Source organism: Salvelinus fontinalis, chromosome 27 (assembly GCF_029448725.1).
Source record: "Salvelinus fontinalis isolate EN_2023a chromosome 27, ASM2944872v1, whole genome shotgun sequence".
NCBI lineage: Eukaryota > Metazoa > Chordata > Actinopteri > Salmoniformes > Salmonidae > Salvelinus > Salvelinus fontinalis.
In genome coordinates this window covers 21275819-21336766 of record NC_074691.1, presented here as the reverse complement: position 1 = coordinate 21336766, position 60948 = coordinate 21275819, and the positions used below count along the sequence as shown (strand labels likewise).

Below are 60948 nucleotides of genomic sequence, written 5' to 3'. Positions count from 1 at the left end.
ACAGAAGCTTGTCAAAGGTAAGGCATGAATTATATTTTTATTTCTGCGTTTTGTGTTGCGCCTGCAGGGTTGAAATATGCTTCTCTCTCTTTGTTTACTATGGTGCTATCCTCAGATAATAGCATCGTTTGCTTTCGCCGAAAAGCCTATTTGAATTCTGACATGTTGGCTGGATTCACAACCAGTGTAGCTTTAATTTGGTATCTTTCATGTGTGATTTAATGAAAGTTTGATTGTTGTAGTAATTTATTTAAATTTGGCGCTCTGCATTTTCTCTGAATTTTGGCCAAGTGAGACAGTAGCGTCCCGCCTAAACTCAGATTTTTGGATATAAATATGAACTTTACCGAACAAAACATACATGTATTGTGTAACATGAAGTTCTATGAGTGTCATCTGATGAAGATCATCAAAGGTTAGTGATTCATTTTATCTCTATTTCTGCTTTTTGTTTCTGCTCTCTTTGGCTGGAAAAATGTATTTTTCTGTGACTTGGCTCATGCCTAACATAATCGTTTGGTGTGCTTTCGTCGTAAAACCTTTTTGAAATTGGAAACTGTGGCTGGATGTACAACAAGTGTATCTTTTAAATGGTGTAAAATACTTGTATGTTTGAGGAATTTAAATTATGGGATTTCTGTTGTTTTGAATTTGGAGCTAGCGTCCCACATACCCTAGAGAAGTTAATTGGAGTTACAGGATGGGTACTGTTTGGTGTAGCACAAAGAATTTGACCAACCTTAGCTTGGCGACGCTGTCTTGGAAACAGGAATCTCATAAAATGTCTGTGTCCAGTTGCAGGGGGTCAGTTTGATTTTAGAAATCATTTGTTTTGCTCCAAACCGCCATCTTGTCTATTTAAAGTATTTTATTGATCGAGACAGGTGTCTGTCATCATGACATGCAGCACTTTGGGGTGGACACTCACCTGTCTTGATCATTGAGAGAAGAAACAGATAAGATGGTGATGGATTACTTAATGGAGAAAACATTTATTTTAATAACGGAACATTTTCTAAATTCACAGTTCTGCTACAATGACACGTAGGTAAATGAATTATGTTTCACTCCAAGAATCCACTCCAGAAAGAAACCCAGGCACCACACATTATTGTCTGTAAGACAAAAAAGATAAATGATATCCATTGCAAGGTTTGAACGACAGTTGAACTGTGCCAGCGTAACACCATTAGGGTAGACTAGTTGAACATGCATACATGTGCATAGGCACAGAGATGACATTTAGAACAATATCTAGCCTAATAGAAAGAAATATGGCATAACCCTCAAGCTTTGCACAGTGACCAGACTGGACATATGTACCTAGGTAGGTAGGCAGACAATATCTAGCTACAGCCATGTCTAACAGGCATGCATAGGTAAATATTTGATAGTAAAACCAGCTTATCAGTTTTAGAGATTTACAACAGTTAAATGTTTGTATTATTGTTTCTCCTCACTGTGAGATGGTTAACTTAGCTAGCTAGCTTGCTGGATAGTCAATAATTGTTATTTACAATGTTTGGAATCCTATATTGCGTCATGCCTATAATTTTGTGATTTTAAAATGCATCCACGGTCATAATCATAATCAATGTCAACCCTTGTCAATTATGTTACATAGCTAGCTAGTAAAACTATTTACAGTTGCTGACTATTTACATTTGCTAAAAAGTTACAAACGTGCTAACTAGCTAGCCAACTCCAGTCATGTGCTAACATTTACTGGTAACCTAGCTTTAGGTGGCTGGTTGTAATGTTATAGCTTGCTGTTTAATAGCCATATCTACAATTAGAAAGAGAAGAGGTTTTACAATCAAGATACAATAGATCTCTGATTGTAAAACCTCTTCTATTTTTTTGGCCTAGATATGGCTACCTGTAGTTGTTTAGCTAACTTAGCCAGAATAGCTAGCTACCTACCTACCTAGCTACCTAGAAATAGATTTATCCCCACTGTAACGCAGTAGTATGTTAGCCTGCAATACACAATATAGGTTTCAGTAAATAAACTCAAGTTAGCTAGCTATCTAGGTGGCTTCCAGGAAGAATAACGTACTTAGCTAGCCACCTTATTTGTCATCTGCCCTCTAGGTACTGGCATAAGCTTTAGCTGAGCTTCTAGCTAAATCCAACTCTTTGTTTCGAATCTTCTTCGCTATATTCAGGTTGAAACATGTATGGTTGAATGTCATCTTCGAATTTGTGTTGATGAGAGGTATCACTTGAAGTCATGTGGTCTGGTCAGTACTTTCAGTTTTTCCCAATGGATTGTGTTGTTAGTGTCCCCCTCCCTTTCAAAAAAGCCTCCCATCAATACACCGGAAGCCGCCTATGGTGTATCATTCAGTGTGCAAAGCCCAGACGTGCCTTCCTCCTGGGCAATTATGTGTGAAACACATTTCACTGACCTAGAAATGCCTCATACGATGAAAAAAGGCCAGATTCCCCAGGGTGAAATTCCCCTTTAACGCCACTCCAGTTATCAGTGCTTTCAATGGTGCCCTGCTCCGGAGAGGAAAGCAAGTCACAGTCCCCCAGTGGTGTGCTGTGGAGCACATACTCCCTCTGGACGGCAGAAACGCAAAAATCGACACGATTCCACTTCGAGTCATTTTCACCGACCCAACATTCCCCAACCAACCTGACACCACATATAGATCAGCCAGAAGGCAAGGACCCATTCTCTACAAAAATCTCACTCCCACTGGGGAAAAATCATCTTTATCACCATCTGAATGAGGCTCAAACTCAGCGTTCTTCACTGCACCTGCCACCGCAGTTAATTCATCCTATTATGCTCCACTTTCTTCCTTTTTTCCTCCCACCTTCTTACCGTCCTCTATGGGTACCCCTGACTCCATCTCTAAGTCTGACAACCATTCGGGCGTACCCGCCATCTTGTGACGCATTTCGATATGGAATTGGTCAATACTTCATGCTTTCTCTTTGCTTGGACTCTGTCTCAGCAAATCAGAGGAGCTCCTTAAAAGATCAGATGAAGCCTGTTTCCCACGGTGACAAGAGGTCAAAAGGTTACCAGGAGTGCAGTATGAGTGGCAAATGTTTTCTGTTCTTTTTTTCTTATTTTTTTTCTCCCTTTACATATTTTTCCCCTCTCTTATTTGGGTTCCAATGTGATTTCTATTGGATTTCTGTATTTAAAAAAAATAAAAAAAAATAGGACTTTTGGTATTTGTGTATTCTGTTTTTCCTCCTGTGTTGGTCAGTCCTTGCTGTGAGTCACTCACTCTTCTGCCTTCTGGTGGTCTAGGGAGACACAGCACCAAGAGTCAGACCTCTCCCTCTCATTCTCCCTCTCCCCATGCCCCCCCCCCCCCTTCTAGTTCAAATGACTTGTCACGTCTGAGTAAATGTCATTACCTTGAAGTACAAGTAGAAGGCAGTGATGGCTGTCAGTAGGATCAGCAGCACTACAACATGTCTGATGATGAAGGTGGGCAGAGGAGAGGCTGCAAACGGAAGCACGTTTAATGAAGGGACTGATCATCATCAGATAGATCTGTGGGAAATCTGTCAATGAAAAAGTTATAAGTCTGATTCAAATTCAGTTACCTGTGAGGGAGAGGAACTCTCATAGTAGAAGTTATGAGAGAAAACATAATTCTCATAAACACAGCTGTAATTATTTTGGTGGGAGTCATTTACAGCGGGGAAGAGGAAGGCAGCAGAGGGATTGACAGCTGTCTGGGTTCTGTTGGAGCCGGGGAACGTGAGGAGGAAGGAGCCTCCTGGGTACTGTGGCTAAGTGGAATAGGTGAGGGTGAAGCTGTGGCCCCTGAACACCTCGGGCTCCTGGTGGCCCCTGGAGACCCCTCCCATTGAGTCAGGGAGATATCAGGCTGGACCAGGAGATCTGTAACAATACAAGAGACCAGGAAAAACCTATTCAACAAGTTTCCTATAGATATGACATCAGCATGTAACAGTGCTAGCCGCCCTCCCTCACATGGAAACATGAGTAGTGTTACTGAGACACCATATGTTAATATCAGGATTAAGCAGGACACCTGTAACAAGAGAGATATGACAATAACATTGTTATGTGACAGTGCTAGCGAGTAGCAACGTTCACTGAGATAACACTCAAATACAAAAGCATTCTGTGATATTTAATTAAGTTGTATTTGATTCTTACTTGACTGAGTGATCTATTTTGCAAAGACTTACAAGCTACACAGTCATCGTGAGAGGTGCAGAGGAAGTTTTATGAATGAAGGAAATCAGTTGAATATAATTTCACAGATCACTCAGGTAATAACAGTGGAGCCACAGTGGAGCTTACAACCCAGTCCTCGTTCTATCTGGCCAGCCAACTGGTTCTATCAGATGGGACCAGTCGGCCAGACAGATATGACTGGTTGGCCGGCTAGCCAGATAAGGCCAGTCGGCAGGCCAGATAGGACCAGTCATCTGACCAGATAGGACCAGTCGGCCGGCCGGCCAGATAAGACCAGTCAGCAGGCCAGATAGGACCTGTTGTCCGGCCAGATAGGACCAGTTGGCTTGCCAGATAGAATGTTCCCTCTAAGCTGCTCCTGTGCTTGGGCAAGCAGTAATCCGAGGCTGCCGTGCAGAGCGCAGAAAAAATATCAGCCCATGGAGAGAAGCACAAGATTGAACTTCACTCAACTTTCTAGAGTTTTCCCTGTTAGTTAACACCACTATCAATGCTTCCCTCTACTGTGGCAATTGTGATCGAATCAACGCAGTGTTAGCCACTTTCAACATACCGAAACAAAACAAACTATGCAATAGATTTTGTTGTAGGCAAAACACATCGGAGTAGGATTCTATTGGGCAGGACTCAGGCTGTACTCTACACAAACCGGTGCAGCATTACCAATCAGAGATGCAGTAGGGCTATATGCAAATCGAACTTTCCCATTTATGGATCTGTGCCATTTAGTTTCAACTGGACTGTGTTTACAGCTGTGTTCTTTTGTACATGCCTTTGTTTTAAGATCAAAGCAAGAGTTGCATGTAGCCACGTGTGCACATTTAGTTCATATCCTTTGCTAGTTAGTGAGTTAATAGTCCAGTTATAAATCATTTGTAGTCAGCAATGGGGGAGTGGTTGCTTCCTACAAGAGCACAAAACGTGGACATTTCTAGACATCTTTGAAAAGCGAGTCAGGTAAAGAGCTTTTTTTTTGTCTTAAAGGGGCAGTGTTGTATTTTGAGAAAGGCTTAAATAAGCTAAGTAGCCAATAGCCAGAGAGGAAGAGAAAGTGTGTTGGAGGACTGAAGATGGTGGTGCAGAATGCCTCATGAGAAATCGCAATATTAATTATCTCTAAAACGGACTAAATAGTAGCATTTCCATTTACTCGTGGGCAATAACATTCCAGCTGGATAATAACCCCCAAAAACATATAAGGCTACAGAAGTTCATTGATAAATAATAGGAACACAGTCAAGGTCAAAACATGTCAGTGTGGAACCAGGGGGAAAAAAGGAGAACAAAACTCCAAGAGAAAACTATGAGATTCCTCGACAGACACCAATGATTTATGCTTTTCACAACCTGGTACAGTAAGAATGGAAACCAACTTGCTAAAATCAATAAAGTATAACCTGGTTGTACTTGACCTTGTCAGTAAAGAAATATAGAATTAGTGACGAAAAAGCTGCTACAATGGAGAAAGAAACAAACAAGCTAAAAGATACAGTCAATACTATTGAAATGGACATTAAAGAACTTAAAAAGGAGAACATATTTCTGAAAGAAACCTTACTTGGAATACAGACTAGATCCATGTGAGAAAATCTGGTAGTTACTGGTATTAAAGAAAATGAGGGTGAAGATCCTGAAAGCATGGTGAAAGAATTCCTCTTTAAAGTGCAACAGATCCCAGACGATACTGTCGACAAAATCAAAATTGAATCAAACTTGAACATGTACACCATTTCGGCCAGAGAGTACAGCGATATGAGCGCCCAATCGTTGTCATGTCCGTCGTTTAAATAATCAGACCAAGACGCAGCTTGAGTAGAGTTCCACATATTTATTACAGTGAAACTTCAAAACAACAAAGATTAACGAATGTGCAAATACGTAACACACATAGGCACTAACTCTAAACAATATCCCACCTCGCAGGTGGGAAAAGGAACACACTAAGTATGATCCCCAATTAGAGGGAACGATATTCAGCTGCCTCCAATTGGGAACCATACTCACACACCAACATAGAACTATAATAACTAGAAAACCCCCCTAGTCACGCTCTGACCTATTACACCATAGAGAACCCCGAGAGCTCTCTATGGTCAGGGCGTGACAATCGTTGGCAAATTTGCGTTCTTTAAAGATAAAAGAATTGTTAAAAGCCTGGGCAAAAGATTCGCTGGCACAAAAATAACAATGAATGAAAGTTCTGTACCCACTCTTCAAGGTGAGAAACGTGTAGCTCTCCTAGTCAATAAACTGTACATTGATAACCAACTGCTCCAAGACACAAAGACTACTCCATGGTTATTCTAAATAAAACAATGTTTCCATAGAGTAGTCGAATAATGGAACACCCAATACTATCCATGGTAGGGATTGTAATAAAAAAAAAAATAAAAAAAAATCAGGAAAACAATCAAATACAACAATTATTAAGGAAATAAACTACAAATACACGATAGCATTCAAGATTGGGAATGTTGTAAAATAAATAGTATTCGACTTTCTAGTATTATAAATAGATAAAAGACAGCATTAGAAGAAAGGATAATGATTGAAATAATACAGTACATCTTCAAACATGGAACACAAAAGTACTTAAAAGCTGGAAATTAGATAGGAATCAACATGATTGGGATAAAAACACAGCAAACAGAAGACACAGAAGGCACATTATGTGGGTATGTGCGGATGTATTGTGATGGAAGGTGGGGTGTGTTTTGGTGTTTGGAAAAGTTTGGAGTTAAGTGAGTGAAAAGGGAAAATGGTTGCAAATGCCAGAGCCCATGTGTGTGTCTCTGCGAGCAGGAGTTGTGACAGAGAGAGCTTTAAATTTTGTGCAGATTTTTTATTTTTATTGAACTTTTATTTCACTAGGCAAGTCAGTTAAGGACTAATTCTTATTTACGACGGCCTACCCTGGCCAAACCCGGACAGCGCTGGGCCAATTGTGCTCTGCCCTATGGGACTCCCAATCATGTCCGGATGTGATATAGCCTGGAATCGAACCAGGGACTGTAGTGATGCCTCTTGCACTGAGATGCAGTGCCTTAGACCGCTGTGTCACTTGGGAGCCAGATATGGAATATACATTTTAAAATAGATTATAAATATAGTTTATTTATTTATTGTCCAATCATGATGGAACGGGTCCCCAAACATATACCCTAGACACCCACCTGAGCGACCCACACACTAAGGAGAAGTCCTTATCTGTTTTATAGGCCTACTGCAAGTAGCCTATATGCAGCCAAGACAGAAAGATTAATGCGGTCAGAGACCCACTAAAGCAGCACTGCCCCCTCAAGAGCCTGAGCCTGTCTGGCAGGGTTGGTCCAACAAAGCCAAAGCACCTAGATGGGTGAACATAATATACAATGGATTTCTCAAAGCTGCTAATGAGAACCTTGATGACCTTATACCTAGTGCCCCCACCCAGGTAATGGCAGTACTAGCAACACTAGCTGCAGTAACCCATGGGGAGAGGGTCACACTCGGACAATCAGAGAGGGGGCAAATGATTGTGGCCCTGGTAGAAAAAAATAATCAAAAGGTCTGATTGCACAGAGATGCTTGAGAAAATGGTCACAACGGGGGACCAGCGTGTGTGTTTCAGGGTAGGGAGGTGTATCTGAGCGCCATCAGCTAGGACTTGACATTGGTTAATCAAATCTCCCCATTCTTGCTTAATTTTTGCATTCTTTCTCAAACAGCTACAACTGTATATGCATTCGTACATCAAGTTCTCTCTTAAGAAATACTTATCCCATGGGCAAAGAAACTCAAAAAGGGTGATGATATTAATGAACAGTCATTTTGATCTGGATGTGCAAATAGTTCACGGACTCTGGCTGGTCCACTCAAGGATATTCAGAGACTTCCCGAAGCCACTCCTACGTTGTCTTGGCTGTGTGCTAAGGGTTGTTGTCCTGTTGGAAGGTGAACCTTCGACCCAGTCTGAGGTCCTGAGCGCTCTGGAGCAGGTTTTCATCAAGGATCTCTCAGTACTCTGCTCCGTGCATCTTTCCCCCAATCCTGACTAATCTCCCAGTCTCTGCCACTGAAAAACATCCCCACAGCATGATGCTGCCACCACCATGCTTCACCGTAGGGATGGTGCCAGGTATTCTCCAGATGTGACGCTTGGCATTCAGGCCAAAGAGTTCAATCTTGGTTTCATCAGACCAGATAATCTTGTTTCTCGTGGTCTGAGAGTCCTGAAGGTGCCTTTTGGCAAACTCCAAGTGGGCTGTGTCGTGGCTGAATCATAATTAGTTTGGTAACATAGATAGATAAGATGTTATTTTCATCATATGCTTGTGAGATACTTGTCATTAGAATGGTTCCTTTTGGACTATAGGGTTGGCAGTGCATTTTCCCCTTCTGAGCTAGGGCTTAGTCACTTGGGGCCCAGAGAGGGGAGAGGTCAGGCTTGTCTTCAATTGTCAATGTATCTGTTAAACCATGTGGTGCTATGTAGAATATCAGAAGGGGAGGAGGACAGAATGGAGGCTTGTTTTCTTATGGGAATGTGTCTGTAACTATTCCTAAACCATGTGAAGGGATGGCGTTATTAATGGGGAACCAGTTAGTTCTCATACAATGTCTGTACGCCAGTCACTCCCTACTTTTCTCATTGGGGGAAGGAGTATGCATTGTATGTCCCCTCTGAGGTTGCCCTTATCTTGACCTAGTATATGACCTAAGAGGCTCACTGTCTTTTCTGAGCTTATCCAGGAGGGGGTGTATTTTAGATCGGAGTATCTAGACTTGACAATTGATATATGCCATTGGATGAGGTAATGTTGTGGTACCAAGCATGAGATTGAAACCTTGTCTTAGGAGACCAAACTGAACGATAATTTATAGCTAATGCTATCCAGCTATGGGATACTCCTCTTTCAAGTAAAAGGTTCTTTGTAAGTTGAGGGGTGTAATCTTGGCTATAAATGAAACTAAGAATTGTTTTGTAAGGACAGAGAATTCATTTATAGACACTGAATTGATCTGAGAGTCAAAAAGGGCTATGGTGAAGCTTATATATTATTAAAGATGGAATTTATAATATAACTCTGACTTGTGTGTGGTTGGCTCTCATCATTGAGTAATACAGGAAATTACCACGGCAGCTGTCATATGCCTTTTACTGAGGAGTGGCTTCCGTCTAGCCACTCTACCATAAAGGCATGCTGCAGAGATGGTTGTCCTTCTGGAAGGTTTTCCCATATCCACAGAAGAACTCTGAAGCTCTGGTCAATGTGACCATCAGGTTTTTGGTTACCTCCCTGACCAAGGCCCTTCTCCCAAATTTCTCAATTTGGCCGGGCGGCCAGCTCTGGGAAGAGTCTTGGTGGTTCCAATCTTCTTCCATTTAAGAATGATGGAGAACACTGTGTTCTTGAGGACCTTCAATGCTGCAGGAATTTGTTGGTACCCTTCCCCAGATCTGTAACTCGACAAGATCTACGGACAATTCCTTCGACCTCATGGCTTGGTTTATGCTCTGACATGCACTTTCAACTGTGGGACCTTATATAGACAGATATGTGCCTTTCCAAATCATGTCCAATCAATTGAATTTCCCACAAGTGGACTCCACTGAAGTTGTAGAAACATCTCAAGGATGATCATTGGAAACAGGATGCACCTGAGCACAATTTCAAGTCTCATAGCAAAGGGTCTGAATAGTTATGTAAATAAGGTATTTCTGTTTTTTTGTTGGGTTTTTGCAAACATTTCTAAAAACTGTCTTTGCTTCGTCATTATGGGGTATTGTGTAGATTGCTGAAAACAATTATTTAATCAATTTTAGAATACGCCTATAACATAAAATGCGGAAAAAATCAAGGGGTCTGAATACTTTCCAGAAGCACAGTACATTTACAAAAAATATATATGGGGGATTGGAAATTGTCACAATACAGAGGCGGATGCAAGATGCAAGCAACGATGGTTTAATGAAAATAGTTTACAGTATCCACAGGACAGACAGAATATACTCAGACAGAATCCAACCCAGGGCCTAGGGCACATCCTCTGATGATAGCGTGCTGAGAAATCCAAGGGAGTGAGTCCGGCTGGGTAGGAAGGAGCACAGCAGATAATCCCCACAAGGGCTGAGAGAGAATGAGCACTGACACACGACACAACCTCAGGGAAGAAACAACAATCTGACAACAAGAAACACAGATTACAGAACATATAAAGGGGAAGATAATTAATTCCAGCTGGCGCAGACAATCAGGCCAAGATTGGGAACCACGCCCACACAAACACAGGAGAGAGAGAGAGAGAGAGAGCGCGAGAGAGAGAGAGAGAGAGAGAGAGAAAAGAGAGAGTGAGGCAGTGGATTCATGAACCGTGACAATACCCCCCCCCCTAGGAACGCCTCTTGGCGTTCCCAGACAAATTTACCTGTCGATTGAAATCATCGATAAGGGAGTGATCCAGAATGTCCCTAGCGGGTACCCAACTTCTCTCCTCCGGACCGTAACCCTCCCAGTCTACCAGGTACTGGAATCCGCGTCCCCTCCTTCTCGAGTTCAAAATCCGATTGACAGAAAAGGTGGTCTCCCCATCAACAAGTCGTGGCGGCGGGGGAACCGGGACCGGCGGGTTAATGCGTGCCTGAAACACCGGTTTTATCTTGGACACATGGAAGGTAGGATGAATTCTCCTATACGCCGGAGGAAGCTTGAGCCGGACCGCCACCGGACTAATGATCCTGGTGACCCTGAACGGCCCGATAAATTTGGGGGCAAGCTTGTTAGAAACGGATCGGAGTGGAATGTTCTTCGTGGAAAGCCACACTCTTTGTCCAACAACGTATACCGGAGGCTTCGACCGGTGGCGATCGGCCTTAGCCTTGGTGCGCGCCCCCACCCGGAGGAGAGTCTCACGGGCTCTGCTCCATACGTGACGGCACCTCTGGATGAAAGCGTGAGCGGAGGGAACAGTGACCTCGGACTCTGTACTGGGAAAGATAGGTGGCTGGTAACCCAAACTACACTCAAATGGAGAGAGACCCGTGGCTGCCACTGGCAACGAATTGTGAGCGTACTCAACCATAGAGAGTTGTTGACTCCAGGAAGAGGGGTTCTTAGAAACCAAACATCGCAACACTCTCTCCAAATCTTGGTTGGCCCTCTCCGTTTGACCGTTGCTCTGGGGATGAAACCCTGAAGAAAGACTGACACTTGCTCCCAGTAACCTACAAAACTCCTGCCAAAACTTGGACACAAATTGGGGCCCACGGTCAGAAACTACGTCCATCGGCAGGCCATGTAAGCGAAAGACATGATCCACGACCGTTACCGCTGTTTCCTTGGCAGATGGTAATTTAGGCAAGGGAATAAAATGAGCCGCCTTCGAGAACCGGTCCACCACAGTCAAAACAACCGTCTTGCCCTGGGAGGGCGGGAGACCGGTAACAAAATCTAGCGCGATGTGGGACCAGGGTCTCGAAGGGACCGACAGCGGTTGGAGTAACCCATCTGGGGGTCGATTAGAACTCTTCCCAGTGGCACAAACCGAGCAAGCCAAGACAAAACTGTGAATGTCACGAGCCATCAGCGGCCACCAAAAGCGTTGCTTTACTAAAAAGCTAGTACGGCTGACTCCTGGATGACACGCTACGTTGGAGCAATGCCCCCACCGAATAACATCGGACCGACACCCCTCCGGCACAAACAACCGATTAGGCGGACAACCGGGCGGAGGCGTTACCCCTTCTAAGGCCGTTCTGACCCTCGATTCAACCTCCCATATAAGTGTGGAGACCACTAGGGTCCTGGGTAGGATGCACTCGGGAGTGGATGGGCGTTCGGAATGGTCAAAAATACGAGAAAGGGAATCGGGTTTGACATTCTTGGAACCCGGGCGATACGAGAGAGAGAAGTCAAAACGTCCGAAAAAGAGTGCCCACCGCGCCTGCCTGGAGTTGAGTCTCTTGGCTGTTCTGATATATTCCAAATTCTTGTGATCGGTCCAAACTATAAAAGGTACCCCCGAACCCTCTAACCAATGGCGCCACTCCTCCAATGCTAACTTTACTGCCAACAACTCTCTGTTGCCAATGTCGTAGTTGCGTTCCGCAGGTGATAACCGATGGGAAAGGAACGCGCAAGGGTGCATCTTGTTGTCAGATGCGGCACGTTGGGAAAGTACCGCACCTACCCCCAGCTCTGAAGCGTCCACCTCCACCACGAACTGACGCGAGGGATCGGGAGCTATGAGGATGGGGGCCGAAACAAAGCGGCTCTTGAGTTTGACGAATGCAGCCTCGGCTGTATCGGTCCACCTGAACGTCACTCTGGGGGAGGTTAAGGCGGTAAGGGAAGCGACTATCTGGCTAAAGTTGCGAACAAAACGCCGGTAGAAATTGGCGAATCCCAGAAACCTCTGTAGGGCCTTACGGGAATCTGGGCTTGGCCACTCCACCACAGCCTTAATCTTGTCAGGATCCATGCGAATACCTTCAGTCGAGACGATGTAACCTAGGAATGGAACGGATTGTGCATGAAAAATGCATTTCTCCGCCTTGACAAAAAGTCCATTCTCCAACAACCTCTGGAGCACTCGTCTGACGTGCTGAACGTGTTCCTGGAGAGAAGAAGAAAAAATCAGTATGTCATCCAGGTAAACATATATGAACTGATCAATCATATCTCTCAGCACGTCATTGACGAGTGCCTGGAAAACCGCTGGGGAGTTGGATAGCCCAAAAGGCATGACCAAATATTCAAAGTGCCCTCTGGGGGTGTTAAACGCGGTCTTCCATTCGTCCCCCCTCCTTATGCGAACCAAATGATATGCATTACGTAAATCCAACTTAGTGAACACGGATGCTCCCTGTAACCTTTCAAAGGCTGAGGACATCAACGGTAAGGGATAGGTATTCTTCACTGTGATGTTATTCAACCCACGGTAATCAATGCAAGGACGCAGAGATCCGTCCTTCTTCCCCACAAAGAAGAACCCCGCCCCCGCTGGAGAAGAGGAAGGACGAATGAATCCAGATGCCAGAGAATCAGAGATGTATCTCTCCATAGCCTCCCTCTCAGGAACAGAGAGTGAATATAACTTGCCTTTAGGCGGAGACTCACCTGGCAATAATTCTATTGCACAGTCATAGGGACGATGCGGAGGAAGAGAAGCAGCACGGGACTTACTGAACACCTCCTTCAGGTCGAGGTATTCAACGGGCACGTTAGACAAATCCACTGCCTCCTCTAGAAACACAGAATCAGACACAGATGAACAAGCAGACACTAAACAGGACTCAAGACACTTGTTACTCCACATGGATATAGAGTTATGACCCCAGTCAACTCTGGGGTTGTGTTGGGTGAGCCAAGGGTGGCCGAGAACTAATGGTGCAAGGGGTGAGTCCATGAGTAGAAATGATAGTGTCTCAGTGTGATTGCCAGAAGTGATGAGTGTGATAGGTTCAGTGGTGTGAGATATGTTGGGGAGTTCTTGACCATTGAGAGCGTTGACGGATATCTTGTGCGTGAGTGAGGTGATAGGAATCTGGAGCTTGTGAGCGAGCTTGAAGTCCATGAAATTACCCTCTGCTCCTGAGTCCAGTAAAGCTTGGGTGTCGTGCGTGTGGGTGGCCCATCTTAGTCTTACCGGGAGGAGAGTAGATGATGAGGTCTTCTCTGTGGTGACACCACCCGATAGTAGCCTCATACTTACTACCGGGCCTGATCTTTTACCGGGCAGGAGTGGATAAAGTGGCCCGCTCTACCACAGTAGAGACAGAGTCCTTGTGATCTCCGCCTCTCCCTCTCCTCCCGGGAGAGGCGAGCTCTCCCCAGCTGCATGGGTTCGTGAGCGGAGGCTGAACTGACCGTGTTCCCGCCGCTGGTATGCCAGCCCTCCGTGTCGTTATACGGTCTGTTAGGGCATGCTCGGTGGCCAATACGACTCAGACGAGCATCGACCCTCAAGGCTAGTTCCACTAGTCCATTTAAACTCCTGGGAAGGTCCAGAACATAGATCTCCTTCTGGATCCGGTCCCCCAGCCCATGCAGGAAAATGTCCCACTGCGCCTCCTCGTTCCACTGACACTCTGCGGCCAGAGTGCGGAATTGGATGGAGTATTCCGATACTGAACGGTCTCCTTGGCGAAGGTCAGCGAGTAGTCTGGCCGCCTCCCTACCCGCCACGGCCCGATCGAAGACCCTTCTCATCTCCTCGGAGAGTGTCTGGAAAGAGGTGCAGCATGGGTCCTGGTTCGCCCACACCGCCGTTCCCCAAAGAGCCGCTTTGCCTGATAGCAGTGTGAGTACGAATGCTACCTTAGACTGTTCACGGTTGAAGGTCCGTGGCTGCAACGAGAAATGCATTGAACATCTCGTAAGAAAAGCTCTACAATAGTCCGGATCACCTGAATAACCCTCTGGTGTCGGTAGTCGTGGCTCTAGCTGAGAATCCAGCTCTGGCGGGGCGTGTGGAACTGCCGGTGTAGGTGGCGCAGCGAGACCCTTCAGATGTTGTAATTGTTGGGTCAGCTGGGATACCTGCGTCGCCATGGCTTGTACTGCCCGACCTGTGCTGGAGATGTTCTCCTCTTGTTGGTCCATTCTCGTGATACTGCGGGAAATGAATTCGGTCAGACTCGTTGAACTCGCTGCATCCATGATATGGTCAGATCGTTCTGTCACAATACAGAGGCGGATGCAAGATGCAAGCAACGATGGTTTAATGAAAATAGTTTACAGTATCCACAGGACAGACAGAATATACTCAGACAGAATCCAACCCAGGGCCTAGGGCACATCCTCTGATGATAGCGTGCTGAGAAATCCAAGGGAGTGAGTCCGGCTGGGTAGGAAGGAGCACAGCAGATAATCCCCACAAGGGCTGAGAGAGAATGAGCACTGACACACGACACAACCTCAGGGAAGAAACAACGATCTGACAACAAGAAACACAGGTTACAGAACATATAAAGGGGAAGATAATTAATTCCAGCTGGCGCAGACAATCAGGCCAAGATTGGGAACCACGCCCACACAAACACAGGAGAGAGAGAGAGAGAGAGAGCGAGAGAGAGAGAGAGAGAGAGAGAGAGAAAAGAGAGAGTGAGGCAGTGGATTCATGAACCGTGACAGAAATGGGCAAAGGGTAACATAATTTGGCCGATTTTCTTTAATAATGGTATAGGAACAATAATGTATTTTATTTTGTAAAGTGGTTCCTTGCATCAAACAACACAACAATATGTTCAGTCAACTCCTTGTCTGAAGGACAAGTGGATAAACAGGTTAATGTCAAGCCCTGCATGTTTTTTTTCAAAAGTCTCATGGAATGTAGTTCTATACTGAACACCACACATTGGCTGCTTCTGTAGGCTGAATGATAGAACAGCTATAATTTAAAGCGGGTACAGCCTCTGTGTTCACAGTAAACACGCTCTGGAAGTTGCACCGAATTTTCACAACTTTCAAGTGTGCGCTCAGTAGAACTGAAATTTGCTCAGTGTCTGAAAGATTTTAGGGAACATTACCGGTCAGCCGGCCAGATAGGACCAGTCGGCAGGCCAGATAGGACCAGTCAGCAGGTCAAATAGGAACAGTCAGCAGGTCAAATAGGAACAGTCGGCATCCCAGATAAGACCAGTAGGCCGGCCAGATAGGACCAGTTGGCTGGCCAGATAGGACCAGTCAGCAGGCCAGATAGGACCAGTCAGCAGGCCAGATAGTACCAGTCGCCTGGCCGGTTAGATGGGACCAGTCGGCCGCCCAAGTAATAAATAAGGAAAATAATCAAATGTGCATGGCGTGGGCTTGGAATATGTTATCGTGATGACCCTTTCACCTTGTGTGTGTCTTTCTGGCAGTCAGTAAGAGTGTAGAGTACACCCAGAAGACTATGAATGAGGCTCTGCAGAAGGTGAAGGGAATGAGGGCTGACCTAGGAGGTATAAAGATTGTTCAGCCTTTAAAACATATCTACAGCCATCCCTGCCTTCCCGACCAGCCTAGACAGGTAGCTAACACAGCTTACTCCTACACCTTATACACAAACAATCACATACACACTATAATTCAGACAGGTTCCCTCAAACTCCTCAGACCATTCCACGACATCAATCACATGTACTGCATGTTCACTACAATGGCATGTTACGTTACACAGAGTTACACCCAACCAATGGCATGTTACGTTACACAGAGTTACACCCAACCAATGGCATGTTACGTTACACAGAGTTACACCCAACCAATGGCATGTTTAGTTACAGAGTTACACCCAACCAATGGCATGTTTAGTTACAGAGTTACACCCAACCAATGGCATGTTTAGTTACAGAGTTACACCCAACCAATGGCATGTTTAGTTACAGAGTTACACCCAACCAATGGCATGTTTAGTTACAGAGTTACACCCAACCAATGGCATGTTTAGTTACAGAGTTACACCCAACCAATGGCATGTTTAGTTACAGAGTTACACCCAACCAATGGCATGTTTAGTTACAGAGTTACACCCAACCAATGGCATGTTTAGTTACAGAGTTACACCCAACCAATGGCATGTTTAGTTACAGAGTAACACCCAACCAATGGTATGTTAATTTACACCCAACCAATGGTATGTTTAGTTACAGAGTTACACTCAACCAAATGTTGTATTTTGAGTGTGTGGTATTTAAAGTATCACACCATGCTTACTGGGACAGTTACTGAGGAAGCATACTCAGTGTACTGTACTTCAGGCCTGCACATACTGTACATTATTTAACGTTGAGCCATGATGAACATATCCTCGCTGTCGTCCCCAACTCTTCTTGCTCACCAATGAAGTCCTGGATCTGGTGAAGAAGAATGCCAGCTCTCAAAGTCCTCCCACCCGCAACAAGCACTGTTTCCCCTATCATTACCCCTATCATTACCTAGCTGAGGCAGTGCTCCCATAGCTAGCTCTGTTACCTCCCACCTGAAAGAACTAGACTAACCTCTCACCATTACAATAACAGTCGAGGTTAGCATTTCTTTGAGGTATGATATTATATATCTATAAATTTCTCACTCATCATTTTTCACGATTCATTCAGGATTATCCGTAATCATGGTAGCATCCACATTAATGTAGAAGTGTTTAAAAACATATTATATTCTTATGTACAATTAAAATGACACAATAAATGATTTACCATTCATTCCTACTGGGCACAAAATAATCTGAAACACAACCAAAACGAACAGTGAATTTGTCCCAATACTTTTGCTCCCCTAAAATGGGGGACTCTGTACAAAAAGATGCAGTAATTGCTAAATTGTTCACCCGACATGGATGAAAGTACCTTCAAATTAAAGTTGACAGTCTGCACTTTAACTTCATAGTTATCATTGATTTCCAATCCAAACGTTCAAAGTATAGAGCCAAAAGAATAAAAATGCTTCACTGTCCCAATAATGACAGAGGGCACCGCAATTCATATCATAGGCCTAATAGTACTGTAGCTCTTTTTACTGGCACACGATATACACTATATATACAAAAGTATGTGGACACTCTTCAAATTAGGGTGCCAGGTGGACACCCTTCAAATGAGTGAATTCGACAATTTCAGCCACACACTTTGCTGACAGGTGTATAAATCGAGCACACAGCCATGCTATCTCCATAGACAAACATTGGCAGTAAAATGGCTGAATAGCTCAGTGACTTTCAATGTGGCACCTTTCCAAAAAGTCAGTTCGTCAAATTTCTGCCTTGCTAGAGCTTCCCCGGTCAATTGTAAGTGCTGTTATTGTGAAGTGGAAAAGTCTAGGAGCAACAACAGCTCAGCCGGAAAGTGGTAGGCCACACAAGCTCACATGATGGGACCGCCGAGTGCTGAAGGAGGTAAAAATCATCTGTCTTCAGTTGCAATACTCACTACCGAGTTCCAAACAGCCTCTGGAAGCAACGTCAGCACAAGAACTGTTCGTCGGGAGCTTCATAAATTGGGTGTCCATGACCGAGCAGCCGAACACAAGCCGTATATCACCATTCGCAATGCCCTATTTGATCAGCTGGCCAGAGCTAAGTGTTTTTGCCGGCTGGCTGGACCTAGCTATCTGAACGGCCGGACGGACCTACCTGTCTTGCCGGCCAGACAGTTAGGTCCAGATAGGTAGGTCCGGCAGGCCGGCCAGACGGGTAGTTCAGGACGGACGGACCTAGCTATCTGGCCGGCTCTCTGACCTGACCTAGCTATCTGGCCAGCCAGCCGGACGTAGCTTTCTTTCCGGACCTAGCTCTCTGGCCGGACCTAGCCTAGTTATCTTGCTAGCCAGCCGGACCTAGCTCTCTGGCCGGCCTGCCAGACCTAGCTCTCAGGCCGGACCTAGCTCTCTGGCCCGACCTAGCTCTCTGCCCGGCCATCCGGACCTAGCTCTCAGGCCCGCTAGGCTGTCGGACATAGCTCTCTGGCTGGTCGGCTGGACCTAAATACCTGGCAGACTGGCCTGCCAGACCTGCCTACCTAGCTGGCCAATTGGTTCCGGCCGGCTGGCCAGGTATATTAGGTCAGGTTGGTAGATTGGCCCAACCGACCAGATTGGGTCAGTCAGCCAGCTAGACCTACCTACTTGGCAAATCGGATGTTTGGATCTACTTGGCAGGCCAGCGGCCGAACCCGCCTACCTGGCCAGTCGGCCTGCCCATCCCATCTGGCCGGCCGGTCGGTCCTATCTAGCCAAACCTGCCTACCTGGTTGTCCAGCTGGCCGGATTTTCCTACCTGGCTGGCCGGCGGGCCAGTCCTACCTACCTGGCATCGGAGTAGGATTCTATTGCATTGACACGCACTACTCAGCTCATAATCTACACAGACCGGTGCGGTATAAACAATCACAGCTGCAGTAGGCCTATATGTAAATAGACCATTGCCATATATGGATCTGTGCCATTTACTTTGAACTGGACTGTGTTTACAGCATGAGTGGTTGTGAGTAGATGCACTTGTTTTGAGATCAAAGCGAGACCTGCATGTAGCCACCTGTGCACATTTTGTTCATATCCTGTACTAGTTAATGAGTTATTAACCTAATTATAGATAATTTATAGTCAGCAATAGGGGAGTGATTGCCTCCTACAAGAGCACAAACGTGTACATTTCTAGGCATTCTTTGAAAAGCGAGTCAGGTAAAGAGCATTTTTTCTGTCTTGAGACAGGCTTGAGACTTACTGTACAGACACTTACATATAGAATAGAATATAACTTTACTGTCCAACCGAGATGGATTTTTGGGGGGGGTGGAGCGGTACAGAGGGCTGCCACACTGGGCGCCCAGGGAGCTGTTGTTGTGGGGCTTAAGTGCCTTGTTCAAGAGCACAACAGCAGGCAATGGCATCTAGGATACGAGCAACCCTCCAGTTACCAGCTCACTCCCGGTTGCCAGCTCACTTCCCACAAGATTTTTACCGTCAGACCTGGGATTCACTACGCTACCCCCACTACTAGTATACATTCAAACCCACCTTACACCCATTGGCTGCTATAATTCTGTGTGACTGGATCATATGTGTGTCTATAAATAATTCCAGGCCTACATGTTGTTGTAACTGTGTTAATATGCACTGTTACGGACACATCTACTATCAGAACCAAGCACTGCAAAGCACCAACACACAAACATGGATTTATTCTAAAAAACTAAATTCCACTTGGCTGATTTGCATAATTAAATGTAACATGGCGCAATTAACTGAAACATACCGGCGGAATACAATTCACTGTCTTCATTTCACAAAAAATTACAGATTCGTATAGAAAGGAGAATAATTAGTTTGTGCTGAGAAACAGCAGCACAGATGTAAAAACAATTATGAAATATACAATGAGATCACTAATCTGCAAGAGATGGAAAAAGAGAGAAAATGTATAATTCTACAATTTGTAAAGGAATTATCTGTGGAAGTAAACCAATATTGTAAATATTCTGTTTGTGGTAGCAAAGTGATTCTGCTTGCAGGAGCAAGGCGAGGAAGATGAGAAATACATTTAATCCTAATTGTATCTGCTGGGAGGAAGGTCACCCTTACTGAGACCATCTGGCCATAGAGGTGTAATAACTTCAGGAGGAGTGTGGGTGTGTGTGTGTGTGCGTGATTGTGTGTGTGTGCGTGATTGTGTATGTGTGTGTGTGTGAGAGAGTGTGTCTGTGTATGTGCGTAATGAGAGTCTGCTTAATGGTATTGTTGTATCTATGTGTGTGAGGAGGGGAAGGGGGGTGTCACGGCTAGTCTTCTACAGCATGATACTAAACACACACAAATGAGCATACACACACATACACCGTCTGAGAGCGAAGCAGCAAGATTAATGGCACCTGGCTTTGGATATGGCAAAGCGTTCCACTTAGGTGCTCTTTAATTACACAGACCAAATGGCCTCAGGAGAAAAGGCCCCAAAATACACCACATAAGCAGCTACCCATTACTAGACTGGCCATTACCAATGTATAACACAGCTTGCAACAAACACACACAAGTACACACGTGCACCACTCCTCCTCCAACCCCCTATTTCATCTCATCAAGTTGGACCACACACAAAGTGCTTTTTGCCTTTATCACTATTTTTGTACTCCAACAACCCCCCTTCCCCTCCAAATACTCCCCCTTCGCTAAACTTATCTTTGGCTGATAGCATTTCACAAGAGTACTTAGCAAGAGGCTTCCAAAACGAGTATCGAATTTTATAAAGTAAGCAGAAAAGAGATGGTGGAAGAGGAAGAGGATTAAGAAAAACAAAGCCTGTACTACTTAATTGAAGTGCTTACGAAGCATGACACCTGGTCGGATGGATGAGAACTTCTTCTTAAAGACAGACCTCACAATACAACCACCTCACCACAATTGTGCAATTTATTTGTTCTATTGGTACTCATATTTTGTACCTGTCAAGAGTTGAATAGATCTGAATAGACATGTCATCAAGACAACCCCGAGGATTTTATCAGTCATTGTGGTTTAAATGTCACCGAAAAAAACGGTTTGATGTCAGAGTGATGTACTGAAGGGATTCAGTGGAAGACACAGTACAAGGAAACAATGGCATAACATCACTTCACAGAAACAATTGACCTTGGTGGGGAAAGAACAGACAAGAAAGGAACTTTTTCTTCTTTAAAGGAGTGGAGAGTGGATTTAACACAAACCTTGCAATTTACCACTAAACATATTTTATTGTTCAGCACTGCTCTTGGTCTCCTTGAAGAGACTGTTCTCCCAAGGACTGTACATACTTTACATGATAACTGCAATGCTGGGGAAACAAAAATAGGCAAAACACAATGATAGTAAATTGTACACAACAACAGTGAATGTCACCTTTGTTTGGCTTGGGCCATATCCTTATTTTCATGTTCACTTGCAGAACCCCTTTAAAGGCCCATCCCTCTGGTCCCTGTGGGATTTGCAGCACTGCACATCTTCCTGGTGTTTCTTCAAGACTTGAATTAGTCTGCGTCCCCTGGCTGTGAAAAGCCTATTGTTTATCGTCATGCCGATAAAGACATCATCATGTTCTGCAGTAAAATGGCTTATCTTCAGGGAGGCATCCAATTCAGATTGTTGTCTGCTAGACAGGCCTATTTGGCTACTGCAGCTCGGGTTTCCCATTTTAATTTAGGACAATTGCGTTTTAATGGTATTGCGATTGGGCCCCTACCGGGGATTCTGTCCTAATGACACTGCTCTGAGTCCGCACCCGGTCGATAGGCGTCAATTATGACATCATACAAGACATCGATCTACCTTTTGTGTTGTGCAGAGTAATGGACAATTATCATTACTGCACTGCCTGGGTTATTTATGAGTGGACATTCAACTCCGGCCATCACTGAGCTGATCCAATGTTTGCATATGTTCTTCTGCATCTAGTATTCCCCACTTTTACCATTTGCAAAAGTATTTTTCCATTTACATCACAGGAGGCTGCTGAGGAGAGGATGGCTCATAATAATGGCCGGAACGGTGCAAATGGGATGACATCAAACACCTGAAAACCATGTGTTTGATTTATATTTTACCATTCCATTAATTCCGCTCCAGTCATTACCACGAGCCCGTTCTACCCAATTAATGTGTCACCAACCTCCTGTGATTTACGTCATTTAGCAGACACTCTTATCCAGAGCAACTTACAATGAGCAATTAGGGTTTTGGTGTGGGAGTTTACTGTACTGCCCTCATGAATAGCCAGGGCAATTTTAAAAAGTCACACCAATCTCTACTGATTTACATTATCAATCAACGGAAAAAATTATAAAGTTAAACCTGCTATTTCTCTACTGCCTTTAATATCACTTCAAGCTACAAGTTATGCTACTGTACACTGGTTCACTGCTACACTGATCTACCCATTTTGTAGTGTGGATACAAACAAAGATTAGTGTCCTATTGTGTTATTTACCTTAGAGACATAACCTACCCACCATATTCTCATATATCATAAAGAGACGCCATAACACAGCATGTCTCGCCATCTGCATTAAGTGGTCTCAGTACTACATAAGACACTCAGAGTATTTCCCGCTGAATGAATCATTACAACAGCTGGAAGGAACAACACACTGTACCACTTATAGCGTGCTCTCTCTCTCTCTTTCTCTCACCCAATACAGTTCAATTCAAAGGGGTGTATTGGCATGGGAAACATCTGTTTACATTGCCAAAGCAAATGAAATAGACAATAAACAAAAGGGAAATAAACAATGGAAACATTAGTAAACATGACAAAAGTTTACTAATAGATATTTCAAATGTTATAATATTGGCTATGTACAGTGTTGTAACAATTTGCAAGTAGTTAAATAAACAGATAAATATAGTTTGTATTTACAATGTTGTTTGTGCTCCACTGGTTGCCATTTTCCCATGGCAACAAGACACAAATATTGCTGCTCTCTCTCCTCCTCTCTTTCTTGTTCTCTCTCCTCTCTTTCTCCCTCCAACTCTCTCTATCTTTAAAAGGCCTTAGAGATGCATAATACTGTTTTCTAATTGGCTGCTGTCCCTTCCACACTGGGTTCATTGTGATGTTACTGGCAGGCAAGGGTAGAGTGCCTCACAGAGGTAGAGGGGCCCTAAGGCTATCAGTGCTCATTTGCTCAAGGCAGTTTTATGAATATATTACAATAGGTTCAAATGGTAATTTAGTCCTTGTTTCCTGGCTGCAGAATTCTTAAAAAGCAGCTACAACTTTAAGTAATTACTAGATTAAACAGTCCTGTCTGATAGGGCTGATTAGGTGATGTTTGAGATACATAATAAGGCCAGTGGAATTACAGTCACTCATTAAAAACCAATGACTTTAGTGACTAAAAGCTCATTTTTAGACAGTGTTGGTAGCAGAGAGAAAATGCCAGTTGCTGTAATTAAGGTCCTGCATTTAAAAGACTGATCAGTATGAATCACTAACGTTCAGTATGAGTGGTTGGAGAGCTACTTAATTAGAGAGGATATAGCTAGGTGACTCTCTTTGTTAGTTAGGGAGAAGTTGGTGTTATGGCCCCCATTGGACAGGTCCCTTTCAAGTCTTTATCCCGGACTCCCTGTCCTTGTCCATTCCCCCTCTCTCAACACCCAAATGAGAGGAGAAGGGAGCTTCCCGTCCCCCTGACAGCCTTTCCATTCAGGGAGGGTGGATCCATTCTCCTCCCCGGGACCCAGAGCAGGATCTTGTTATTCTAGTCCTCTCCCTCCGTCCAGCTGCTGCCCTACTTCTCATTCCGTACCAGCGATTATCATCTTGGCTCAAACTCTGTGCCAGTTTCATCAGAGGGCCACTTTAATTAATTTCATCCTGAATAACTGTGCGGGTCAGGGCTTTGTGTGGGTGTGAAGGATTCAGGGCGGTATGACCCTGTGAGCTTGACTTTTAATCATGAAGGTAAAGTGGGTTGGTTTGTATGAAATGCTGCTTCATGGCATAGATGGAGAGAAAATGACATGCATTGGTTGTGCTTTTTGCACGATTGTCTAAAATTCACACAAGATGGACCTGAGAGAAAGAGAGAGGGAGAGAGAGAAAGAGAAAAAGAGAGGTGATCAGCCTTGTTATGAATTCATGTCGGGCTACTGGACGCTGTATAACAGCCTTTAAGTTGTCAAGGCAACCCTCATTAAAGCCTTCTTCATATTAGCATTAGCTCAGTGAATATGCGCGGCTGGTAATGAATGCGGACCCCTCTCCTCGTTGAGAGCTGGAGCGTCCATTTCTCAAGATTTAACGAGTGGCCGTGTTCATTAAGACAGGATCGCTCTGAGAGTGGGTAGATGGATGGCATTGGGGTTACTTCCTCACACTGCCCTCACACCAACGGGCAAAATGTAGACTGAGACAGAGAGGGACAGAGGAAAGAAAGTCATGGAGAGAGACAGACGGGCAGATCCAGAGTATGTAATGGGAGAGACAGATGGGTAGATCCAAAGAAAGTGATGGGAGAGACAGACCAAAGCATAGTGATAGACAGAGAGAAACAGATTGATTAAAAAGGGCCCAACTCTTCTGTGTGATATGCCTACCTCATCATAGCATAGCATCCTCTCCAGCAGCAGGACCACATAGTAGGAAAGACTTATGATTTTCCACTTCCAGAGTTTACACTTCTCAATTCTCCCTGCTCTCCCCTCCAGCTCCTGCTGTTGTCACTAATATTCATCATGGCAATGTCCCTGACTCATTTGATATTCTCTCCCTGTTCAAACTGACATCTGCCTCAGAGCCAGTCCGCCCAGAACAAGTCAGAGTGAGAGTTGACATTGTCACTTTTAATAGAAATATGTACAGGTGCTTTGCTGTAAATGTATCTTAGACAGAAGACGTGTGTGTGTGTGTGTGTGGCACATGGGGATGTGTGAAACTTACTTCTCAGCCTGCAGTTTTGCTACTTGCGCAGCCGACTGGTAAGACACTTTGGGAGGGTGGTCACGTGTGCTAGTAAGGCAGAGGTCCTGAGTTCGAGCCGAATCTTGAGTAAGTGGTACTCGCTAAGGGGCCGATTCCGACAGGAATTCATGCCTTTCCTATGCACTTCTCCATACTTGGTATTCAGACTTACCTTATTCAGTCGAGTCTCTGCAGGTGTGGCACCCTTGCGCTCTCTGAATACATTTAATTCAACCACTGAAAACCCTCCCACTGGCTGGCCAACAGATTTTATTGTAGTTTTCATTCAATAGGGTTTTCAGTTAATTTATCTTATGCCATCCCTTTAAATACGGTGTAACTTTAACTCAAATTTTGCCGACAGACAATAGAATACATGGAGAGAACGGGTTCAGAATATAGGGATCAATGAAAGAATGCCATCTATGCATCTTCATCTCCGTTTCAGAACCAACTGGTAGATTTAAAAATACTCTGATCTTGTAGATTATTTAGGCAAATTGTATAGTTAGGAAAGTATGTATGAATCATAAAAAACACATTTGGAGAGCCTTTACTCACAAAATATATTGATTAACTTTTACCGCCTCAGAAACCCGGATCCGGGATCACCCCCCCCCCCCCCCCCCCCCACACTGATTAGCATCGCTAGCATAGCGTCACATTTAAATAGTAGCATCTAAATATCATTAAATCACAAGTCCAAGACACCAAATGAAAGATACAGATCTTGTGAATAAAGTCACCATTTCAGATTTTTAAAATGTTTTATAGGGAAGACAAAATATGTAAATCTATTAGCTAACCATGTTAGCAAAAGACACCATTTTTCTTTGTCCACCATTTTTTCTCTCCACCAGTAGCTATCACCAATTCGGCTAAACTAAGATATCGATAGCCACTAACCAACAAAAAACCTCATCAGATGACAGTCTGATAACATATTTATGGTATAGGATAGGTTTTGTTAGAAAAATGTGCATATTTCAGGTATAAATCATAGTTTGCCATTGCAGCTACCATCACAAATCTCACCAAAGCGACTAGAATTACTACAGAGAGCAACTTGTATTACCAATTTACTCATCATAAAACATTTCTTAAAAATACACAGCACATAGCAATGGAAAGACACAGATCTTGTGAATTCAGACAACATTTCAGATTTTCTAAGTGTTTTACGGCGAAAACACAATAAATCGTTATATTAGCATACCACATATGCAAACGTTACCCGAGCACTGATTCAAGCCAAAGAGAGCGATATCGTAATCATCGCCAAAATATATAAATTTTTTCACTAACCTTCTCAGAATTCTTCCGATGACACTCCTGTAACATCATATTACACAATCCATATAGAGTTTGATCGAAAATGTGCATATTTAGCGGCACAAATCGTGCTTACACAATGGAAATAGTGTTCAACTACTCAAGCAATCTGCCCGGCGCCATTTTGAAAATACAAATATTTTTATCAAAAACTATTCATAAACTTGACTAAAAAAATACAGGTTGGACATGAAATGAAAGATGCATTAGTTATTAATGCAACCGCTGAGTTAGATTTTTAAAATTAACGTTACTAGACATACAGTGTGCGTTACAGCCAGACTAGTGCTGCAATAATCGCGTCACTAATCGCCATTATGGAGTTTATATTTTTCCACATAAACGGAATAACATCATAAATAGCTCTTACTTTTCGACGAGCTTCCATCAGAATCTTGGCATGGTGGTTTTGTCCAAAAGAATCGTTGCTTGGTTGTAAAACGTTGCATTCAACTTCTGATATAGCAGCTAACAATAGCTAACAATAGCTATTTTGCCCCAACGTGTCCAAATCCTCAAGGCGCAATACTGAGGAAATTCCGAAAAATAGCAATATACTCGCATAATCTGATATAACTCGGTTTAAAATAGCTTCGTTATGATGCTTCTAACACCTATATCTAATCAAATTACAGACGGATACATCTAACGTTGATAATTGAGCGTTTGAAAATGGCATCCTGAGGTCCCTCTCTGCGCAATGGTCAGCGTCGAAAGGAAGGCTACCCTCACTCCTTGGCCTTTTATAACCTCTGAGAGCTACGTAGCAAGCCCATTCCACTTCTCATTGGTTACTGACATCCAGGGGAAGGCGGGTGCAGTTCATGTCGTTCCATAGGATACACACAGACTTTTAAAACTGATCTGAAACCAGAGCTTCGCTCTCAGACCATCGCAGTACCTGTCATGGATTTCGCTGTAGAAAGAGTTCTGGGTCACCCACAGACATAATTCCAACGGTTTATGAAACTAGAGAGTGTTTTCTATCCAATAGAATTAATAATATGCATATTGTACGAGCAAGAATTGAGCACGAGGTAGTTTAATTTGGCGACACCCAGAAATAAAAAATGCTAACTGCTCCCCCTATTGACAAAAGGTTATTAATAAACAATAGAGTGGTTTGATTCATCCTGAAAGTTGTCAATTTCAAGTTCCACCCTTGAAATATTGGAAGGTGGAATTTCTTTTACAATAGTCCTGTAAATCAACCCTAATTCTCACTAATCATGGAACTGTATGATAACAGTCCAGTCGTGGTGAACTGTGCGCCAGGCTCCAGGTTTAACCTGTTACGTGGTCTGACTTCCATGATGATTACAATAGGCTGCAAATTATTGCACAATTATTGCTTAATATGATCCACTAACGCTAGCAACCAGCAGGAACTTCTCGGTGGTGCCAACTGGTAAGAGGCCTCGGGAGGATGGTCACGTGTGCTAGCAAGGCAGAGGTCCTGAGTTTGAGCCTCAGAGTGAGTCGGATCAGGAGTAAGTGGTACTCGCTAAGCAAGCAGTGTGACGTCCATTATGATGGTGCTGTGACTCGAATATGCAGTTGCACTCAGCTGAACACTGGGGTCGCTGTTGAGTAAGTTTGAGGGATGAATGTCGCTCACAGGAGGAAGTGCTACTCGCTAATCAAGCAGCGTGACATCCATTAAATGTGCGTGCGCACGTAGTATTCACTACCCATATCTTTTACTAAAAGATTGTACATGATAAATCTTGAAGGATTGTGTTAAGGCTACACTATATTTGCTTACCAGATGTTGGTGAGGTTTTGTTATTGTTGTAGGAAAGGACAAGTTCCAGGAGATATCCAAAACCACTCTGGAGGTACAGTAAAGGACCTTAACAAAAAATCTATTTCTTATTTGTTTGGACCAGAGACACTTCAATATTCATTCTCTATGAACCACAACCAAATCTAGCATTATATGGACAGACACGTCTACTGTTTATATACGGGCGCAGCCAAAACTCAACACAGATCCGCACGCACACAATATTGGAGATGACAAAACCTGAATAAGCTATAATAGGTAAGGTAGGGCCTTAAAGAGGTGTGTAACATTACAGTAAGCCTTCATCAGCCTTAAGCTGGAAAACACCTGTTGCTTCCACTGTTTCCAAGGAATCATGTTACATGTTTTCGATATCATTCATCTCACAATTTTCCACCACTGAAATGTCCTAATTTCCTAATCAAGGAAGGGGAAAAACTGCAACCAAAACAGATGGTTATTGTTTTATTTAATACACTGCTGGTCTGTTTATCATCTGGCCTTTACCACCTTTAGTAAATTGAATTTAGCACTGGCTGACATTTCCTTAAAGTTTTTTTCTCCTCTAGTCTTGGCTGGTTTTCAGCCTATGAATATGATGAATATGAACATGAATATCAGATTGGTGTGTGAGAGCATTCATATGATTCATATGGGGTAGGAACTGACTTTATTTGGCCACGGTGGGATCAGGAGCATCTGCTGTGAGACACACACACGGTCTTATTACAGCCCACTGACACGCTAATCTAATTCCATTCATCCAAATGGCTGGCAGTCACAGCAAAAAAAGGTTTCATTCTATTTGTGAAAAACCCCAGCCTGTATTTCTCTGCCTCACCCCATCCCTGGCCAGGCTCTAGGTGACAGGGGTGGACGACCCTGTCTAGCCCCAGTGGAGCCAATCCATGGCAATCTCGTTAAGTTGTCAGATGGTCTACTTTTGGCCCTTAAAACGGAGAACACCACCGGGTGACATTTGTCTCTAGCTTTTCCTAACATCTGTTAGAGATGTGAGAGATGCTGTCGTTGGTGAGAGTGACGTGTGCTCCGTCACAAGGTCTTTTGATTACCTCCACTCTAGTACGCCTCTTACTGTGGGGCAGTGTGTGTGTGTGTGTGTGTGAGATAGGGTTGAGCCAGGATGTGGACATGAATCTAGGTTTAGAGTTAGAGTTAAGGCCAATCATATGGTTAGGATTACCAACAACATAGTGATCATCAACATCGAAATAACACAGTAACAACCCTAACCTCAGTCCTGATTCTAACCCTAACCCATAGCCCTAAACCTAAGGCCATGTCCCCTAACCATAACCCTAGACTGGTAATAACCTGCTGTGTGTGTGTGTGTGTGTGTGTGTGTGTGTGTGTGTGTGTGTGTGTGTGTGTGTGTGTGTGCATGTGTGAACAAACTCATGTTTATCCAATTTCCTGAGGAAACCTCCAGCACAGCACCATCAAACCTAATTATTTATTCATGAAATCTAATGGAAGCCATTCATCCACTCTCCCACATCTAATAAAATGGCTGCCAAGGATTTATATAGAAATACATACAACCAGACGTAAACAGAAAAATATTTTCTTTGAGTGTATGGTAATGCCAGCGCTTCAGTAGATGATGAGAGACATTTGAGGGGCTTAAACAGATAAAAAATGGCTTCAAACGGCTCAATAAAGGGAGTGGACAGAAACAGAAGACATTTACCTTTGTTTTTCTTTATGTCAGTTATCGACCGTCCACCCTGCGGTACATACTTAACTCTGAGGACAAAGCAGTGGCCTTCTCAACAGGTCTGGAGGGTAGACATTTGAGAGCATTATGATGTGTCCCTTTGTTGTGTTTGAAGGTACATTATCATATTAAATGGATCATTGCTTTTCCTGATTTCATGGTATCAAGTTGTTGTAGGCACTACCCACTGGGCACAAACTGGTTGATTCAATGTTATTCAACGTAATTTGTCAATGTGTTGTGACGTGGAATATACATGGAAAATGTACATTGGATTTGAGAAAAGTAATCAACGTCAACTGACATTTCAACCACAGGATTATGTCATCATGGTAACCAAATCTCAACATAAACAAAGCTTGTATAAAATATGTTGAATTTGTACCTTTAAAACAACATTATAAACACTATTAGAAGAAAAAAATGATATGCTGGCCAGCACCTCCTTCTGGAGAATGTATCTGTCTACAGCCACCCTTTGGTCTCCCATCCATGGGTTTTAACCAAGCCCAGCCATGATATTTGTCGCTGACTATTACCAATGTGCTATTGTGACAATGATTGTTGAGAAATCTAAGTAGATTCATTGTTGCTATCGAAGTCATTACAAAGGGTAGGTTTAACTGAGCAAATGAAATGTGATGATACTTTCTCACTCATCTATTATCAATGATGCTGTTAAGGCCTATACAGCAGTTACAAAGTCATCAACAGCTATTATTTCAATTCAAGCCAGGATTCAACTAAAAATAGACAACACATAGACCTAGGGTTTCATGCTCTGGTTGATTTCAAATGGAATGATATTTAGTGATATTGAATTGTGCTTGGTGGTCAATTAATAATTTATATGTTGGATTCATGTCTCCATCTCAACCAAAAATCAAAGTAAAAGAATAGGACTAAATCAAAACAAACTTTATTGAAAGTCCATTTTAAGTATGATTTAACTTAATGTAGTTCTATTCTTTAACTTACATTTTTCCGTTGAGATGGAGACTTGAATCCAACATATCAATGATTAATTTGTAGACAAACTGGAATTAAAGCCAGACTAAATCAGTGGCACAGATGGAACTATTCAAGCAAAAGATAGATCTCCTTTAAATGTTGATATTCGGTTGCATTGTCAACCAAGCACAATTCAATAATACTTTTATATAGTACAATAAAGACTAAAGTTAAGGCATTGTCAACCAAACACAATTCAATTTTACTTTTCTAATATATCTTACAAGATAATGTAGCATTCAACCTTAAAATGAGTAACACATCCATGGCCACATTTTGAGGTTACTGTAACTTTAAATGTCTTGTTATGTAATCATATTATCCATGCATGTTCAAGATAGCATGCATAGGTCGTCACGTCTGTGGAGATCTTCACCAGTGCTGTAATAATGTGCACAGAATCTCAAACGGCATTGATCACTTGCACCATGTAATTTGAATGTAATCTCAACTGCAATCCAGGTCATTTGGTTCTGCTATTAGAGCAGTGATAACACATTGATTGTTCAATAAATAAACAAAATATCTGACATTGTATTTCTATTTGAACTTTGCTGTGCTTTTAACCGGTTGAAAGCATAGCGATAACACAGTGAACATTCAACTAACTATTGGCTGTCTTTCTGACTGGGTGAATATAGCTTGTAATCTGATTGATCAATTTGCAACAAAATATTACCCAATTATCCACGTTGAAATTATGTGGTGTGCCCAGTGTGTAGGCACTAGGCACAACCATTTCTACATAGATCTAATGCTATCCTGCCTTCGCTTTGGGTCAAAAATAAAGACACTACATGATGTAGCTAGCACACTATTGACCCACAATAACACGGTATGCTTTAGTACATCAAGAGTAATGGCTTGAGAGATTCATTCGTACAGTCTGAAGAGCACTGTGGGATGCTACAGGGTATGAGGAGGCCATAAAAACACCATCCATCACTGGAATGTTAGAGGAGTCTGGGGGATTGCACTGTGAAGGCTAACATGAAACCATCAACCCCTGTTTAAAAAGGGTGAGTTCAGAGCACAGTAATCTCACACACTGTGATCAACTTAACCATGCTATCAGAAGCAGGTGGCGGAGGATTGGAGGACATAGAGAAGATAAGCATGCACTGCAGAATAAATATTAAGTCAAACCATTGGAGCTCTGAGTCACAGATTGGTTGGAATCACAACTGGCTAAAACTGTCCTATGTGTAATGTGCCTGTCTTTAAAAAATGCAGGGGTGCTGTTGTAACGGATGTGAAATGGCTAGCTAGTTAGCGGGTACGCGCTAATAGCGTTTCAATCAGTTACATCACTTACTCTGAAACCTAGAAGTAGTGTTGCCCCTTGCTCTGCAAGGGCCGCGGCTTTTGTGGAGCGATGGGTAACGATGCTTCTTGGGCGACCGTTGTTGATGTGTGCAGAAGGTCCCTGGTTCGCGCCCGTGTCGGGGCGAGGGGACGGTTTAAAGTTATACTGTTACATTGATGCTGTTGACCCGGATCACTGGTTGCTGTGGAAAAGGAGGATGTTGAAAGGGGGGTGAGTGTAACGGATGTGAAATGGCTAGCTAGTTAGCGGGTACGCGCTAATAGCATTTCAATCAGTTACATCACTTACTCTGAAACCTAGAAGTAGTGTTGCCCCTTGCTCTGCAAGGGCCGCGGCTTTTGTGGAGCGATGGGTAACGATGCTTCGTGGGTGAATGTTGTTGATGTGTGCAGAAGGTCCCTGGTTCGCGCCTGTGTCGGGGCGAGGGGACGGTCTAAAGTTATACTGTTACACTGTTTCCCTAGGTTTGTCTGGCTTGGACAAGATGGAGGATTGTTCTGAGGTCTCCGCCTGGCTGCCTGTTTTAGACAGTAACAGCCCATTACATGGTTCGCCAGCTGGGGTTAAAGACAGAAAATTTCCACGTAGTTTAGAGAAACAGTGTGTAGATTCCCAGAAAAGAGAGTGACTTGGAATGATTGTTTTAGAGACTGTAATACAGTGTCAACAAATGTTGGATCTAAGGCTGTGCGGATAAAATCCTCATTATTGTGATGAAAGGGAGGACTAAGAGAGAGGAGGAGGAGAAACAAAATGACACAAAGCAATCAGTGTTTTGCGTAGTTTGGTGCTGATCCACCACAGTAAATTGGATTGTTAGGGTTATACCTCAGGGTTTCCAGAAAGCACTCTCTTCCCTACAGACCTAACCTCATAGGTCCCATCTCATATGTTCTCCAAAATGCATAATTTGTTATATTTAAGTGATCCAAAACAAAAGGGGAGTCTGTAAGCGGTATCCCCACAATAACTTTGAACTTCTGAACCCTCGGAATTTGGGTTTAAAAGGAATTGATTCGACACTGGCAAAAATTCTAAACAATAATTTAGCAGACGCTCTCCATCATCTGTTTTGAATACACTGTATATGATTATTGTTTAGTGGAGGCGTTTGTGAATTTGAATTACAATGATTCATGTGTCTGTGTCATCATTTGAATACTAAAAAGCTGAGAAAACAGAGAACAAGAAAAGGCAGCGAGAAAAAGTGAGAAAAGTGAGAGATGTGGAGTGTTTTTTCCCTTCTCCCTTCTGTGCATTGGCTTGTGTGAAATGGTACTGGTGGTGCATTCAAGACGGCTCCATCTTTATGCATAATGTTCATGCTCTCTCCGTTTAAGGGCTCTATTGAGGGTTGCCAGGTCCAGCTAAAATCCCTAATACAACGACAACTCAAAACCCACCCACAAGGCCAGGAAACTAGCCCAGCAAGAGAGGAGTTGCCACATGAGGTAGATGTGCCTTCAGAAAGTATTCACACACCTTGATATTTTCCACATGTTGTTGTGTTACAGCCTGAATTTAAAATGGATTAAATTGAGATTTTGTGTCACTTGCCTACACACAATACCCCATACTGTCAATGTGGAATTATGTTTTTACACATTTTTACAAAATAATTGAAAACCTGAAATGTCTTGAGTCAATAAGTATTCAGCCCTTTTGTTATGGCATCCCTAAATAAGTTCAGGTGTAAACATTTGATTAACAAGTCACATAATACGGTAAGTTGCATGGACTCACTGTGTCCAATAATAGTGTTTAACATATATTTTTTAATAACTACCTTACCTCTGTACCCTACACATACAATTATCTGTAAGGTCCCTCAGTTGAGCTGTACATTTCAAACACAGATTCAACCACAAAGACCAGGGAGCTTTTTCGATGCCTCGTAATGAAGGGCACCTACTGGTAGATCTGTAAAAAAATAAATACAGACATGACATATCCCTTTGATCATGGTGAAGTTATTAATGACACTTTGGATGGTGTATCAATACACCCAGTCACTACACAGATACAGGCGTCCTTCCTAACTCATTGGCCGGAGAGGGAGGAAATAATGGTTTAAAAACATGTTTTCACTTTGTAATTATGGGGTAGTGTGTGGTGAAAAACAACAACAATTTAATCAATGTCGAATTCAGGCTGTAACGCAACAAAATGTTGAATAAGTCAAGGGGTATGAATAGTTTCTAACGGCACTAACGGCACTAGTTTCTAACGGCAGCTAGTGCTGCTAGTTCATTGTTCACACATCACTTGTCACAACGTGCGCACGTGCTGGCTCTGCTCTCCTCTCACTCACTCAGCAGCCTGCTGACTTCAGCGCTCTCTCAACACACAACAGCCTGCCTCACTGCCTGATAGTCAGCAGCAGCGATTAACAGACATTTTTATTTTTTTATTTTTTTATGTATGCCATGGTGACCGCAGTGCAATTTAGAAGTAGCCCAAAAACCTGCAACCAATAACATCTTCACACACAACATTGCTTTCAAAGTAGCCCAACTTGCCAGAAAACAGCGGACATGGCAACCCTGGCTCTATTCAATCTGTGAAGCTGAAGCGTTACAGATTCCGCAATATAAATGTAAAGGTAATTTCCAATTGAGCCAACATACGCACCATTTACCGTGAATGCAACCTCCACTAAAGCAGGAACATTTCCTTTAAAATTCAATCACGCTGTAAAGCTGAACTTCCGCAACGCAGATTGATCAGAGCCCTAAGTCAGTTTGCGTGTTGGTGAGGAATTGGGTCATGTTTCAGAATAGGCAGCATAGGAGGCCATTCATTTAGAAACATTAGCACCCTAGGGGTTCTACACACTGAAGCACAGTGTTACCAAACTCCCAGTTAAAGCCTTAGACCCAACATGTTCTTCCTCTGTCTCCAAGAAACCTCTTAGGTGCTTATGTAATGCTTGAGACCAAGAATGCCCAACACACACACAGTGAGTGGTGTAAAGTACTTAAGTAAAAATACTTTCAAGTACTACTTAAGTAGTTTTTGGGGGTCTCTGTACTTTACTATTTATGTTTTTGACAACTTTTACTTCACTACATTCTTAAAGAAAAGTATGTACTTTTTACTCCATACATTTTTCCTGACACCCAAAAGTACTCGACGTGACCGACGGGACTGCAGTGGAGAAGGTAAAAATCTCCTCAGTGTACACATCACTGACTATCTGAAATGGTCCACCCACAATTGAGAGCATCCTGTCGGGCTGTATCACCGCCTGGTACGGCAACTGCACCGCCCGCAACCGCAGGGCTCTCCAGAGGGTGGTATGGTCTGCCCAACTCATCACTGGGGGCACACTACCTGCCCTCCAGGACACCTACAGCACCAGGTGTCACAGGAAGGCTAAAAAGATCATCAAGGACATCAACCACCCGAGCCACGGCCTGTTCACCCCGTTATCATCCCGAAGGCCAGGTCAGTACAGGTGCGTCAAAGCTGGGACCGAGAGACTGAAAAACTGCTTCTATCTCAAGTCCAACAGACTGTTAAATAGCCATCACTACTTCCACCCAGTACCCTGAAATTAGTCACTGTTAGTAGCCGGCCTCCACCCAGTACCCTGCCCTGAACTTAGTCACTGTTAGTAGCCGGCCTCCACCCAGTACCCTGCCATGAACTTAGTCACTGTTAGTAGCCGGCCTCCACCCAGTACCCTGCCATGAACTTAGTCACTGTTAGTAGCCGGCCTCCACCCAGTACCCTGCCCTGAACTTAGTCACTGTTAGTAGCTGGCCTCCACCCAGTACCCTGCCCTGAACTTAGTCACTGTTAGTAGCCGGCCTCCACCCAGTACCCTGCCCTGAACTTAGTCACTGTTAGTAGCTGGCCTCCACCCAGTACCCTGCCCTGAACTTAGTCACTGTTAGTAGCCAGCCTCCACCCAGTACCCTGCCCTGAACTTAGTCACTGTTAGTAGCCGGCCTCCACCCAGTACCCTGCCCTGAACTTAGTCACTGTTAGTAGCCGGCCTCCACCCAGTACCCTGCCCGGAACTTAGTCACTGTTAGTAGCCGGCCTCCACCCAGTACCCTGCCCTGAACTTAGTCACTGTTAGTAGCCGGCCTCCACCCAGTACCCTGCCCTGAACTTAGTCACTGTTAGTAGCCGGCCTCCACCCAGTACCCTGCCCTGAACTTAGTCACTGTTAGTAGCCAGCCTCCACCCAGTACCCTGCCCTGAACTTAGTCACTGTTAGTAGCCGGCCTCCACCCAGTACCCTGCCCTGAACTTAGTCACTGTTAGTAGCCGGCCTCCACCCAGTACCCTGCCCTGAACTTAGTCACTTCACTGTTGGTAGCCGGCCTCCACCCAGTACCCTGCCCTGAACTTAGTCACTTCACTGTTGGTAGCCGGCCTCCACCCAGTACCCTGCCCTGAACTTAGTCACTGTTAGTAGCCGGCCTCCACCCAGTACCCTGCCCGGAACTTAGTCACTGTTAGTAGCCGGCCTCCACCCAGTACCCTGCCCTGAACTTAGTCACTGTTAGTAGCCGGCCTCCACCCAGTACCCTGCCCTGAACTTAGTCACTGTTAGTAGCCGGCCTCCACCCAGTACCCTGCCCTGAACTTAGTCACTGTTAGTAGCCGGCCTCCACCCAGTACCCTGCCCTGAACTTAGTCACTGTTAGTAGCCGGCCTCCACCCAGTACCCTGCCCTGAACTTAGTCACTGTTAGTAGCCGGCCTCCACCCAGTACCCTGCCCTGAACTTAGTCACTGTTAGTAGCCGGCCTCCACCCAGTACCCTGCCCTGAACTTGGTCACTTCACTGTTGGTAGCCGGCCTCCACCCAGTACCCTGCCCGGAACTTAGTCACTTCACTGTTGGTAGCCGGCTACCACACAGTTACTCAAACATGCACCTTAGAGGCTGCTGCCCTATGTACATAGACATGAAATCACTGGTCACTTTAATAATGTTTACATCCTGCTTTACTCATTTCATATGCATATACTGTATTCTCTAGCTCCACAATGAAATAGGGTGCAGGCCAGGCAGCAGGCTGTTAGCCAACCTGCCAGCTTAGTGGAGTCTGCCATTAGCACTGTCAGTGTAGTCAGCTCAGCCATCCCCATTGAGACTGTTTCTGTGCCTCGACCTAGGTTGGGCAAAACTAAACATGGCGGTGTTCGTCTTAGCAATCTCATTAGGATAAAGACCTTCCTGCCATTATTGAAAGAGATCGTGATACCTCACATCTCAAAATAGGGTTACTTAATGTTAGATCCCTCACTTCAAAGGCAGTTATAGTCAATGAACTAATCACTGATCATAATCTTGATGTGATTGGCCTGACTGAAACATGGCTTAAGCCTGATGAATTTACTGTGTTAAATGAGGCCTCTCCTCCTGGTTACACTAGTGACCATATCCCCCGTGCATCCCGCAACGGTGGAGGTGTTTCTAACATTTACGATAGCAAAGAAAATTACGTTTTCGTCTTTTGAGCTTCTAGTCATGAAATCTATGCAGCCTACTCAATCACTTTTTATAGCTACTGTTTACAGGCCTCCTGGGCCATATACAGCGTTCCTCTCTGAGTTCCCTGAATTCCTATCGGACCTTGTAGTCATAGCAGATAATATTCTAATTTTTGGGGATTTTAATATTCATATGGAAAAGTCCACAGACCCACTCCAAAAGGCTTTCGGAGCCATCATCGACTCAGTGGGTTTTGTCCAACATGTCTCTGGACCTACTCACTGCCACAGTCATACTCTGGACCTAGTTTTGTCCCATGGAATAAATGTTGTAGATCTGAATGTTTTTCCTCATAATCCTGGACTACCGGACCACCATTTTATTACGTTTGAAATCGCAACAAATAATCTGCTCAGACTCCAACCAAGGAGCATCAAAAGTCGTGTTATAAATTCTCAGACAACACAAAAATTCCTTGATGCCCTTCCAGACTCCTTCTGCCTACCCAAGGACGTCAGAGGACAAAAATCAGTTAACCACCTAACTGAGGAACTCAATTTAACCTTGCGCAATACCCTAGATGCAGTTGCACCCCTAAAAACGGAAAACATTTGTCATAAGAAACTAGTTCCCTGGTATACAGAAAATACCCGAGATCTGAAGCAAGCTTCCAGAAAATTGGAACGGAAATGGCGCCACACCAAACTGGAAGTCTTCCGACTAGCTTGGAAAGACAGTACCGTGGAGTATCGAAGAGCCCTCACTGCTGCTCGATCATCCTACTTTTCCAACTTAATTGAGGAAAATAAGAACAATCCAAAATTTATTTTTGATACTGTTGCAAAGCTAACTAAAAAGCAGCATTCCCCAAGAGAGGATGGCTTTCACTTCAGCAGTAATAAATTCATGAACTTCTTTGAGGAAAAGATCATGATCATTAGAAAGCAAATTACGGACTCCTCTTTAAATCTGCGTATTCCTCCAGGGCTTAGCTGTCCTGGATCTGCACAGCTCTGCCAGGGCCTGGGATCGGGAGAGACACTTAAGTGTTTTAGTACTATATCTCTTGACACAATGATGAAAATAATCATGGCCTCTAAACCTTCAAGCTGCATACTGGATCCTATTCCTACTAAAATACTGAAAGAGCTGCTTCCTGTGCTTGGCCCTCCTATGTTGAACATAATAAACGGCTCTCTATCCACCGGATGTGTACCAAACTCACTAAAAGTGGCAGTAATAAAGCCTCTCTTGAAAAAGCCTAACCTTGACCCGGAAAATATAAAAAACTATCGGCCTACATCGAATCTTCCATTCCTCTCAAACATTTTTGAAAAAGCTGTTGCGCAGCAACTCACTGCCTTCCTGAAGACAAACAATGTATACGAAATGCTTCAGTCTGGTTTTAGACCCCATCATAGCACTGAGACTGCACTTGTGAAGGTGGTAAATGACCTTTTAATGGTGTCAGACCGAGGCTCTGCATCTGTCCTCGTGCTACTAGACCTTAGTGCTGCCTTTGACACCATCGATCACCACATTCTTTTGGAGAGACTGGAAACCCAAATTGGTCTACACGGACAAGTTCTGGCCTGGTTTAGATCTTATCTGTCGGAAAGATATCAGTTTGTCTCTGTGAATGGTTTGTCCTCTGACAAATCAACTGTACATTTCGGTGTTCCTCAAGGTTCCGTTTTAGGACCACTATTGTTTTCACTATATATTTTACCTCTTGGGGATGTTATTCGAAAACATAATGTTAACTTTCACTGCTATGCGGATAACACACAGCTGTACATTTCAATGAAACATGGTGAAGCCCCAAAATTGCCCTCGCTAGAAGCCTGTGCTTCCGACATAAGGAAGTGGATGGCTGAAAACTTTCTACTTTTAAACTCGGACAAAACAGAGATGCTTGTTCTAGGTCCCAAGAAACAAAGAGATCTTCTGTTAAATCTGACAATTAATCTTGATGGTTGTAAAGTCATCTCAAATAAAACTGTGAAGGACCTCGGCGTTACTCTTGACCCCGATCTCTCTTTTGACGAACATATCAAGACTGTTTCAAGGACAGCTTTTTTCCATCTACGTAACATTGCAAAAATCAGAAATTTTCTGTCCAAAAATGATGCAGAAAAATTAATCCATGCATTTGTTACTTCTAGGCTAGACTACTGCAATGCTCTACTTTCCGGCTACCCGGATAAAGCACGAAATAAACTCCAGTTAGTGATAAATACGGCTGCTAGAATCCTGACTAGAACCAAGAAATTTGATCATATTACTCCAGTGCTAGCTTCCCTACACTGGCTTCCTGTTAAGGCAAGGGCTGATTTCAAGGTTTTACTGTTAACCTATAAAGCGTTACATGGGCTTTTTCCTACCTATCTTTCCGAGTTGGTCCTGCCGTACATACCTACACGTACGCTACGGTCACAAGACGCAGGCCTCCTAATTGTCCCTAGAATTTCTAAGCAAACAGCTGGAGGCAGGGCTTTCTCCTATAGATCTCCATTTTTATGGAATGGTCTGCCTACCCATGTGAGAGACGCAGACTCGGTCTCAACCTTTAAGTCTTTACTGAAGACTTATCTCTTCAGTAGGTCATATGATTGAGTGTAGTCTGGCCCAGGAGTGTGAAGGTGAACGGAAAGGCTCTGGAGCAACAAACCGCCCTTGCTGTCTCTGCCTGGCCGGTTCCCCTCCACTGGGATTCTCTACCTCAAACCCTATTACAGGGGCTGAGTCACTGGCTTACTGGTGCTCTTTCATGCCGTCCCTAGGAGGGGTGCGTCACTTGAGTGGGTTGAGTTACTGACGTGATCTTCCTGTCTGGGTTGGCACCTCCCCTTGGTTTGTGCTGTGGTGGAGATCTTTGTGGGCTATACTCGGCCTTGTCTCAGGATTGTAAGTTGGTGGCTGAAGATATCCCTCTAGTGGTGCGGGGGCTGTGCTTTGGCAAAGTGGGTGGGGTTATATCCTTCCTGTTTGGCCCTGTCCGGGGGTATCATCGGATGGGGCCACAGTGTCTCCTGACCCCTCCTGTCTCAGCCTCCAGTATTTATGCTGCAGTAGTTTGTGTCGGGGGGCTAGGGCCAGTTGGTTATATCTGGAGTACTTCTCCTGTCTTATCCAGTGTCCTGTGTGAATTTAAGTATGCTCTCTCTAATTCTCTCCTTCTCTCTTTCTTTCTCTCTCTCGGAGGACCTGAGCCCTAGGACCATACGTCAGGACTACTGGGCATGATGACTCCTTGCTGTCCCCAGTCCACCTGGCCTTGCTGCTGTCCCAGTTTCAACTGTTCTGCCTGCAGTTATGGAACCCCTACCTGTCCCAGACCTGCTGTTTTCAACTCTTAATGATCGGCTATGAAAAGCCAACTGACATTTATTCCTGATTATTATTTGACCATGCTTGTCATTTATGAACATTTTGAACATCTTGGCCATGTTCTGTTATAATCTCCACCCGGCACAGCCAGAAGAGGACTGGCCGCCCCTCATAGCCTGGTTCCTCTCTAGGTTTCTTCCTAGGTTTTGGCCTTTCTAGGGAGTTTTTCCTAGCCACCGTGCTTCTACACCTGCATTGCTTGCTGTTTGGGGTTTTAGGCTGGGTTTCTGTACAGCACTTCGAGATATTAGCTGATGTACGAAGGGCTATATAAAATAAACTTGATTTGATTATTCTATTCTACTGTATTTTAGTCAATGCCACTCCAACATTGCTGGTCTTAATATTTATATATTTCTTAATTACATTCTTTCACTTTTAGATTTGTGTGTATTGTTGTGAATTGTTAGATACTACTGCACTGTTGGAGCTACAGTAGGAACACAAGCATTTCACTACACCCGCAATAACATCTGCTAAGTATGTGTGTGTGACCAATACCATTTGATTTGATTTGTAAAGTCCTCCTCAAAGTTATCAGACGCCAAAACATCCACGTTGTATTGTTTTCCTCTGGAGCAGTGTTCAATACATAGTGGATTGACTGGTACAATACACAGTGGATTGACTGGTACAATACATAGTGGGTTGACTGGTACAATACACAGTGGATTGACTGGTACAATACATAGTGGACTGACTGGTACAATACACAGTGGGTTGACTGGTACAATACACAGTGGACTGACTGGTACAATACACAGTGGACTGACTGGTACAATACACAGTGGGTTGACTGGTACAATACATAGTGGTTTGACTGGTACAATACACAGTGGATTGACTGGTACAATACATAGTGGACTGACTGGTACAATACACAGTGGGTTGACTGGTACAATACACAGTGGACTGACTGGTACAATACACAGTGGACTGACTGGTACAATACACAGTGGGTTGACTGGTACAATACACAGTGGGTTGACTGGTACAATACATAGTGGGTTGACTGGTACAATACATAGTGGGTTGACTGGTACAATACATGTGGCTCAATTCACAGTGGTTTCAGAATTTGACTTGTACATTTTTTTATGCTTAGCAGGACAGGAAATGGTGCAATTCACGCACCAATCAAGATAACATCTCTGGTCATCCCTACTGCCGCTGGTCTTGCAGACTCACAAAACACAAATGCTTGATTTGTAAATTATGTCTGAGTGTTGGAGTGTGCCCCTGGGTATCCGTAAATTAAAAAGATTTCCTTAATATAAGGATTTAGAATTTATATTTTTACTTTTGATACTTAAGTATATTTCAAATCAAATACTTTTAGACTTTTACTCAAGTAATATTTTACTGGGTGACTTTTACTTGAGTCATTTTCTAGTAAGGTATCTTTACTTTTAACCTTAGTATGACAATGGGGTACTTTTTACACCACTGCACACACATTTGCACGTACAGTAGCAAACACACAAACGGGAACACGGCACAGGCACACACGCGCAAACACATTCTTGACACAGTTGACAGGTAATCTTGGGGGAGCGAGACAAAGGTCACTCAACATGTATTTTTGTCTATGCTTCCCCTGGGATTCACCTTTGTCTGTATAAATAATTGTCTGTATAAAGATGAGGAAACATTTTTGTCTGAACCTGGAGGACCAGAGGCTCTGTATACCTCCAGTAGAGAGAGCCTACACAGCTTACATCACTGCAATCAGCTCTATCATGATTTGACTTTTTAAGGTACATCATTCACAGTCCTGTCATTTTCCCTTGTCATTCACAGTCCTGACATGTTTAAAGTCATATTTCCAGCAGTAGCCCCTCCATCATATTACTATAGGCCCATTGCTAGCTTTCAGCACTGCTGCAGTATTTATCACCATGGTAATCGCAGCGTACATTGCAGGGCGTTTGCATTATTGCTGCATTTTATTATTGCTATAGTCTTAGTCTTTTGGGAGCTTTCATTAGAAGACCATCATCTGTGTGATTACTAAGTCAAGATATAAAACCATTATGAAAAATATGGCCTTTGCTCAGATCTGCTCCCACACAAACAAGTTGACCAATTTCACAGAAATAGAGGGCAGGGGGAGAGTAAAACATAATTTTCGGTGCATATCTACACACGCACACAGAGACACACACACGGTAGAACTCAAAAACAAGTCATTAGCCCACGGACATCTGTTAGAGTGAGAGAGGGAATGAGGAAGCAGAGGAGTGCTGCATCCATCCATCTCTGCCACACCACATTAGCATGAAATAGTCGTACTGGAACCACCAAAATGAACAGACCACATCCCAGCCTCCCACAACACACACTGGGCTGATCCCCAGGCCATTGTCCTAGTACTATTCATTTACTTGAAAACAGAACAGAACTACACAAACAAACAAACATAGGCTACACACATCAATGCCAACAAGCCCGTGTGTGTGTGGCACAAAATAAAACAACTTTCTGCTCACTTGGTACAGAAATAAAAACAGCATTCATTCTAAATTACAGGAATATATCAATTGTGTGTGTAGATGTGTGTGTAGAGCACCAGTCCCTCTCCTCTTGTTGTTGTAAACCCTAATGGACTGTTCAGATGGCTGTGCTCCAGTCAATCTGTCCCTGTATGTGTCTCAGAGGCCTAGTCTATTGTTATTTCCGTCAGCTCTCAATGTTTAGGAGTGGAGCGAGCTGCTCTGCCCAGAGCGGGACAAGGAGAATACTGGTGGAGAGAATACACCATGGCCAGAACACACTATCAGTACAGGACCAGTCAAAACATCCCATAATCATAAAACCTAAACCCTGTGTCCATAACGACCTGGTCCCTCTGCCGTGCTGTCATTGGCTGGATTACAATTAGGATTAGGATGGATCGGTTTAGCTGCTAGGCTGATTGAAATACAGTAAAAAGAAAAAAAAGACTTTCATTGATGTGCTGTCTTTTGTAAACAGTGGTTTATACAGTGTCAGATACGGATAATCCTACCAATTCAGGAGGATTACAGAGAATCAATAGTGACCCAGTCTTTCCATGAGCAGACAAAGTCATCAGGGATCTACCTTTCAGAGCAGAATTCATTAACTACACCTTTTGCTTAGACACACTAAGGCCTTTAAAATGCAACGTTAATACTGTGGTATTATGGTGTCACAAATAGAAATTATATTGTGTCATTAATTAAGGGTCTTTGCATGTCAAAAAAGATGTCATATAAACTTGTTGACCAATCAGGACCTGAATATGACTGCACGTCACACAATAGTGTCACACAATAGTGTAACACGTTCATAAAGGTTGTACGTGGTTATCACACATTGTTTACACTATCACTCGTATTTCACATGTCACAACGATTCATCGATACGTATGCTATGATGCTGGTAAAGTTTTGTATCGCGCACCTGCCGCTGTCGCATGAGCGCAGACACTTCCCCAAACTCTAGGACACTGCTGGTCCCAAAAAAATTAGCTGGCTGATGGATGCAAACAATGTTCTTCCCCAAAACTATAGCAAAACGACATCATCTGTTCAGTAGCTATAGAACGCTTTCTAACTATCGAGCTAGGTGTCACCATCTAAAATACCCCTAATTTATAAAACCGTTCTTATTTGATTAATGTTGGTCGGACCCACCTACGTGAAGCTAGCCACTAGAGGGATTAGGCACAATAGTGGAATTTGAGAATGTGCCTTCAAAATAAAGGTACCTTATTGAAAGCGATGCGAATTAATTTGAATAGTGGAATCATGCCAAAATGGAATAGATCAAGCTAAACGAGGTAGGAAAGTTGTTATATAAATTCAACAAACGACAATAATCTGTTAATTTGATAACAATCTGTTGAAATCACACTGTGGATGTATTAGACTATATAATTGCATTGGGGACATACTTATTTCACTGTACAGCCTTTCCTATTGTGAATAAATGACATGGGGTTTCAGTCTACTACTCATTGACACCCACCAAATATTAGCGTCGTACGTCTTATTGCGGGACTCTGAAACCACTGTGAATTGAGCCACATGTATTGTACCTGTCAACCCACTGTGTATTGTACCAGTCAATCCACTGTGTATTTTACCAGTCAACCCACTGTGTATTGTATCAGTCAACCCACTGTGTATTGTACCAGTCAACCCACTGTGTATTGTACCAGTCAACCCACTGTGTATTGTACCAGTCAGTCCACTGTGTATTGTACCAGTCAGTCAACTGTGTATTGTACCAGTCAGTCCACTGTGTATTGTACCAGTCAACCCACTGTGTATTGTACCAGTCAACCCACTGTGTATTGTACCAGTCAACCCACTGTGTATTGTACCAGTCAACCCACTATGTATTGTACCAGTAAACCCACTGTGTATTGTACCAGTCAACCCACTGTGTATTGTACCAGTCAACCCACTATGTATTGTACCAGTCAACCCACTGTGTATTGTACCAGTCAACCCACTGTGTATTGTACCAGTCAACCCACTGTGTATTGTACCAGTCAATCCACTGTGTATTGTACCAGTCAACCCACTGTGTATTGTACCAGTCAACCCACTGTGTATTGTACCAGTCAACCCACTGTGTATTGTACCAGTCAACCCACTGTGTATTGTACCAGTCAACCCACTGTGTATTGTACCAGTCAACCCACTGTGTATTGTACCAGTCAACCCACTGTGTATTGTACCAGTCAACCCACTGTGTATTGTACCAGTCAACCCACTGTGTATTGTACCAGTCAACCCACTGTGTATTGTACCAGTCAATCCACTGTGTATTGTACCAGTTAATCCACTATGTATTGAACACTGTTCCAGAGGAAAACAATACAACGTGGATGTTTTGGAGTCTGATAACTTTGAGGAGGACTTTACAAATCAAATCAAATGGTATTGGTCACACACACATACTTAGCAGATGTTATTGCGGGTGTAGTGAAATGCTTGTGTTCCTACTGTAGCTCCAACAGTGCAGTAGTATCTAACAATTCACAACAACACACACAAATCTAAAAGTGAAAGAATGTAATTAAGAAATATATAAATATTAAGACCAGCAATGTTGGAGTGGCATTGACTAAAATACAGTATTTACATATGAAATGAGGTCCCAGCTTTGATGCACCTGTACTGGCCTCGCCTTCTGGATGATAGCGGGATGAACAGGCAGTGGCTCGGGTAGTTGTTGGCCTTGATGATCTGTTTGGACTTCCTGTGACATCGGGTGCTGTCGGTGTCCTGGAGGGCAGACAGTGTGCCCCCGGGGATGCGTTGGGCAGACCATACCACCCTCTGGAGAGCCCTGCGGGTGCGGGCGGTGCAGTTTCCGTACCAGGCGGTGATACAGCCTGACAGGACGCTCTCAAATGTGCATCTGTAAAAGTTTCTGACGGTTTTGGGAGCATAGCCGAATTTCTTCAGCCTCCTGAGTTTGAAGAGGTGCTGTTGCAGCTTCTTCACCATGCTGTCTGTGTGGTTGGACCATTTCAGATCGTCAGTGATGTGTACGCTGAGGAAATGTTCCACCTTCTCCACTGCGGTCCCGTCAATGTGGATAGGGGCGTGCTCCCTCTGCCTTTTCCTAAAGTCCACGATCAGCTCCTTCGTTTTGTTGACGTTGAGAGGTTATTTTCCTGGCACTACTCCGCCAGGGTCTTCACCTCCTCCCTGTAGACTGTCTCGTCATTGTTGGTAATCAGGCCTACTACTGTTGTGTCGTCTGCAAAGTTGATGATTGAGTTGGAGGCGTGCATGGCCACGCAGTCATGGGTGAACAGGGAGTACAGGAGGGGGCTGAGCACGCACCCTTGTGGGACCCATGTTGAGGATCAGCGAAGGTGTTGTTTCCTACATTCACCACCTGAGGGCGGCCCGTCAGGAAGTCCAAGACCCAGTTGCACAGGGTGGGGTTCAGACCCTGGGCCCCGAGCTTAATGATGAGCTTGAAAGGGTACTATGGTTCCCACAGTTCCCATAAAAGCTACAATGCTCATATTTACATAAACTCTTCACAGTTATATTCTGTGGGTGTCAATGAGTAGACTCATACCCAATTTCATTGCTCCACATTCCAACACTTCAAACTTGTTCAACATTATCTCGTCTAAATATGTCATGATTCGAGCAATTGTAACCTTCTGCGTCACTTTCAACATGGACTTTTATTTTGAAGTCGAACCGCAAATTGCACTAGTGTGGCTAATCCTTATTGTGGCTAGCTTCACAACATGTCCGGTCAAGCCTCACTAGCTATATTAAGCTAGCTTGCTGTTTATAACGTTAGCTTTGGCCAACAGGGATAAGTAAGTAGCTGGCTAGCTAGTTATTTTCATTAACTGAAGTTCGATTTCGATCGGAGAAAAACAAGTGGCTACCTAGCTAATACTTACTCACAAGGATTCCTAAATCTTTGCTAAAAATATTGAAAATGTTGTTTTCAGGCTGGTTGCATTGGTGCTAGCTAGGTACCAAGCCTAAACTAGCTAGCTACCCCAGAAGTTGCTAATAACATCTGTATCTGCGCTTGGCTTGCACATGCAAATACAGCACACACAACATTCTATAATAGAATTGTGTTATTTGACCTGTCATATAGTTTTATTTGATGCGTATCTTTTTTGACACGCAAAGACCCAAACGGCATTCCATAATGGCAGAAAAATTATTAAACGAAGGTCACAAAAATAATTCATTTAAGTATGATGTCACAAAAGCAAGATTCCATTATCGGATAGATGTGACAAAATGATGAATTGTTTCGATGCATTGTTGATGTTATACACAGAAAACCCCATTGTCACAATGACATTACTAACAGAATATCTCGTACTATAACTTGATTGATGTCACAAAGTGTAGAATTGACTGACATAAATAGATATATCTTTGGACATAATAACAAAAAAAGTATTGATTTCTCACATACTGTATTACTGTACCTCAAATCTCTTCGGTGGCCGTGTCTAAACAACTACAGTATTTTCTCCAAAACTGAATTACTTTTCAGTGCAGCTCAGATAACTCACGTGTTACAAAGCCACACCGGATCGAACTTCTCATTGGAGAATCTACTTTCCAACTCCTCTCTCCCCATTCACGCCATGCCAACACAAAATCTAAAGCAGTTCCCAAATTTTTTTTTAAAGGAATTCAGTCCAGCTTTCAACTTACTTTCAACTGTAGGCCGTCATTGTAAATAAGAGTTTGTTCTTAACTGACTTGCCTAGTTAAATAAAGGTTAAATACAAAATAAAAAAATGAAATACTCTTGAAAGTTGTAATAGGGTAGTGCATCATCAGTTCCTCTTGTCATGTCAGTCATTGCATACCTTAGAGAGCTATTTGTAAATGTCCAGATCAACTATCCCATGTCAGCTAACGTTTTTTAGCTAGAATTTTCTGCCCATAGATTTTGTTCTACTGTTTGAGTCACTCAATTATCACATGAATACACATTAGACATGGCAAAATGTATAGAATTGCACGAACATTTGCTTTAAAACATCAAAATTCTGTGCACCCCATGACAAATAACTGGTGGATGGATACGAACCATTAGGATACCATTCCAGTGTTTAATTGCTATATTGTAATTACTTCGCCACCATGGCCTATTTATTGCCTTAACTCCCTTATCTTACCTCATTTGCACTCACTGTATATATACTTTTTGTTTTCTTTTGTTCTACTGTATTATTGACGATGTTTTGTTTATTCCATGTGTAACTCTGTGTTGTTGTATGTGTCGAATTGCTGTGCTTTATCTTGGCCAGGTCGCAGTTGCAAATGAGAATTTGTCCTCAACTAGCCTACCTGGTTAAATAAAGGTGAAATTAAAAAATAAAAAATGTGTAGAATTGCAGGTGTGTTCCCCATTCCCCAATGCTGCAAGGGGGGCCTGAGGAAACGTTTGGTAACCCCTGATCTAACGGTAGTGCAAGCCATTGATCAAACTCAACCTTCTGATTGTGTTCACAGTGAACGATGTGACTGTTTACTGAGAGAAATAAAAAGAGAGTGCCTTTCAACATCAGTGGCTATTTTTTATGTTCTGGGCAGAGGAGGAGGAGGAGTGTGTTTCATTGCTGTTAGGAGAGGAAGACATACGTCTTCAAAGTGCACAAAGAGAGAGAGAAGTTCATGTTGTGGATGGATACGAACCATTAGCATATTGCTCTTATGCTTCCCAATCAGACTCTCAGAGCTTCCTAACTCACCAGCAGCCATTTACCGTATGGTTGGAGAGAGAGAAAGGCACAAAGGAACTATGGTAATCAGGATGCTTTAGAAATTAGTCTCACACACACACACTCCTTCTCTCTGAGGTCATTGTTAAAGAGAATAAGCAGAGTCATCTACAGAATGATCATTCGGCTGCTGTGTGTGTGCTCATTTGGAAGCAATACACCTTATGCTCCTTTTATGTGTTTGTTGCTATTTCCTGGATGTAAATGTGTGTTCACTTTGACGAGCTCACCTCAATTAGACCTTCTCTACTCATGGTGCTTGTTAATTTAGACATGGAATGATGAATTCATTAGTTGCGTTTCATTTCACACTTTGATGTTACAATTTAACTTCCTGGTAATCATATTCAATTTGATGTAAACTCAAAGTATGCAAAGTCAGTATAAACAGTCTGACCTTTTGGTATTGAACTGTAGATTAACCTTTACCAAAATTCTGTTTGCATCATTACTCAATGAAATTCTGATGAACTGAATCATGTTTTATATTACATTTTTAAAGAAATCCTGAACTTCAGTGAACATTTGCAGACCAACGGCTGATGTACAAAATGTGTAAGACCAGGAGTTTATCTTTGGGGCGGCACGTAGCCTAGTGGTTAGAGCGTTGGACTAGTAACCGAAAGTTTGCTGGATCGAATCCCCGAGCTGACAATGTAAAAATCTGTCGTTCTGCCCCTGAACAAGGCAGTTAACTGTTCCCCAGTAGGCTGTCATTGTAAATAAGAATTTGTTCTTAACTGACTTGCCTAGTTAAATAAATACTTGGCCATGTGATATCACCAGGAAAAACTCTGGGCCTTAGTTGCGGACTATAGGTTTTTAAAGGGGCAATCTGCAGTTGCTTCATCCATTTTCTGATATAAATTAATGATATGTGCCCATTGATTCTTAAAGAACATAACTTATACATGCCCCATGAGCCTAGTTACACTGTCATACCCCATCAAAACCCAAACATAAGCTCCAAAGTAAATGTAAACAAACACTAACACTGATACCATGGATGGTCAGTCCTTGTATCCATAGCTCTGTTTATGAATTTGAGAGTGGTTACATTTCTCCAGCTCCATCCCTCAGCTTTTTACCAAAACGGGCAGGGAGTACACTTTGTTATTCTTTCAACTGTAGATTGACCCTTTAAGCTACAGCATGGCTAGATTATAATGAGTTCATAATGTGTTGTTTTTACTCACGGTTCAAAAAATATGGGACCTACAATCCTACAATGTTATATGTTAAATGGTTTCCCAGCTCTGTCACAGTAGGAGCGCAGTATCAAACAGGATGTGTGGAATATTCTGGTCGATTCCAGGTCCCAAGCTATTCCCTCTCCTTACTCACACTCACACTGCAGCACTCATTAAATATCTGGCAGTATAGAGGGTATTGTTTTATGTAGTCATGTGCTGCTCCACTTTAGCGCGTCCCGAGTCAGCAGAAATCAGAGTGCTCACAATAGATAGGAGGAGAAAAGAGGCGCTCCATAAGCCCAACTATCCCCTCCACACATTGTGTTCACACTGAGGATTTAGGGACAGAGAAGTGTCATATCTATTTTTCATGTGAATCGATAACCTGGTTTACCTCTAATGATTCTAACTCCAGTCAGTTTGCATATATTCTCATGAAAGCCATTCAGATGGAATGGAATTGCTTAGAGAAGTGAAGTAATGAGGAGTGGGCTCGACTGAGTGAATTCAAACTCGATAGGTTTCACTTCCCTCTCAACACACTAGAGTGGAGTGGAGTGGGGTGCAGTGGAAGTGGGGCAACAGTGTTCCTGGCAACTGCTGTAACTATGAATAATGGAACAGCAGGAGACACAGTCAATATGGGAAACTTAACGCTAACTTAGAGATTTCCTTTTTATTTCAGGTTCCCACCACACCCTCTTCCCCCTCTCCTCTCCCTCCTCCTTCTTTGAATGAGAATGAAAGGAATGGGAGATTGATATCAACAGAAGATTAAGAGAATTGCTGCTCTCAGGGAGTGTTAGGAGAGTGTAAGAAGAAACACCACTAGAAGAGAGATTACAGTCGTTTATGAGAGCCATACACTGTGATACTATGATATAGGCCATCAGCCTTGTTACTAAACACTGGGATATAGACATGGAGTAAAGGAGGGAGACATGGACTGTAATGGTGAAAGAAGGGGAAAGGGAAGGAGAGAATGGTTTACAAAGATAAATAATGGGGGGGGGGGGGGAGGGAGGGAGAGAGGGAGAGGGAGAGGGAGAGGGAGAGGGAGAGAGAGAGAGAGAGAGAGAGAGAGAGAGAGAGAGAGAGAGAGAGAGAGAGAGAGAGAACAGCAGTAGTACCATCAGGGTCAAGAGTTACAGTAGGTGGATGGATTAATGAATATGTGACAGACAGAGCAGGCAGAATGCCTAGCAGACTGGGAAACAATTATGGTGATGCAGTTGAAAGGCTTGTTCCAGACTATTTTTCAAATGCAAGAGGAAGGTTTCGCTTAACACTAGAAGAGCAGAGTGAGTAGTTTTGACTCAATATGAATTTAAAATCAAATATCTCTGCCATTTTTAAAGTCATGTCCCCCTTCGTCCTTGAATTTCCTTAATAATAAGTTTATTCAACCGAAGAATATTGTCAGAATTTAAATATCTCAAACAGAATTTGTGTCATAAGCAGTTTTAAGAAGACATGTCATGTTTTCCTCCAGTACTGTAGAATCAAAAAGAGCAGATCTTCCAAGGATAATCATTGTTCCATGCGCTCCACACGTGAGATCGCGGCAACAGCTTGCCTACAGTAACATAAACTAATGAAAATGCTATTGTGTTACCCGAGCCGTCATAAACACAACCAAAGGATTATTTTTCCGATTGCATTTATGAAATGTATTTATAAGACTGTTAGAATGTTTAAGTCAAAATGACTGCTCATTGGCTCAAAGGAGGGACCCTCGAGGCCCGGCTTTTCTAGTGTCAAGTCCGTTTTTTAAAGAAATGGTATGATTGCACAATTCAGTCATAACACAAAAAGACTGATTCAGATAGGCTTTAAGGCAGTCAGTGGGGTGCCACTTCTCTCAATCTTTCTCTCTCTTCTTCAAAGCTTGATTATTTCCTTTTCTCTGCTCCACCCTCCCTTTTCTTTAGTTCTTACCATTCCCTCCACACTTTCCTCTGATTTTCTTCTCATCCATCATTTCTTCCACACTCAGTCATTTCCCCTGCTTGCTTACCTCTCTTCCATTCTATTCCACTCAGCCATTTCCCCTGCTTGCTTACCTCTCTTCCATTCTATTCCACTCAGCCATTTCCCCTGCTTGCATACCTCTCTTCCATTCTATTCCACTCTGAGCCATTTCCCCTGCTTGCTTTCCTCTCTTCCATTCTATTCCACTCAGCCATTTCCCCTGCTTGCATACCTCTCTTCCATTCTATTCCACTCTGAGCCATTTCCCCTGCTTGCTTACCTCTCTTCCATTCTATTCCACTCAGCCATTTCCCCTGCTTGCATACCTCTCTTCCATTCTATTCCACTCTGAGCCATTTCCCCTGCTTGCATACCTCTCTTCCATTCTATTCCACTCAGCCATTTCCCCTGCTTGCTTACCTCTCTTCCATTCTATTCCACTCAGCCATTTCCCCTGCTTGCTTACCTCTCTTCCATTCTATTCCACTCAGCCATTTCCCCTGCTTGCTTACCTCTCTTCCATTCTATTCCACTCAGCCATTTCCCCTGCTTGCTTACCTCTCTTCCATTCTATTCCACTCAGTCATTTCCCCTGCTTGCATACCTCTCTTCCATTCTATTCCACTCAGCCATTTCCCCTGCTTGCTTACCTCTCTTCCATTCTATTCCACTCAGCCATTTCCCCTGCTTGCTTACCTCTCTTCCATTCTATTCCACTCAGCCATTTCCCCTGCTTGCTTACCTCTCTCCATTCTATTCCACTCAGCCATTTCCCCTGCTTGCTTACCTCTCTCCATTCTATTCCACTCAGCCATTTCCCCTGCTTGCTTACCTCTCTTCCATTCTATTCCACTCAGTCATTTCCCCTGCTTGCTTACCTCTCTTCCATTCTATTCCACTCAGCCATTTCCCCTGCTTGCTTACCTCTCTTCCATTCTATTCCACTCAGCCATTTCCCCTGCTTGCATACCTCTCTTCCATTCTATTCCACTCTGAGCCATTTCCCCTGCTTGCTTTCCTCTCTTCCATTCTATTCCACTCAGCCATTTCCCCTGCTTGCATACCTCTCTTCCATTCTATTCCACTCTGAGCCATTTCCCCTGCTTGCTTACCTCTCTTCCATTCTATTCCACTCAGCCATTTCCCCTGCTTGCATACCTCTCTTCCATTCTATTCCACTCTGAGCCATTTCCCCTGCTTGCATACCTCTCTTCCATTCTATTCCACTCAGCCATTTCCCCTGCTTGCTTACCTCTCTTCCATTCTATTCCACTCAGCCATTTCCCCTGCTTGCTTACCTCTCTTCCATTCTATTCCACTCAGCCATTTCCCCTGTTTGCTTACCTCTCTTCCATTCTATTCCACTCAGCCATTTCCCCTGCTTGCTTACCTCTCTTCCATTCTATTCCACTCAGTCATTTCCCCTGCTTGCATACCTCTCTTCCATTCTATTCCACTCAGTCATTTCCCCTGCTTGCTTACCTCTCTTCCATTCTATTCCACTCAGTCATTTCCCCTGCTTGCATACCTCTCTTCCATTCTATTCCACTCTGAGCCATTTCCCCTGCTTGCATACCTCTCTTCCATTCTATTCCACTCAGCCATTTCCCCTGCTTGCATACCTCTCTTCCATTCTATTCCACTCTGAGCCATTTCCTCTGCTTGCTTACCTCACTCCATTCTATTCCACTCAGCCATTTCCCCTGCTTGCTTACCTCTCATCCATTCTATTCCACTCAGCCATTTCCCCTGCTTGCATACCTCTCTTCCATTCTATTCCACTCTGAGCCATTTCCCCTGCTTGCTTACCTCTCTTCCATTCTATTCCACTCAGTCATTTCCCCTGCTTGCTTACCTCTCTTCCATTCTATTCCACTCAGCCATTTCCCCTGCTTGCTTACCTCTCTTCCATTCTATTCCACTCAGTCATTTCCCCTGCTTGCTTACCTCTCTTCCATTCTATTCCACTCAGTCATTTCCCCTGCTTGCTTACCTCTCTTCCATTCTATTCCACTCAGCCATTTCCCCTGCTTGCTTACCTCTCTCCATTCTATTCCACTCAGCCATTTCCCCTGCTTGCTTACCTCTCTCCATTCTATTCCACTCAGCCATTTCCCCTGCTTGCTTACCTCTCTTCCATTCTATTCCACTCTGAGCCATTTCCTCTGCTTGCTTACCTCACTCCATTCTATTCCACTCAGTCATTTCCCCTGCTTGCTTACCTCTCTCCATTCTATTCCACTCAGCCATTTCCCCTGCTTGCTTACCTCTCTTCCATTCTATTCCACTCAGCCATTTCCCCTGCTTGCTTTCCTCTCTTCCATTCTATTCCACTCAGTCATTTCCCCTGCTTGCTTTCCTCTCTTCCATTCTATTCCACTCAGCCATTTCCCCTGCTTGCTTACCTCTCTTCCATTCTATTCCACTCAGCCATTTCCCCTGCTTGCTTACCTCTCTTCCATTCTATTCCACTCAGTCATTTCCCCTGCTTGCTTACCTCTCTTCCATTCTATTCCACTCAGCCATTTCCCCTGCTTGCTTTCCTCTCTTCCATTCTATTCCACTCAGCCATTTCCCCTGCTTGCATACCTCTCTTCCATTCTATTCCACTCAGCCATTTCCCCTGCTTGCTTTCCTCTCTTCCATTCTATTCCACTCAGCCATTTCCCCTGCTTGCTTTCCTCTCTTCCATTCTATTCCACTCAGCCATTTCCCCTGCTTGCTTTCCTCTCTTCCATTCTATTCCTCTCAGCCATTTCCCCTGCTTGCTTACCTCTCTTCCATTCTATTCCTCTCAGCCATTTCCCCTGCTTGCTTACCTCTCTTCCATTCTATTCCACTCAGCCATTTCCCCTGCTTGCTTTCCTCTCTTCCATTCTATTCCACTCAGCCATTTCCCCTGCTTGCTTTCCTCTCTTCCATTCTATTCCACTCAGCCATTTCCCCTGCTTGCTTTCCTCTCTTCCATTCTATTCCTCTCAGCCATTTCCCCTGCTTGCTTACCTCTCTTCCATTCTATTCCTCTCAGCCATTTCCCCTGCTTGCTTACCTCTCTTCCATTCTATTCCTCTCAGCCATTTCCCCTGCTTGCTTTCCTCTCTTCCATTCTATTCCACTCTGAGCCATTTCCCCTGCTTGCTTACCTCACTCCATTCTATTCCACTCAGTCATTTCCCCTGCTTGCTTACCTCACTCCATTCTATTCCACTCAGTCATTTCCCCTGCTTGCTTACCTCTCTTCCATTCTATTCCACTCAGTAATTTCCCCTGCTTGCTTACCTCTCTTCCATTCTATTCCACTCAGTCATTTCCCCTGCTTGCTTACCTCTCTTCCATTCTATTCCACTCAGTAATTTCCCCTGCTTGCATACCTCTCTTCCATTCTATTCCTCTCAGCCATTTCCCCTGCTTGCTTTCCTCTCTTCCATTCTATTCCACTCTGAGCCATTTCCCCTGCTTGCTTACCTCTCTTCCATTCTATTCCACTCAGTCATTTCCCCTGCTTGCTTACCTCTCTTCCATTCTATTCATTTGTAAGTCGCTCTGGATAAGAGCGTCTGCTAAATGACTTAAATGTAAATGTAAATGTATTCCACTCAGCCATTTCCCCTGCTTGCTTACCTCTCTTCCATTCTATTCCACTCAGCCATTTCCCCTGCTTGCTTACCTCTCTTCCATTCTATTCCACTCAGTCATTTCCCCTGCTTGCTTACCTCTCTTCCATTCTATTCCACTCAGCCATTTCCCCTGCTTGCTTACCTCTCTCCATTCTATTCCACTCAGCCATTTCCCCTGCTTGCTTACCTCTCTTCCATTCTATTCCACTCAGTCATTTCCCCTGCTTGCATACCTCTCTTCCATTCTATTCCACTCTGAGCCATTTCCCCTGCTTGCATACCTCTCTTCCATTCTATTCCACTCAGCCATTTCCCCTGCTTGCATACCTCTCTTCCATTCTATTCCACTCTGAGCCATTTCCTCTGCTTGCTTACCTCACTCCATTCTATTCCACTCAGCCATTTCCCCTGCTTGCTTACCTCTCATCCATTCTATTCCACTCAGCCATTTCCCCTGCTTGCATACCTCTCTTCCATTCTATTCCACTCTGAGCCATTTCCCCTGCTTGCTTACCTCTCTTCCATTCTATTCCACTCAGTCATTTCCCCTGCTTGCTTACCTCTCTTCCATTCTATTCCACTCAGCCATTTCCCCTGCTTGCTTACCTCTCTTCCATTCTATTCCACTCAGTCATTTCCCCTGCTTGCTTACCTCTCTTCCATTCTATTCCACTCAGTCATTTCCCCTGCTTGCTTACCTCTCTTCCATTCTATTCCACTCAGCCATTTCCCCTGCTTGCTTACCTCTCTCCATTCTATTCCACTCAGCCATTTCCCCTGCTTGCTTACCTCTCTCCATTCTATTCCACTCAGCCATTTCCCCTGCTTGCTTACCTCTCTTCCATTCTATTCCACTCTGAGCCATTTCCTCTGCTTGCTTACCTCACTCCATTCTATTCCACTCAGTCATTTCCCCTGCTTGCTTACCTCTCTCCATTCTATTCCACTCAGCCATTTCCCCTGCTTGCTTACCTCTCTTCCATTCTATTCCACTCAGCCATTTCCCCTGCTTGCTTTCCTCTCTTCCATTCTATTCCACTCAGTCATTTCCCCTGCTTGCTTTCCTCTCTTCCATTCTATTCCACTCAGCCATTTCCCCTGCTTGCTTACCTCTCTTCCATTCTATTCCACTCAGCCATTTCCCCTGCTTGCTTACCTCTCTTCCATTCTATTCCACTCAGTCATTTCCCCTGCTTGCTTACCTCTCTTCCATTCTATTCCACTCAGCCATTTCCCCTGCTTGCTTTCCTCTCTTCCATTCTATTCCACTCAGCCATTTCCCCTGCTTGCATACCTCTCTTCCATTCTATTCCACTCAGCCATTTCCCCTGCTTGCTTTCCTCTCTTCCATTCTATTCCACTCAGCCATTTCCCCTGCTTGCTTTCCTCTCTTCCATTCTATTCCACTCAGCCATTTCCCCTGCTTGCTTTCCTCTCTTCCATTCTATTCCTCTCAGCCATTTCCCCTGCTTGCTTACCTCTCTTCCATTCTATTCCTCTCAGCCATTTCCCCTGCTTGCTTACCTCTCTTCCATTCTATTCCACTCAGCCATTTCCCCTGCTTGCTTTCCTCTCTTCCATTCTATTCCACTCAGCCATTTCCCCTGCTTGCTTTCCTCTCTTCCATTCTATTCCACTCAGCCATTTCCCCTGCTTGCTTTCCTCTCTTCCATTCTATTCCTCTCAGCCATTTCCCCTGCTTGCTTACCTCTCTTCCATTCTATTCCTCTCAGCCATTTCCCCTGCTTGCTTACCTCTCTTCCATTCTATTCCTCTCAGCCATTTCCCCTGCTTGCTTTCCTCTCTTCCATTCTATTCCACTCTGAGCCATTTCCCCTGCTTGCTTACCTCACTCCATTCTATTCCACTCAGTCATTTCCCCTGCTTGCTTACCTCACTCCATTCTATTCCACTCAGTCATTTCCCCTGCTTGCTTACCTCTCTTCCATTCTATTCCACTCAGTAATTTCCCCTGCTTGCTTACCTCTCTTCCATTCTATTCCACTCAGTCATTTCCCCTGCTTGCTTACCTCTCTTCCATTCTATTCCACTCAGTAATTTCCCCTGCTTGCATACCTCTCTTCCATTCTATTCCTCTCAGCCATTTCCCCTGCTTGCTTTCCTCTCTTCCATTCTATTCCACTCTGAGCCATTTCCCCTGCTTGCTTACCTCTCTTCCATTCTATTCCACTCAGTCATTTCCCCTGCTTGCTTACCTCTCTTCCATTCTATTCATTTGTAAGTCGCTCTGGATAAGAGCGTCTGCTAAATGACTTAAATGTAAATGTAAATGTATTCCACTCAGCCATTTCCCCTGCTTGCTTACCTCTCTTCCATTCTATTCCACTCAGCCATTTCCCCTGCTTGCTTACCTCTCTTCCATTCTATTCCACTCAGTCATTTCCCCTGCTTGCTTACCTCTCTTCCATTCTATTCCACTCAGCCATTTCCCCTGCTTGCTTACCTCTCTTCCATTCTATTCCCCTCTCAGCCATTTCCCCTGCTTGCTTACCTCTCTTCCATTCTATTCCACTCAGTCATTTCCCCTGCTTGCTTACCTCTCTTCCATTCTATTCCACTCAGTAATTTCCCCTGCTTGCTTACCTCACTCCATTCTATTGCACTCAGCCATTTCCCCTGCTTGCTTACCTCTCTTCCATTCTATTCCACTCAGCCATTTCCCCTGCTTGCTTACCTCTCTTCCATTCTATTCCACTCAGCCATTTCCCCTGCTTGCTTACCTCTCTTCCATTCTATTCCACTCAGTCATTTCCCCTGCTTGCATACCTCTCTTCCATTCTATTCCACTCAGCCATTTCCCCTGCTTGCTTACCTCTCTTCCATTCTATTCCACTCAGCCATTTCCCCTGCTTGCTTACCTCTCTTCCATTCTATTCCACTCAGCCATTTCCCCTGCTTGCTTACCTCTCTCCATTCTATTCCACTCAGCCATTTCCCCTGCTTGCTTACCTCTCTCCATTCTATTCCACTCAGCCATTTCCCCTGCTTGCATACCTCTCTTCCATTCTATTCCACTCTGAGCCATTTCCCCTGCTTGCATACCTCTCTTCCATTCTATTCCACTCAGCCATTTCCCCTGCTTGCATACCTCTCTTCCATTCTATTCCACTCTGAGCCATTTCCTCTGCTTGCTTACCTCACTCCATTCTATTCCACTCAGCCATTTCCCCTGCTTGCTTACCTCTCATCCATTCTATTCCACTCAGCCATTTCCCCTGCTTGCATACCTCTCTTCCATTCTATTCCACTCTGAGCCATTTCCCCTGCTTGCTTACCTCTCTTCCATTCTATTCCACTCAGTCATTTCCCCTGCTTGCTTACCTCTCTTCCATTCTATTCCACTCAGCCATTTCCCCTGCTTGCTTACCTCTCTTCCATTCTATTCCACTCAGTCATTTCCCCTGCTTGCTTACCTCTCTTCCATTCTATTCCACTCAGTCATTTCCCCTGCTTGCTTACCTCTCTTCCATTCTATTCCACTCAGCCATTTCCCCTGCTTGCTTACCTCTCTCCATTCTATTCCACTCAGCCATTTCCCCTGCTTGCTTACCTCTCTCCATTCTATTCCACTCAGCCATTTCCCCTGCTTGCTTACCTCTCTTCCATTCTATTCCACTCTGAGCCATTTCCTCTGCTTGCTTACCTCACTCCATTCTATTCCACTCAGTCATTTCCCCTGCTTGCTTACCTCTCTCCATTCTATTCCACTCAGCCATTTCCCCTGCTTGCTTACCTCTCTTCCATTCTATTCCACTCAGCCATTTCCCCTGCTTGCTTTCCTCTCTTCCATTCTATTCCACTCAGTCATTTCCCCTGCTTGCTTTCCTCTCTTCCATTCTATTCCACTCAGCCATTTCCCCTGCTTGCTTACCTCTCTTCCATTCTATTCCACTCAGCCATTTCCCCTGCTTGCTTACCTCTCTTCCATTCTATTCCACTCAGTCATTTCCCCTGCTTGCTTACCTCTCTTCCATTCTATTCCACTCAGCCATTTCCCCTGCTTGCTTACCTCTCTTCCATTCTATTCCACTCAGCCATTTCCCCTGCTTGCATACCTCTCTTCCATTCTATTCCACTCTGAGCCATTTCCCCTGCTTGCATACCTCTCTTCCATTCTATTCCACTCAGCCATTTCCCCTGCTTGCTTACCTCTCTTCCATTCTATTCCACTCAGCCATTTCCCCTGCTTGCTTACCTCTCTTCCATTCTATTCCACTCAGCCATTTCCCCTGCTTGCTTACCTCTCTTCCATTCTATTCCACTCAGCCATTTCCCCTGCTTGCTTACCTCTCTTCCATTCTATTCCACTCAGTCATTTCCCCTGCTTGCATACCTCTCTTCCATTCTATTCCACTCAGCCATTTCCCCTGCTTGCTTACCTCTCTTCCATTCTATTCCACTCAGCCATTTCCCCTGCTTGCTTACCTCTCTTCCATTCTATTCCACTCAGCCATTTCCCCTGCTTGCTTACCTCTCTCCATTCTATTCCACTCAGCCATTTCCCCTGCTTGCTTACCTCTCTCCATTCTATTCCACTCAGCCATTTCCCCTGCTTGCTTACCTCTCTTCCATTCTATTCCACTCAGTCATTTCCCCTGCTTGCTTACCTCTCTTCCATTCTATTCCACTCAGCCATTTCCCCTGCTTGCTTACCTCTCTTCCATTCTATTCCACTCAGCCATTTCCCCTGCTTGCATACCTCTCTTCCATTCTATTCCACTCTGAGCCATTTCCCCTGCTTGCTTTCCTCTCT

General features: G+C 43.8%; 1 long non-coding RNA gene across 1 annotated transcript; it reads right to left on the bottom strand.

The window, feature by feature from the left end:
• Nucleotides 1-903: 903 nt before the first annotated feature.
• Nucleotides 904-48205, bottom strand: LOC129825286 (uncharacterized). The gene is made up of 4 exons (XR_008754841.1): nt 48086-48205; nt 3577-3877; nt 3385-3473; nt 904-3270 (listed from the first exon to the last, which is right to left on the bottom strand). It is a non-coding gene; the product is annotated as an uncharacterized LOC129825286 (long non-coding RNA).
• Between the last annotated feature and the right edge of the window lie 12743 nt (nt 48206-60948).